The sequence below is a fragment of the Melitaea cinxia genome, chromosome 14 (genome assembly GCF_905220565.1).
Source record: "Melitaea cinxia chromosome 14, ilMelCinx1.1, whole genome shotgun sequence".
Classification (NCBI taxonomy): domain Eukaryota; kingdom Metazoa; phylum Arthropoda; class Insecta; order Lepidoptera; family Nymphalidae; genus Melitaea; species Melitaea cinxia.
In genome coordinates, this window is record NC_059407.1 from 16,152,149 (window position 1) to 16,224,237 (window position 72,089).

The 72,089-nt window shown below is 39.0% G+C and overlaps 3 protein-coding genes, 2 long non-coding RNA genes and 3 other non-coding genes across 9 annotated transcripts; 4 read left to right on the forward strand and 4 right to left on the reverse strand.

Moving 5' to 3' along the window:
• The first annotated feature begins 2,510 nt into the window (after positions 1-2,510).
• On the forward strand, positions 2,511-14,842 carry LOC123659454 (serine/threonine-protein kinase SMG1-like). The gene is made up of 10 exons (XM_045594669.1): positions 2,511-2,680; positions 5,560-6,889; positions 7,294-7,530; positions 8,349-8,545; positions 9,051-9,178; positions 11,138-11,364; positions 12,585-12,712; positions 13,496-13,733; positions 13,914-14,012; positions 14,621-14,842. Exons 1-10 carry the CDS (start codon positions 2,511-2,513, stop codon positions 14,840-14,842), a joined length of 2,976 nt encoding a protein of 991 aa, XP_045450625.1.
• Positions 14,843-15,358: 516 nt separating this feature from the next.
• Positions 15,359-18,555, forward strand: LOC123659355. The gene is made up of 3 exons (XR_006744016.1): positions 15,359-15,414; positions 16,425-16,501; positions 18,496-18,555. It is a non-coding gene; the product is annotated as an uncharacterized LOC123659355 (long non-coding RNA).
• Positions 18,556-20,347: 1,792 nt separating this feature from the next.
• On the forward strand, positions 20,348-23,418 carry LOC123659357. Its single transcript, XR_006744017.1, has 2 exons — positions 20,348-20,429; positions 21,251-23,418. It is a non-coding gene; the product is annotated as an uncharacterized LOC123659357 (long non-coding RNA).
• A 4,669-nt stretch (positions 23,419-28,087) lies between these two features.
• On the reverse strand, positions 28,088-40,480 carry LOC123659457 (TATA element modulatory factor). Its single transcript, XM_045594670.1, has 12 exons — positions 38,582-40,480; positions 37,812-38,026; positions 36,742-36,883; positions 34,382-34,601; positions 33,560-33,751; positions 33,104-33,284; positions 30,678-33,033; positions 30,539-30,603; positions 29,163-29,307; positions 28,972-29,052; positions 28,579-28,806; positions 28,088-28,237 (listed from the first exon to the last, which is right to left on the reverse strand). Exons 1-12 carry the CDS (start codon positions 40,478-40,480, stop codon positions 28,088-28,090), a joined length of 5,874 nt encoding a protein of 1,957 aa, XP_045450626.1.
• A 420-nt stretch (positions 40,481-40,900) lies between these two features.
• On the forward strand, positions 40,901-40,992 carry Trnai-uau. The gene is given in 2 exon segments: positions 40,901-40,938; positions 40,957-40,992. It is a non-coding gene; the product is annotated as a tRNA-Ile (tRNA).
• Positions 40,993-41,654: 662 nt separating this feature from the next.
• Trnai-uau lies at positions 41,655-41,746 on the reverse strand. Its single transcript is given in 2 exon segments — positions 41,655-41,690; positions 41,709-41,746. It is a non-coding gene; the product is annotated as a tRNA-Ile (tRNA).
• A 3,073-nt stretch (positions 41,747-44,819) lies between these two features.
• Positions 44,820-44,911, reverse strand: Trnai-uau. Its single transcript is given in 2 exon segments — positions 44,820-44,855; positions 44,874-44,911. It is a non-coding gene; the product is annotated as a tRNA-Ile (tRNA).
• Positions 44,912-46,158: 1,247 nt separating this feature from the next.
• Positions 46,159-53,610, reverse strand: LOC123660020 (uncharacterized Golgi apparatus membrane protein-like protein CG5021). Of its 2 annotated transcripts, none has more exons than XM_045595162.1 (6): positions 53,413-53,610; positions 53,116-53,180; positions 52,571-52,725; positions 52,104-52,183; positions 47,305-47,418; positions 46,159-46,410 (listed from the first exon to the last, which is right to left on the reverse strand). In XM_045595162.1, the coding sequence occupies exons 1-6, from the start codon at positions 53,425-53,427 to the stop codon at positions 46,219-46,221; spliced, it is 621 nt and encodes a 206-aa protein (XP_045451118.1). In that variant the 5' UTR covers positions 53,428-53,610; the 3' UTR covers positions 46,159-46,218. The 2 variants fall into 2 exon arrangements, with proteins under 2 accessions (XP_045451118.1, XP_045451117.1); XM_045595161.1 differs by having other exon boundaries at positions 53,116-53,195.
• Positions 53,611-72,089: the final 18,479 nt, after the last annotated feature.

Below are 72,089 nucleotides of genomic sequence, written 5' to 3' on the forward strand. Positions count from 1 at the left end.
TATCAGCGAATTTAAGCTTGTGTAATTTACTACGACCGTCTGTTATCTCTGCCAAAGGTTCTCAAACTACGATCAAAGGAACACGGGAGCTCCGGGAAGTAGGGTGATTTTCTATTAAATTATGAATATGAAATAGGGTAAATTTTTCGCGCAAATTGTACACTTTTAATAATTAGTTATAAGTGTGTAATATATTATAGGTTTATAGAGTTGAAGCTGTATCCGGAACTTTGTCTGTTATTAGGCATTTTGACTTTAGAGAGCTCTGATCCTTCTCCTACGTAGGGAAAGAAGCATATTCCCAGCAGTGGGATGTTACAAGCTGAAGCAAGCAAGCAATCAATTACAGAATACATAATATATTGACAAAGTATTCTCAAATCACAGAAATAGCCCAGTTTAATTTTTAGTACAGAATCATCAAGAAATTGGTGATTATGATTAAAAAGTTTGGCGACAAGTGCATTGGCAGAAACCCTAATGGAGATGCCCTAATTGAAACACTAAGCGGACAAGCGACATTAGCGTTTCCTAGCGTTCGAGAGAAAGCTATATCCGTTCCGATATTAAAAGCGGTGCCCTACATTTAAATGTTATCAATTTTGGTACGTTCTCGCGAATCGATATTGTTAATATTCGGCAAAAGTAGCGCCTTGGATTTTGTCGTTCAGAAGTTAAATAAAAACTTTACGACTGTCATATCGTTATTTTATGATCTATTAAATATGAAACCATCTTTGTTAGAAATTAAATACTTGTATCTAATGTTATCGCAATATTTTTCGTCAAAGACAAAATACCAAGCCGTATCTGAAATTTTCTATCTTTTGTATAAATAAAAGTGAATCGTCAAATTTCCAGAACAGTAAGACTAATTCTATCCCAATTTTCGTCTGAAGTTTTTTAATGATTCTGATCTTATTAAGTTTTCTAATTTTCTGATTTTATGGGATAAAAATTTAAGAAAATTTCATTGACAATCAGAAAAATCCGGAGAATAACGATTATTCCAATTACATTTGTTTTACAAGACGTCTCAGAGGCGTGTTTTAATATTCAGCGCGTCGGGCCAATAAAGTTTGCCGCCCCATAAATTAAGGGAAAAAGACAAACGCAGCGTATGTATGAATGACTTTTCGGAAAAAAATCGATTACTATAACTTATTTAATAAAATTAATAATTCATTTTAGCCTTTTCCAGCTGACCTTTTTTTACGTACAAATTGATTCTTTTCGCCGCTTCTTGTGCTCGACTTGTGCCGCCTCTCGCAGAATATCGCCAGGCCCACGACCCTTTTGGCCCCTGAGTATATATACCCACGCAACGTCTGTTAAGTCAACCACTGCTGAATATAGGCATCCACAAGGACATAGGCCAACCCGCCTGCCCAGCGTGGTGACTATGGGCAACACACATGAGTTCACGCCATTTTTGGCGCGAACTTGTGGAGGACTCTGTCCAGTCTTGATAAGACTTCGTTTAAGTTTTAAATAGTTTTATTTGTTAAGACGCTCATAAAAACAGACATCTACCGTTTTATTTATGCACGTACAATTTCCGCAATTCGATTTCACGCTAGTTTTCAGCCTGTGTTTAAATATGTGTCCATTTGAACCGCCGCTCATTTCCTCTTATTCATTGTGTTCGGCTTAATGGTTCTGTTTGTTTAGCTTCTATCGGAGCTAACGTGTTTAAAATGTCTAGCCGGAAAAGGAAGTTGAAATGGTTTCCATGAGCAAGTTGATAAATCTTCTTCTTATTTACTTGTATAAAACCTAGGAAATTATTAATACAACGGTTGAAAATTTGGACATAATTATCTTCAAACATCTTAATCTTACTGTATTCTAATGTTATGTACTGTGTGGCTACGGTACTAAAGAATATAGCCACCCCCTCTCTTCCCGTGGGTGTCGTAAGAGGCGACTAAGGGATAACATAGTTCCGCTACCACCTTGGAACTTGAAAAGCCGAATGATGGCGGGATAACCATCCAACTGCTGGCTTTGAAAAATACAGGCCGAAGACGGGCAGCAGCGTCTTCGGTGCGACAAAGCCAGCCATGCGGTCACCAACCCGCCTGCCCAGCGTGGTGACTATGGGCAAAACACATAAGTTCACGCTATTTTTGGCGTAAACTTGTGGAGGCCTATGTCCAGTAGTGGACTGTAAAGGCTGTAATGATGTAATGATGATCTTAATCTTAAATCTATTCAACCATTTTACCCTAAATTGATCACTAAAATCTACAGTTGAGTAAAACAATTTCTATGCGATTTTTCTCTTGGCGTATGTGTTAAAAAGAACAATAAAAAAAAAAAAAAAAAAAAAAAACATTAAAAATTGGACACAATTTTGTTTTGTATTTACTTAAAATATTCTTGTTCATAAATATTTCTAAAATTATCTGCATAAAGGTATTTGAACAGACATTCCGACACTTTCTAAAAGCAATCGTTTCTATCCACAGGGCATATTCCGGCTGGCATGTGAGCACGTGCTCCGTACGATGCGTCGTGGTCGTGAGACTCTTCTGACGCTCCTCGAAGCGTTCGTGTACGACCCCCTGGTGGAGTGGGGGGGCGGTCGCAAGAAGAGAGGTGCGAGGCATGTGCGTGCAGCGCGTGCTATGCTAGCCGTCAGGGTGCGAGAGCTTAAGCACACGGCTAATGAAGTCACGTAAGTTTATTTAGCTTAACTAGCAGAGGGATTATGATTAAATGTAAAGTATTATGAGCTAGTAAAATTCTTGAGAAGTAATCGTTGATATAATGACGAAGTTTTGTAGTAGTGTTGTAGTGTCGGAGGTACAAGGGGCAAGTGAAACGAATGACGTTCGATATTAGACTGTCTTTATTGTATTAGAATACTATCTTATATACGATTACACCACTACAGTGTAATCTGATAAGTTTTGACGAAGAGGCCAAATGGATGAAATTAAAAACATGGATTATCAGCGAAACGTTTTGCAAGTCGAGATCGATACTAGCACAAATACTCAATTTTCAAATTCTAGCCAGCTAGCTTAAGATTTAGTTTTGTTAATTCTCTCTCAAGAACCTCAGCAGGAATTAGTGACACATGTACATAAATTTATATAAGGTGTTCTGAAGTAAAACATTTTATTTTGTTATAATAAATTAATTTGACTCAGAATTGTGCAATTTAAAGATCGTTAAGAATTACCGTTAATACTTACCAATTTTTTAAGCACATCCACATATAGCATATATAGAAAAAAGATAGAATGTATATCTTTTTTTATTTTATGCTATCATTAACATTGTCTTCGTCAGTCGGTTCATATTTAAATCACAAAACGCTGCATGACATAACGACCGTGAAGCAATGTCAACAGCTCTACGTCGCATGCAGCATTTAAAACATTAATGTACACACTTCCCAACTTGACTTTTATGCAATTTTTAATTTTTACACAAAAGATAACGGCTGAAATGTCACATTTCAATGCACGTTTAGATTCTTGTCTGCAGAAGGCTTCCTTTTTACTATCCATTATATTTTTATGTTATTCAAAGGATTTGGAAAGTATAGTGAAAGGATTAAGTGAATGATTCACTTAACGTTAAAACTAAACCTCTATACTATATAATATGTAACGTATCATGTACAAATATCCTTTTGTGGATGGGTGTATTAGGCAAGAATAAAGGATATCAAAAAGTGTTAGGTTTAGAGTTATAGTAAAGAGTTTAATCCACAATGTAACAAGTGTGCAGCTCCGTATAAATAAACGCTATCACAATTAACTATATATTAACGTTATGTGAAAGTGATGTGAAAAAAAGTTTGTTCCAGTTTGAACTAAAAATGAATTTCTAAAGAAATATGATTATGATTACAAAGTAGTAAAAGTAATTTAATTTCCTATAACTACGTTTTACCACTAACCCGTACTGACTTTGTAGTAACAGAAACCTTTAATAGTTTAATAAAAAAAGTAACAATTCATTCTTGACGTTTTTCTAGATTTACATCGTGGTTAAGATCAGTGATGAAACGGATAGCAGTTTGGCCGGATACCGGATACCGGATATTCGACCAACCATGTGGGCGAATAGCCGAATATCCGGCCGCTGGATATCCGGCAGAACTTAGATGTTTGGTGTATCGCACACACACACACTTGCCTTTCTTCCCGTGGGGGTCGTAAAAGGCGACCGAGGGATAAACCTAGCTCAAAACCATCAGGGTCCTGGGGAAGGAAACCTTCATTTGAAACCCGGAATAGGGTCTCCGTCAAGCATTCGTGGCATAGCTCTAAAATGCGAAAGACCCCTGCAGCCGAGCTGGCTCCATACGTATCGACTCGTCGTTCCTGTGGGCCTAGTCAGTGAGGTCGAGAAGGCAGCGCAGAACTTAGGCAACTCTGTGTTTTTCTGAAGAGTGTCCTAGGCGACAAAGTGTCTGTCTGACACTATCTAAATCGTCTGCAATAGATGGACTAAGGCTAATGATGATGATACTGAATTACTATCCGGTATCTGGCCGGATACTGAATACTATCCGGTATCCGGCCGGATAGTGAAAACAAGGCCGGATAGGCCGGATACCGGATAGTTACCGGATATCCGTTTCATCTCTAGTTAAAATTATAAACGGCAACCATCAATACAAAGTCTTACTGTCTTTGATACTGCGGTGCCATTGATTGTACCATGTTTACATTAATGTGTATTTAAATTGACACCAAACTTTAAAGACTGTTCACCGAATATACATACCTCTTCTTTTGCCATGGTTAACATTTTCTCTTTAAAGAAACCATGCTAGTTCACACATAAGTGACACATTGTATATTGCAGGAATAAAAAGAACGAAACAAAATAACACACCACTCTTCACACTTAGTAATGTTTAGAGTTACAGTAAATACAAGCGACATATCTCTACGAGTCGGTCCCTGTGTGAGAGTACGCTGTGTTAACACCCCGCCAGCCTCTCAACACAGATATTTATGGACTATGTTTTTACGAAACTAAATATGCTCCTTATAGTATGCGGTGGCTCCATGAATATTAACGAAACTGTCAGAAGGGTACATCACTTAAATTATGTATTGCAATTTTGAGTTAAACCCAAGATCCCAAATGTTTGTATGAAATTTATGCTCGTTGATGTAAGTTAAATATTGTTAGAGAAAACAATATGGGGTTATAATTTCATATTCACGTAGCTTACCATAAACTTTCGTTAATTAATAAGTTGTTAAGATAAATTTAACTACAAAATGTTATAAAACAGTTTAAAACAGTAATGGTTCGATATATTTACTATAAACCGGATACTTTACCCTATTTTAATATTCATGTAATGCGTTCTATTGTTAGGTTTTTTATCCAAACAATAATAATGGGATGTAAACAAATTTGAGACCGACGAGATGTCGATAATAATAAATAATTTACTCACTATAACAGGCAACTATTTTTGCGGCATACATTTGAATTATTGATAACATTGGGGATAAAACTTGCTGTCAATATTCATCAAACCGCAACAAGCTCTGATAACCTACTTTCACTTTATTACAGAGACCAACTTTTGGCGATACTTCCGGAGGTGACAGAGAGTGCAGATAAATGGTTAGAGGAAAACGAGGAACTAAAGGCCGTAGAGGCGAAACTTCAGATGTGTCATCAGCAGATGGCTCTCGTCAAAGAGATTGAAGCGTATGGAAACAACCTTAACGATCATCCGCTTTACGCCATTTCACAAAAATACACATCCTACAAACAAGCTAAAAACGCTGTAGACGACTCGATGAAAGCGCTTGTGAAAATTTTGAACGATTTTGATACACAGATAGAAAGTTTAGCAACAACTATTGAAGTATTAAACGGACCTCAATTAATGACGTGGGTTCAGGAGTTCTCTGGATCCAATGAAGACGAGGAACAGCCAATCTTCGAGCATATAAAAGAATTTTTAACAAACGCTGGACAAAGCTCAATGATATCCCAATGCGAGCAAGCAGAACAAGAACTGAACCAAAGCATGCAACAGACGAATCAACTCGTCAGGACCTGTCTAGAACTTCTGACACAGTATGTAGCCGTTTCGCAGTACTATCCCCAGAGTCAGACCGAGTACCATCGTTTAATGATGTTCCGCAAATATCTGGCGGCAGCCTTAGAAAGTAAATCACCAGAAGTGTGTCGTGAAGTATCCAATCAAGTGGCTGCCTTAGTGAATGCTGAATCCAATACGGTCGATTCTCAACAGATAGTTGCATACAACTATCGCCTGCAACAGATAAACACTGAAGCCACAGCAGTTCTCAACAAGTGCCTTGAAAGGCTTCAAGCGGAGGGAGGTCCCGATGCTGTTCTTTTAGCGCAGGAAGCATATATGGAGGCTAAAACTAATATCAGTAACTGGGTTCGGACGGAGGAGGGGGCTACATCAGCGTTGGAAAATGTTGTGATTGGCATGCTCTGTAACTTGAACAGACGTTATTTGATGTTGGAGAATGGAGCTCAAAGCGCTGGCGACTGTCTTGTGGACTTAACATCAAGGGAAGGGGAGTGGTTCCTGGACGATATGAGCTCTTTATCTATGCAAGCTGTCGAACTATTATCACTATTACCTTTGCAATCGGCCTCAGTCGAGGATGCCGCTTTACCAGTCGCTGTAGAATGCGTGAGAAACGCGAATCTTCTGCTTGCAGACTTGGTACAACTGAATTACAATTTCAGTACAATAATTTTACCGGAAGCTATAAAGAAAGTGCACTCGGAAGACCCCTCTGCACTGCTGATGATTAACGAATTGAATAATGTAATCCTGAATACACCGATACCTCTGAATGAACTACTGACGCAGTTGGAGATGCACTTCAGATATTTAGTCATGGATATGGAGGTAAGGCAAATTTAGTACTCGAAAATCTGTATTTAGAACTGTTTCCAATTTTCCATTTTTAATTTTTTATATGATATTTGTAGTAAAAACTTTGAAGAAATAATAATAATAAATATTTTTTTGTATTTTGAGGAAACATTTTTGTCAGATGTAGCAAACGTAACAGCTTTTTGATACACTATAATCGTCATCTAAGTGACATAGAAGAATTATTTATTCATAATTTACACATTTCTTATTCTTATGTGCCTAAACGCAGCCTAGCGCAAAGATGGAATAAGCTCTGAAATTTTTCCTATTTGGAGAAAGAAGCCTATGTATGTAAAATTCCACTGTTGGAAAATCAATCAATATTCCCAAATAAAGTCATTAAAACCATTAATTTACTAATATTTCTCACCCAGTCTCCAGCGTCAGGAGTACAGGTCATAGCCGCGGAGCTACGGTCGCGCTACGAGACCCTGCTATCATCATCACCAGAAAGTGAGAGCCAGTCAGCGGGACGCATGCTACTGATGGGCTTTAATGGGCTATTTGCAGCGGTAGAACTTCGGGCCAGAGAATTGGCTGACCACCTAGCAGCGCCAGTGCCTCCCGCCTGGCGTAAGATTGACCATATCAATGATGCTATGCATATGTCGGTCAGTGCCATGCTATAGTATTTATTATTTCAATAAAAATCACCAATAGATACATGTTAAAAAAGTTTCAATCTATACTAATATTATAAAGTTAAAAAGTAAGTTCAAATTTTAAAAAAAGTATATATATTTTTATATTGGATAGTCTATTTACCGAGAAAGGCTATTATATAGGCTAAGGGTATATAATATTTTAGTGTTTTTTTCTTAAATTAACGCGGGTGAAACCGGGGTGCACAACTAGTGAGTTATATATAATTGTTCTTAAAGGTACTACGCGCTTTAGACAAGCAAGTCTAATCTAAAATCTTCAAACATATGTTAAAAAATACAAAAAAAAGGAATGGATGGAAATTGATACTAATACTAGATAAGCTAAACGAACCGTTTTACAGTTATAATAACTGGGTATTTAAAATCATATTACAATTCCAATTATTTTTAAGGGCCAGTGTGCAAGAATTTTTAGTAAATGAAATAATCGTAAGAGATTTACTTAAGTCCAATAAGGCTAATATGTCGGTCATACATGGACAAGTACAAACCCCACTTGCATATAAAGTTTTAAAAGAAAAAAGTCCAAAAATCAAATCCTCGCATCATGTGTATATTAAATGCGGCGAAGTTATCATTACCTCTGAGGCTTCTACGGAAGAAATTTTTGAACCTTAATAATCTTTAGATGTTTTCTTATGATCGTAACTCTGTATTGAAGATATTTACACAATAAATGCTAAGCCTAAAGAAAAATATATTCTAGTATACTCAGAAGAAAAAAGTCTAATCCGATTCTGATCTCCCCTTTTTCCACATTTCAGGCGGCAATGCAAAGTCCGACTCTTCGCTCGGTCCTTGAAGATATCTTCATAGTTCGTCGCATCCAAACAGTTGCGGAAGTATTCGCCCTTTGTGCCCAACTGGCCTTTGCCTTCCGGGGAACTACCGCTAACAATACACCAGCTCCGAACACACTGGGGCTACACGATGATAACGCTCTCTGCAAACCTGTAAAGAGGTAAGCCTAGTTTTTTCTCGTGTTTCGAATGATTCGTGATCACACATGATGTTTGTAACATCCCACTGCTGTGCATAGGCCTCTTGCTCCATGTTGTAGAAGGACTGGAGCTTAATCTACCACGCTGCTCCACCACGGGTTGACGGATATGTTTTCTACTATGAGTAACGATCGCTATCACGTATTTATGATAACAACTAGGAACGACAGCTTAACGTTCTCTCCGAGGCACCAGTCCTTGTGGGGAGACCCACAAGGACAGACATTCAAACCGGAAATAAATATTTATACAAATATAAATATCCATCCCGAGCGGTAATAACCGAACTTGAAAACCGCCTCTGTTTCAGGTGCCCACGCGCACCACTACATCAGAGTGGTTGTTTTAGAATAAAGTCTAGATAATCCAGTGGGTTTATCTCGTAACTTGATCTATGGAGGTGTCCGTTTAACATCAGCCGGACACTTGATTGTTACCTTTTTAGTACAAAAAACGCGTGTGCAGGTTTACAGCTGAGTACGTGTCGCGTTGCGTGCTGGGCGTGCATTCAAAGGCCCTGGCAGCTGCGCTGTGTTTGTTACTGAGACGAGCGCATCTTGATCTTTCCGCTGAAGTCGAGCAGAAGGAGATAGGTGAGCTAATTTGGCACAACCTTTACTAGTTTTAGTTATTAAATGTTAGATAGATATAAGACCTCTAAAATATATATAAATGTATTGAAAAGTTTCCAATTATTAATTTGGCTTTTTCTTACTTGGTGCATGAAACCTAGTAGTTAGTTCAGCCTATTGCAGTCCACTGCTGGACATAGGCCTCACCAAGTTCGCGCCAGACATCCCGGTTTTTCGCAATCCTATGAATGAAAAAAAAGATGATATATATACATACATGAAAGCAATAAAAATAGATAATCAATATGGTGTTTAGTAGAAAAGGCTGAATGACTAATTTGGTAACGGTAATGGAAGATATCATGAAATCTATAGACAATAATACAATACAATCGGTTTACTATTTGTAGTGTTTTTGACCGATTATACAGACTTAGCTAAAGCTTTTGATGTTGTTGATTATAGTTTTTTAATACAAAAATTCTTCAAATTTGATACATAAAGATACTGACGAAAATTTCCTTAATATTGAAAGTTATTTGTAAAACAGAGAGAGGTTTGAGAAATCGAAGAGTTTATTGAATTCGGTAGCTCAGGGTCGAAACTTTGTCCTATTTTATTTGAAATTTTTATTTATACAAAATAGCAAAGGAGATGGGGACTTGTGGGCCAAAATGTAATGAGTAGAGATATTGTTTAAAAAATTGGTCATATTTTTTTATTTTAAAATATAAAATATCAGCTCAATTCTGAATCTAGAAGCGGAGAAAATTGAGAAAGATAGTTTTCATCAAATTATTTGGGTATCGATTCCACTATAATCGATTACAGAATTCAAAAAGAAAATGTTTGCACTAGTTAATTAACTCAAGATATTTAGATGCATAATTAAAGCCGTAAACAATAATGTGCATTTAAATAAAGTTACATTACTATCGAAAATATCAATTTATATTTGATAAACCAAAATAATTATCGATTTCGTATCGATTTAAAATAAATCATATTTTTAATGACAGTTTTGACAGCTTACTAACAGTAATACTGTGTCCGTCACTCGTTTCGTGTTTACTGTTTTCCGATGCATTCTGAGTCCATTCCTGATATTTATTTATCGTTTCAAGTGTATATCAATATTTGTAATGAGTTTTCAAACAGTTTTTACTAAATATAACATTTTATTGTAGCAGTAATGTTATATTTTACTAAATATAACATTACTGCTACAAGAACTTAGTGATCGGGTTTTTTATAGACATTGTAACGTAACCTCACTTTACAAAAAGTCTAATAACTCCACTCTCAGATAGCCAAAATATAGATAATTTTTAGCGAGGGACCAATAAGCCTTAATACATTAATTGATACCATTTTCATTTCATTACATTTTGGTCCAAGAATGTATGGAATCGTATCCATCTCCTTTAAACTCTACACAGATGACCTTATTTAAGAACATAAAACTATTGAAGACTAAGAACAAGAGGTGTTCAGAAAATCATATAAGAGTCTTAAATGTAATAGCATAATATCTAGTACAAAAATAACAAATATTGATTTTAAATACAGTGCAAACGATAACGCTCTTAAAAAAGTCTCTCAGATACGACATTTATGTATTATCGCTGACGCGAAAATGAGTTTTAATCCGCACACAGACGACACGTAAGCGAAGCAGCGCAGACGTGAACACTCGTGTAGCGTCCTTGATTGACTCTACACACTTTTTACTCGTTAATAGGAAATAAAAACCGAATCACAATTAATTAAGTAAATTAATTTATCGATCTCTTGATAATGATCAAACGACCCGGTGTGCGAGCACGCGCGATCGCCTCGATAGATCGAAACGTACTAAATAATTATTATATTAATAACTAATTTATTTAATAAATTCGCCGATTCGCAAATAGGCTAATGTACGACTCGGTTCGTACAACTCGCAACGAGGTAGATAAAGTTTCAGCCACTGGCCCGCAGGTGCGTCGTGGAGCGTGACGCTGGAGTCGCTGTGCGAGAAGGCGCGCGCGGCGCGGGGCGCGGCGGCGGGGCGCGACGTGCGCGCCGCGGCGCTGGCGGGCGCGCTGCAGGCCAGCCGCGCGCGCCTGCAGCGCGCCGCGCACGCCGAGCGCGGCGCCGAGCGCGCGCGTGCCGCCGCCCGCGCCGCGCGCCTGCGCGCTGCCGCGCACGCGCACCTCCACGCCGAGGTACGCCCGCCCAGCGACAACGGGCATTCTTTTTTTTGTCACTAGAGCGGCAAACAAGCGTACGGGCTCACCTGATGGTAAGCGATTACCGTAGCTTATAGACGCCTGCAACACCAGAAGCGTCGCAAGCGCGTTGCCGACCCAATCCCCCCAGGAGCTCTGGTCACCTTACTCACCAACAGGAATACAATACTGCTTGAAAACAACATTATTTTGCTGTAATCTGTAAGGTCGAGATACTACCCCAGTCGGGCTGCTCCATATTTTAAGCAAGAAATTCCTGTTGTGCCCTACCTCAGTTAAATTCACGATAACGACAGTGGGATGACCCACAAGGACGTCCAAACCGGAAACGAATATTTATACTAATACATATATCCGTCCCGGAAGGGAATCGGACCCGCAAATCGGCGGTGTTTTAGGCGGTCATAACTCGCGTCATGTAAAAATAACGCTGAAAGAAACTGGAGGGGATGTGTTTGCGCATGGGTATACTCGGACACGAAAGTACTACTCTTTTATTTTTTAATTAGGCTTTCACTCGCGGCTTCGTTTTATGGTTATTGGTAGGTATATTAAAATATACTAGAAATACCTGTGCGAACAATTCGCACTAAATGAATATAATAATTATCACTTTACAAAATTATAATTTTTTTTAAACAAAAGCAATAACATTTTTTTTGTTATTGAAATAACATATTCAAAAATATTAATTATCTTTGCTCTCGAAATTTGAGTTTTAATAGTTTTTGTGTTAAAAATAATAAATTGATATTTGTTTTTAGTTATATAAGTAGTAAATGGAGTTGTGAAAGTGAATAATAAATGCGAGAAAAACGTGAATTAGGATTGACAGGGGTTTGTTTACCAAATAAGACTGTTCCAAAAAAAGTAAACAGCAGAGAAAAGTTTTTTTCAAAAGTTGGCAAGACTGCAAATCGCCTTTGCGCATCTTGACAGCCAGCGTTCTTTTTACATGACGCAAATTATACGTTATAAATCATTTTTCTCACTTCTCTATGTAAAACTATTTCGTAATTTAAAACTTTTATGCGCGATAGTATTTTGAATCGACGTCGAACTGTCCAACCAATAGCACACCATGCGGCGCGTGATACACACGCCCCGCGCCCCACCTCATACCACCAAAGAGACCGATAAATCGCCTTTAAGCTGTCCCTCCGGTACACCCCTCCTGACCCACCGCTGGCCCGCAGGTGCTGAACAGCGCCCAGGACCCCAGCGGGGCGCTGTCCCGGCGCGCGCGGGAGTTGTTGGCAGCTTTGGAGAAACTACAAGCCGCACTCGACAAAACTCAGGCTCTCGTCTCTGCTGCGCACCAGAGGTAACGTATATATATTTTGTATAGCTTTAGTTCATCGCTGTGTCATTTAGGTTAGGACTGTTGATAAAATATCGATATATCGAAATACCGATATTTATTACTAATTAATTATTCGACGCCGCGTTGGCGCAACGGTTACAGTCATGGATTGTATCTGTTGCGCTGGCGGTTGCGGATTCGATCCCCGCACATGACAAACATTTGTATTGGCCATACAGGTGTTTGCCATGATCTGGATGTTTGTACAGTCCTTGTGGGTCTCCCCACCGTGCCTCGGAGAGCATGTTAAGCCGTAGGTCCCGGTTGTTATCATGTATACCTGATAGCGATCGCTACTCATAGTAGGGAATATATCCGCCAACTCGCATTGGAGCAGCGTGGTGGATTAAGCTCTGATCCTTCTCCTACAGGGGGAAGAGGCCTATGCCCAGTGGGATATTACAGGTTGAAACGTAATATCGGTATTTCGATATTTATTTTTTTGAACGATAATCGATAATTCGATATTGATATTTAAATATCGACACTCGATATTTTGAAGTAAAACTTCTTTACACAAGCTTGTCTTGGGGAGTAAACTGAGAAATACGTGTTGAGAGTGTTACAAAAAGTGTGATCGGGCGAGGCAAATGCATTTCCTTTTTCTTTTCATGTTGTCACGTTTCGTATACTTGAGACACGGTGCAGGTCTATATCTAAAGAAGTTTTACTTCAGTCGTGTGGTCTAAAGCATAGTTGTTTTAATTTGAATGCGGAACTGAAACTCGATCTGCCCCGCTCCAGACTGAAGTGGGGCGCCGGCGCCAACCCGGCGCTGCGCGGCGTGGTGCGCGCGCTGGAGGGCGGCTGGGGCGCCCGCAGCGCGCGCGCGCAGCGCCTGGCCGGCGCCGCCGCGGCCCTGGCGCCGCACGCGCGCGCCGCGCTGGCGCTCAGCGCCTCGCCGGCCGCGCGCCTCGCCCGCGCCGCCCGCGCCCGCGCGCATGCGCGCTCCGCTCGCGCCGCGCTCGCGCACTGGGAGAAGGTACGCACGAGGGGAAACATCTTAATTAAGGGTTTATAAAACGTCATACTAACTAATGTCAAATAGCAGGTGCTAAAATTTACTATGAATGAAAATCTAAAAAACACCAAAATACCTTATATGATGTTTTTTATTTCAATTTAATTATAATTATAATTGTATATTATTTGTCTATGGCAGGCATGCTCGCTGGCGCAGAAGTATTCGCTTGAAGTGTCGCCAGTGGAAGAGTCACTCATGGAAATGCTACACCCGGAAGGAAACATCGACTCGCAATGGGTACTTCATAAAATAATTTGTATACTTCGTTCATTAGTAAAAGTTCTTGATCACTCGACTGACTGAAATCATATCAAAATGACAAGAAAAGCTACTTCATTCTAGTAGGCTTCAAGAGCACTTTTATTCAAATTAAAATTATTTTTAACTTTAATAAATTAATTATAGGTGATGTAATGTTAACTCTGATTTGAAATGTAGCGTATGCAAAAAAATCGGTAAGAAGATTCGCTACTACTTTTTAAAAAAGTATGTGTCATCTCCGACGCACGACTGGAGTTCACTTCTTCAGATCGACTGTCTAAATAGGCACAAAAAAACTTACTAGTCTAAGAAAAAAAATAATACCATATTAAATTCTAAATAAACGAATCAAGTAACGCCATCTATCGATCGATGGGGTTATTAGAAACGTAACAAAGTCATTCGTTCAGTAAATTTTATTTCTTATATTTTGTTTTCATATCGGGGGTCTTATATGAAAATCGATTTTTGAGGAGTAAACTTCAAAATATTTAAAAATATCTCCTATGTAATATGGCGCTATTAAATCCATATATTTTTGTAATTAGTTTCATTAGCTACTAACCTCAGATGGTTTCCCGCAGGTGGGCAATGTGTCGGCACTAGTGCGCGAAACGGCAAACGCTCTGAGCGAAGCGCGCACCCGCGCAGACGCCGATGTCCAACGCGCTGCAGTGCGCGTGCGCGCCGCCGGCGCTGCGCTGCGCGGCGCTGCGGCGGCGCGCGAGGCGCTGCACGCGGAGCTGGCGGGGCCGCTGCGGGCGCTGCGGACCCTGCAGGAGGTACCCTGCGAGCTGTCTTGTTAACCACGTGACATTGTCTATTTACCACGTGACATCCTTTAGCTTTTTTGACCCCTCATCCCTTTTTCTATTTGTGTCTATATTTCAAATTTAAAGGTTGAAAATCGCGCTTTTAACTAAAAAATACATTCGATATATCGAATTTTTTTTTTTTTTTTTTATTTCACGAGGTCGGCAAACAAGCGTACGGCTCACCTGATGGTAAGCGATTACCGTAGCTTATAGACGCCTGCAATACCAGAAGCATCGCAAGCGCATTGCCGACCCAATCCCCAATCCCCCCCAGGAGCTCTGGTCACCTAAATCGATATGAGATCGATATCGAATATGAGATATATTGTGTCTTCCCTCGCCCCCGTCCCCTAACCCGTGTCACGTGGTACACCGTGGTTACGCGGTACTTTGGCGCAGGGCGAGGGCCCGGCGGCGCAGTTCGCGCAGGCGTGGCGCTGGGCGAGCGAGGCGCTGGGCGGCGCGGCGGCGGAGCCGGCCGGCGAGGCGCGCGTGCGGGCCGCCGCCGCGCACGCGCGCGCGCTGGCCGCCGCGCTGCCGGCCCTAAGGGACGCGCTGCTCGAGTGAGTCGCCGCTCCTGCCCTCCGTACGGATAACTTAAGCGCACGGCTCGCCCGGAGGTCAATGACCTTCGTAGCTTATAGACGTCCGGCAACAAGCCCAGAGGACCAGGAACTCTGGCCGCCTTTCTCACTACAGGACCACAGTACTATTCGAAAGCTACTATATTACGCTGCGCTCTTTTTAACCTACTTCAAAAAAAGATGAAGTTACTCAATTCGACCGTATATATATATAATATATATATATATATTATATTTATGTTCGGCAATAACTTCGTCGTTTATGAACCGATTTTAATAATTCTTTTTTTGTTGGAAAAAGGATATCCCTGATGTGGTACCATAACAAGGAAAACAGGTACTGATTTATTTATTTATTATAATAATTAAAACGGTTTACACCAGTTACATTAATTACTAAGAGAAACACAAAACATAAACATAAAAACAGCAATCAGATAATTATACAACAAATAGAACTAAAAGAAAAAAGAAAAAAAAAACAAAATTGAAAAAGAAAAATACATACTATGATGGGATAATGATGATGGGATCCCAGAGAAATCGAGGGAAACTCTTGAAAATCCGCATAACTTTTTACTGGGTGTACCGATTTTGATGATTTTTAAGTTAATGAAAAGGTGATGTTGATCATGTGGTCTCATTTAAATTTCATCGAGATCTTATTAAAACTTTTGGAGTAATCTTTGATAATGCGTATTTACTGGACTATTTTTTTCATCTACCTACGTTGTATTACCTGTCGATATAATTAAAATCGATTTTTTTTTTCGTTTGCCTACAAACACAATTATGTAATGTTGAGGTACTTCCCCAGACGCGCTGTTCTAGATATTGAACACGATATATCCTAACATGTCCCACCTCAATGAATTTGCCTGACGGTAGTAACTTTACAGTTTTATTCGTTTCAGTATTTATTTAGTAACTAATTATTTTTAAATTTATACATAGATACCAGTAAAAAATGTATTATACTTATGTTTCAGATTGCCAGGAGGCTCAGAGAGTGCAAAGAAACTGACTCGTCAGACCGCTTTAGGCGCACGCACACCTGTTAAACACGGTATGTATGATAATATATATGTACTAGCTGACCCCGCAAACGTTATTTTGCCATATATGTTATTAATCTCTTAATCCCCCCCTCCCCTTTGTAACTTAGGGGTATGAAAAATAGATGTTGTTCAATTCTCAGACCTCAATATGCACACAAATATTCATGAGAATCGATCAAGCCGTTTCGGAAGAGTTTAACTACAAACCCTGCGACACGAGAATTTTATATATTCGATTTATATTTCTCATACCACTATGATGCCTAGCCAAATTAACCTTTGAATCGCTAGCTCGATGCTAAGCCTTTCGAATTTCAAGAAACCCATAGTTTAGTCATAAGAAAAACCTCCGGCTGGGAGTTTATTTCAAGACCGTACCGCTCACAGACGACAGTCTATAACTAATAATAAGTCAGGAACTAACTTTGCTCGCGACAACATCCGCGTAAAATAGTGACTATATGCTCAACGTCATTCTTTAAATTGGCATAACTTTTTTATTGATCAACCGATTGACATGAAATAAATACTAAATGTTAAGCTAAGCTTGCCACAATATAAAAACCATCAATCATTTTTTTTGGGTGATATTTGCGTTGATAATGATCCAAATAATATTTTTTCTCATACATCTTAAATGTACAGACAGCGACACATTTACATTTACCGTTACATTTTTATTATATGTATTGATCACATTGTACTCAATTATTCAGGATCTAAGGTTTGAAGGTAAATACCCTACTGCTGGTGAATAGATAGAATATAATCATAATGAAATCAACTAGCTTGGCTTCCCTACTAATTTTCGTTGCCAGCCAAGTCTTTTTTTTACAAGTGAATTTAAAACGGTTTTACTAAAAATCTCTCGAAATGGTAAAAAATGTTTTATGGAATTGTAGAGCAGCATAGTGAATAAGATTTTCTTAGTAGGGAACGAACCAATTCGTGTATTGAATTGGACTAATTTATCCTTATCCCATTGGAACACTTGGGGCAGAGAACAATCAACTTTGGACACAGTCATGTTCTTCGCGACTATCTCACAACTGAACACACAGAAACAGTGTTGAGGATAACACAGAACCTTCCGGGACTTCAGTATTTCATCTGCAACCACAATTATACGTCTGTCAGATAAAAAGTTAGCCTTTGCGAAATCGCCGGGCAATTCGTAATTTTGTAACTTCTATAGAAAATAATTTCCAAACGGAATCTTGAATAGTTCATTAGTTTTTCGGTACGGTTCAACCGCACACACACACACATATCGCCCAATCAGCATTTTTCATCATCATCATACAGCGCGCTCGTGAGCTCATTCATAGCCTTTAAATATTATAAAATATAGTTACACTTTTATCTTTAGTTTTTATATCTTTTATTTTACAATAATCAGCAGCGACAAGTTAGGTGTAACATACATCTTTTGGTCCTTCGAGCCGGATTTAAACCAGTAACTTATGGAGAGCCGACTTTCGTGGGTTAATTTAGGTCGATCACATTTAGCTTTACTCATCCATTGACGGGTGATATCTTTGGTAAAACTACGTTTTGAGGTTATGATGCCAGTAAAATTTACTGCAGACCATGGTCTTAAATACATTTTTACTGCACTGCCGCTTCAGGAATATTACATTATAATGTCTTAACTCGTTAGAAGTTAATGGATCTTGTTTTAATTTGTTGAAAGTTCGAATGGTTTTGCTGCGTCATAGATACGCCTCAATACCTCGTTTTATTGCCAGTTGATAAGACATAACTGCAAAGAAATCAGGCAACTTAGGTGTCAATAGAATCGGTTTCTTTGTCATAGTCCATAAATGCCAAACACAAGGGAAGCGGTGGAAGCAAGGTTGGCTGTCTGCTACAGTATGCTGCATCTATGTCTCTAGCTTCAGTAGTTTGTCAACCAATCAATCACTCAGTTGGCCAGTTCGGAACGGACAGAATGAAGCGACATTGGTTATTTATGTGTAAAAAATGATACATTTTTGTGCAGCGGGTGAGCAGCGAAGTGCCACCGGGGCGGGCGTGTGGAAGCGCGTGCGGCTGAAGTTGGAGGCGCGGGACGTGCCCGCGCGCCGCGCGCACCACGACCAGGTGACGCACATACACGCACACACACACACACACACACAGGGGCGGGCGTGTGGAAGCGCGTGCGGCTGAAGTTGGAGGCGCGGGACGTGCCCGCGCGCCGCGCGCACCACGACCAGGTGACGCACACACACGCACATACACACGCACATAACACACACACACAGGGGCGGGCGTGTGGAAGCGCGTGCGGCTGAAGTTGGAGGCGCGGGACGTGCCCGCGCGCCGCGCGCACCACGACCAGGTGACGCACACACACGCACATACACACGCACATAACACACACACACAGGGGCGGGCGTGTGGAAGCGCGTGCGGCTGAAGTTGGAGGCGCGGGACGTGCCCGCGCGCCGCGCGCACCACGACCAGGTGACGTACACACACACACACACACACACACACACACACACACACAGGGGCGGGCGTGTGGAAGCGCGTGCGGCTGAAGTTGGAGGCGCGGGACGTGCCCGCGCGCCGCGCGCACCACGACCAGGTGACGCACACACACGCACATACACACGCACATAACACACACACACAGGGGCGGGCGTGTGGAAGCGCGTGCGGCTGAAGTTGGAGGCGCGGGACGTGCCCGCGCGCCGCGCGCACCACGACCAGGTGACGCACACACACGCACATACACACGCACATAACACACACACACAGGGGCGGGCGTGTGGAAGCGCGTGCGGCTGAAGTTGGAGGCGCGGGACGTGCCCGCGCGCCGCGCGCACCACGACCAGGTGACGTACACACACACACACACACACACACACACACACACACACACAGGGGCGGGCGTGTGGAAGCGCGTGCGGCTGAAGTTGGAGGCGCGGGACGTGCCCGCGCGCCGCGCGCACCACGACCAGGTGACGCACACACACGCACATACACACGCACATAACACACACACACAGGGGCGGGCGTGTGGAAGCGCGTGCGGCTGAAGTTGGAGGCGCGGGACGTGCCCGCGCGCCGCGCGCACCACGACCAGGTGACGCACACACACGCACATACACACGCACATAACACACACACACAGGGGCGGGCGTGTGGAAGCGCGTGCGGCTGAAGTTGGAGGCGCGGGACGTGCCCGCGCGCCGCGCGCACCACGACCAGGTGACGCACACAAAACGCGCACACACACACACACACACGCACACACACACACACACACACGCACACACACACACACACACACACGCGCACACACACACACGCGCACACACACGCGCACGCACACGCACACACACACACTCACACACGCGCGCACTCACACACGCGCGCACACACGCGCATCCACACACACACACACACACACACACACACACACACAGGGGCGGGCGTGTGGAAGCGCGTGCGGCTGAAGTTGGAGGCGCGGGACGTGCCCGCGCGCCGCGCGCACCACGACCAGGTGACGCACACACACGCACATACACACGCACATAACACACACACACAGGGGCGGGCGTGTGGAAGCGCGTGCGGCTGAAGTTGGAGGCGCGGGACGTGCCCGCGCGCCGCGCGCACCACGACCAGGTGACGCACACAAAACGCGCACACACACACACACACACGCACACACACACACACACACACGCACACACACACACACACACACGCGCACACACACACACGCGCACACACACGCGCACGCACACGCACACACACACACTCACACACGCGCGCACTCACACACGCGCGCACACACGCGCATCCACACACACACACACACACACACACACACACACACACACAGGGGCGGGCGTGTGGAAGCGCGTGCGGCTGAAGTTGGAGGCGCGGGACGTGCCCGCGCGCCGCGCGCACCACGACCAGGTGACGCACACAAAACGCGCACACACACACACACACACACACACACACTCACGCGCACACACACGCGCACACACACGCGCACACACGCAGACACACGCACACACCACACACGCGCACACAGACGCACACACACACGTGCGCACACACGCGCATCCACACACACACACACACACACAAACACACAACAGGGGCGGGCGTGTGGGAGCGCGTGCGGACAAGTACCGACCTAAACCGACGCACTAAGATACACAACGACACACACACATACATGGCGTCACACTCCCACATACACTCCAACTTACACCGACTCACACTGACATATTTTAATACACTCCGACACACTTCGATACACTCCGACACACACCGACCCATTGTGTCGACATATTCGGACACACTTCCAAAGACTTCCAAACACGGTTCGACATCCTACGGGACACAACCACATACGCCGACACTTTTCGACACACTCGGACACACCTCCACACACCCCGAGACACTTTGACATCTTACGGCACACTCCCACATATGCTGCGCTTAGACTAGATAATAATGATATTTATATGGTGATGTTCAAACAGTGTAACTTATAAAAATTTGATACTTGACCAATAAACCTTACATTTTACAAGTTATAAATAATATTAGTAACTGATACTCTAAATCGAAAATCGAAAATGATCAATTTTAAATTATTTTTGAAATATTAAACCTGGTCGACAATAATTCCTAACACCTGTAAAAGTAACGAATGGTAACGATTTAGTAATACCACACTAGAATTGTTTCTCCCCCATTTGACCACCATCGTCCACCAATTACAGGTGGACTACATAATATCGGAGGCGACCAGCGCAGAGAACCTGTGCCTGATGTACGAGGGATGGATGGCGTGGGTGTGAAGCTCTCGCCTTCACCCGGGAGACGAGCCACCGGACCGGCGCCGGACCCACCGGACCGCGTCCGACACGATTCCAATCCGGGACGACACGGCCGAGTCTCACGTCCGACTCAGGACGGAGACTGTGAGAGCTGTGCTTCGTGTCCGGTTTTTACATCCGGAACGGAGAACGGAGATATCCATTCTCGATTAATGGTAAGTTAAGAGCAGACAACGCGTCCGATACGTATCTGGAACAGGTTTTTATTTTTCTCTTATTCACTAGGAAAACTCGATTTTCGATTTAAATTTTCCCGCCGCGTTCGTTCACCGCGTTTGGCCGGCGTTTCGGTTTAGTTCCCGACTGTAGGTGTATTGCGTTTAATATATTCGTATGTTGGAATCGAGTTCGTTAAATTGTAAAGCGACGCGGGCGAGATTAGAGTTATTCGTTTCCTAGCCTGCATCCGTACTGGGCTGCGAAACATGACATCTACTTACGGATACTGGACTGCGCACAAAATAAGCGGTCGAAAAAAAAAAAAAAAAACACACAAAAAACAAAAAAAAAATGCTTCGACTATCTTAAAGAAAATGAAACGACAGGTCATGATTGACTAAATCTTTCGATCTACTCAGAATCGTTTCGAAATTGTCGCGTAGAGTAATTTGTCTAACTTCAATCGACATGTTAACGTTAATATTAACTGCTAACATTTACTTCTATGTATTCAAGTGTATCTTATTATAAACGTAATTTAGTGCGAGCTTGTTTCTTCAAACTTCATTGGAATTGTACATTTCTTATTTCGTAACCAAAATAATGGAGAATATATGTCCAATTGAAACAATGAAAACCAAAGTAAATTTTTCCTCAGAACTGTCTTCAAATTATTTGGTTCATATCATATTAAGGTTCAATAGAAATAGCTAGAATAATTAAACATGACATGATAATAGTTTTTACAAATGCAAAATGTGCCTGTAGTCGAAATATGAAATATGTCCAAATCTGGACAAAAATCTAATAAAATTTAGTAAATAGTATATAATAGTAGTAGTTGGAATTTGTGAAAAAAAATCTAAATGTTTAATGTTGTAGTTTTAATAAATTACTCTGAATGCAACAATCAAAACAATTGGATTACTTTATACTAAATATTGAGTCAATGAAGTTGAGAATCAAGCTCTTTATAGTTATATATGCATGTACCACGAGTGCTAGTAGCGTGAATGATGCCAACATAACATTAACCGATAACTCCTAGTATTATGATTGTGACGGTGATTGTGTGTCCTTGTTCAATTTATCCTTAATGTTTAGACTCAAAATTTTTTCATAAAAAATCCCATTTTGTTATTGTATCTCAAATATTTTTACTAGTTTAACATGAACGAACCAAAAAAAAAATAATCAATATCTGATCCGTGTAACTGTTATATAAACGTTTATATTTATTTTATAAATGACATCTCAGAAGGAAAAAGATTTCAAACTGTAGAGTAAAAGTAAAACAAAATATATTTGATTAGTTAAAATATTTGAGTTACAGCAGAATTATCGTTTATGTAACTGGACTAGCGATATGTCGAATTTTAATTTTCATAAAAGCCTCTTTAAAGAAAAGTATTAATAACCAATAACGAGAACAAGAAACAGTCAAAATATTAAAATTTAATTTACATTACAAAAATATATTTTTGCGATTCGAAATAATTTTCGACATAGGTGTTGCATTAACTAACGTTGAAAATAAAATATTCCTCACATCGCTATACATGTAGTTGTATTTTTATTTACTATTATTTTTTTTATAACTTCATATTAATATGTACTTAGTTAATAGATAAAATAGTAATAGAATTGCGCCACATATTTGCGAAAAGTTAAAATTGTAATTAACATATTATGTACTTGTCGACAATATTTACAAAATATCATTTTCATCGCCAACTGATATGAGTAAAGGTTTGTCAAAATAACGTAAGTTCGAATGTGTGGCGCTCGCATAATATTCGAAAATAAGAATTATCTGTAGAATCCAAAAACGCATTCACCGATTGTATGTTTGTGTCGCTTCTTAATTATTATATAATAAATGGTGTATGTCACATTCTTGTTTTATTTCATTGATGCCTTGTTCCCATATCCCATATGTCTCCAGCCATATACTTATTAAAGGAATTTTAGTCGTTTTAACTGTAGAAAAAAAAGATTATCACACTTAATTTTTTACTTTATTAACCTTTTGACCGCCACGCCTCAAATCCAAACAACTAAAAAGGGAGTAATAAAAGTTAATATTTAAAAAACTCTAAAGTACCTAAATATTCCTACTATTTATTTAGAGGTGTGGGTGCCAGCCTTAATATTTAACGCATATAAATATTTCTTTTAAACTAAGGCTGGCACCGACCGCACCGGTTATATTAATTTGCTTCATCGGATCAACTACTGAAGTACTTTTTTTCGCTTAGGTAGCAAATAGTACTAAAACAGTACCGAGTAATAGATCCCGCCTTTGATTTCACGACACAAAAAGGCTAACTTAATGCACAGAAGATAAGCTTTTATGAGAGTGGGGGTTAGAGATGATATTGATACTGCCAGATGATTTTGAGAATGAGAAAGAAAATCGTATTCTTCGCTCTTAGCTTTAGATAAAAAAATTAAAAAAAAAAACGGTATATTTGTAATTGTAAATTATTAAAATCATCGATGCGACGCATTCCAAAATGCGACGGTGTTCTAAGGTATCGTTCATATTACACTTCACTACTTTTCTCGCTATTCGCTTATGACGTCACCAGTGTCGTCTATGCTTGCCAACGGCGTGTAGTAAACGGATTAATGGTGAAACGCTAGGGATGCGCCAGATTTGCGATATCATATTTATTATGGCAATTTGATTGATTTTAGTTGATTTGATTTTTTTATTCATTTGCTATTTATGTGTTTTATGTTTTTCACATTTTGTTTTATTCAAATATCAAATTATTTATAGAAAAAAACCGACTTTAATTGTATAGACAAGTAATACAAAAGTAGACATAAAAATAGTCAAGTAAATGATAAACATCGGCTTTCGATTAAAAATCATCATACTAAGTTGACAAAAAAAAATTAACAAACGCACTAGTCGTCACTACGATTTTCGAGGGTTCCCTTCGATTTCCTCTAGGATTCCGTCATCAGATCCCGGTGTCCTTATTGTGGTACCAATCTTGAGAACTCCTTTCAAAAACCAAAATTAGTTTATAAACGACGAAGTTATCCCCGAACATACATAATATACATACGGTCGAATTGAGTAACCTCCTTTTTTGAAGTCGATTATAAATAGCAGTAAACTTATATTCTTTATAAAAGTTTATTTCAAAAGTTACGCCCTTATAAATATTTATTAGAAAAGCACCGTATTATGATAATGGTACACATGTCGAGATATTATGCTTAGCTCATGCTTAGCTGGTGAACCACCTTTGAAACATTTACAAAATCTTTGTGTTGATAGTAGGTGTATATCTGAACCAGCGTTGCGAATTTGTAACACCCTGTTATTTTTTTCTTAATATATCGACATTTTAACTGACTTCAAAAAGAGTTTCACTTATTTCGATTGTATGGTACAAACCTCGTTCTAGTCGTTACTTGTTAAACGATTTTAATTTTCTTTTTTTTTTACTTGTTGCTGTAAATTGAAATCGTTATTTTTTTTATTTGGCAACAAATTCTGTACATACCTTGTTCTGAGAATAAATAATTGTGTTTGTTCGCAAACGAAAAAAAAAAACGACTTCAATTACATCGACAAGTAATACAACGTAGATCGACGAAAAAATAGTCAAGCAACCACGCGTTATCAAAGATTACTCAAAAAGTAGTTATCAGATCTCGATAAAATTTGTATGTGACCACATGATAAACATCAGCTTTCGATTAAATTAAAAATTATCAAAATCGGTACACCCAGTAAAAAGTTATTACGGATTTTCGATCATTTCCCTCGATTTCTCTGGGATCCCATCATCAGACCCTGGTTTCCTTATCACGGTACTAAACTAGGGATATCTTCTTTCCAACAAAAAAAGAATTATCAAAATCGGTACATCCAGTAGAAAGTTATGCGGTATAATACAACGTAGGTCGACGAAAAAAGCGTCAAGTAAAAACGCATTATTAGATATAACTCGAAAAGTAGTTGTTAGATCTCAAATAAATTTAAATGGGACCAATTGGCACACACCACCTTTCGATTAAAACAAAATTTGTCGAAATCGGTCTACCCGGTCAAAAGTTCTGATGTAACATACATAAAAAAAAATACAGTCGAATTGAGAACCTCCTCCTTTTTTGGAAGTCGGTTAAAAATATAACACGTTTGGGTTCAATTTTGAATAGCTTAAACAACATCTATACCATTTTGACTAGCCCGTTGGCGCAGTTTGTAGTGACCCTGTTTCTGCTCCGGGGATTGTGGGTTCAATTCCCACCGCGAGTCTGGGTGTATATATATTTATTTATATATGTATTATTTATATGTAAGTTTATCAAAAAAAAATGTAGCTATACCAGTCGGCTGTTATCTATAACACGAGCATTAAATTGCTTACTTTAAGAACAGAATGACGGTGTGTGTATATTATAAATATTTATTTATTTATACCTCTTGCGTCACATCCCTAGCGGTCAACTATAACGACTTCGGCGTTTTGGACATATCATTTACGTGGAATAAGAATGCATATTTTTATTTCAAGGTTTCTCAGTACGTGTAGCTCTAAAAGACTTGTTTTTTATACTCAAATGTTGCAGGGATATTCTATTTTCAGAAATGTTGAATTAAAATACTAGAAATATTTTTTAAATAATTTTATTTAATATTTTTGTGGTCCGGGTTTTTTATCCCCTATAGACGTCGTTGGCGCACAGGACACGCGAGCCCTTGTTGACTATGGCGGTCAAAAGGTTAATTCATCTTTTTGAAGCGAACCATTCTTACTATAATTTTTTTAATATGTAGTGGTAGTTCTCGTTATATAAATAAAAATAATTATTACATTATATTACTCTGGATTTAAGTTATAGCTCGATGCAATCGTTGATTTCCTTATAAAATAACTCTCATATGGGTCAGCATCCCAGTCCAAAATAGCAAAAAAATGCGCACGTGTAACACAATATCTTACTTTATAAAGGTATATTTTGATAAGATTTTCCTCTTGTAGTTTTCGAAATATTTGACATTAATGTCAAATATAATTTCGTCCACGGTCTAATAAGACCGTGATTTCGTCGGAACTGTTTATTGCAAGTTACTCTTCAATACACACACATAGCGTAGTCCAGGTTTGCTAATTATTATAAATTCCAACTTTAAATGGAATATAATTCTTTTTTAAATATTTAATAAATAGTGTTATGTAATAATAAAAAAAAATCATGCGAAAGGGTACCAAAATAAAAAACCAATAACACATCATTTTAATAATATTTATTTTATATCTTTAGGGATGAACACCTGGCAAATAGCGCATTCATAATAATTTTAAAATAATGTGACGAATAAGAGATACAATGCAAACAAAGTAAAACAAAATGGCTACTGAGAAAATAGTATTCTAGAAATGGTTGTTTAACATAACATTATTTACATCAATGATCCTGATGAATTCAATAAATCTATAATATCACAATATCAGCTATTTACAATATAACTAATGTTTACTGCATTTAGTAATGCGTAACATTTAATCGATGAAACTTTTTAAATAAATATTATTTTCAACTTAGAAATGGTATATATTTTATTTATATACAATGACTTATTTCAAAATTTTATATTATATATATGGCTATGTATTATTTTTCCAAGTTTTTTTTCATATGTTTAACACGTCTCGACATATAAGTACTTTTATCATATGCTTCGTTTCTAATTTTTTAGTATTAAAGGTCTATTCAATAATAATAGGCATTTAATATATAATATAATGTTCTAATACCTCTTTGACGACAATTATTCATTCTTCGATTCAATTATATTTGTAATGTGTATAATATTAATATTCGTAATAACATAATATCTTTCACATTTAAGATTTTAAAATGTATTGTGGATAGAGCTTACATTGCATATGGGAAATAATTATTAATATTTAAAAGGGTTTATAAATTAAATTTAAGGAATCATGAAATGACTATAAGAAAATGATATGTTGCTAGCAATTTGTGTTTAAATAAAATTATTATTATATATTTATAAGACAAACAACACCTTCAGCGATGCCGTTGTGAAATATTATTGCACTAGTTTTATAAATCTAATTGTGAAGTGAAAATTCTTAAAGAGAAGAAAAATTATCCATATTAATGTAAAGGTATTCAAAGAAGATAATATCGAGAGATGCAGCACGTATAGTCCCACCGACTGCGGCTGCTGACAAACGTGGAAAAACCTGTCGATTGAGGCCTATTTATGTCAAGATGTGGAGTAGAGCCGGCTGAGACAGAAGTGGACAGTTGAGTTTGTATCGTCAAAGATCGCGTATAGCGATTAAAAGGGTAGTACTCGGTAGTAGGGGTGGTAGGGTCAGCAGTGCCAGTGGGGCCAGCCGCGCCAGCAGGGCCAGCCGTGTCAGCAGGGCCAGCCGTGTCAGCAGGGCCAGCCGTGTCAGCAGGGCCAGCCGTGTCAGCAGGGCCAGCCGTGTCAGCAGGGCCAGCCGTGTCAGCAGGGCCAGCCGTGTCAGCAGGGCCGGCAGTGGCACTCGTCGCCGGGCGCTATCGGGCGAGGCGCTTGAGGCGCACGAGCTCGTCCAGCTGCTGCTTGTACAGCTGCGTGACGTCGTGCAGGTCCAGCCGCAGCTCCGCCAGCTGCTCCTCCTTCTCGCCGTACATCTGCAGCAGCGCGTCGTACTGCTCCTGCACGTTCTGCGGACATTTTTTTTATTTTATTATACAACAATTTGATCGGCAAACAAGCGTACTGCTCATATGGATGGTAAGCGATTATCGTAGCTTATACCAGCTACGCACGCTTAGCACCGGAAGCACAGAAAGCGCGTTGCCGAATTTACCCCCTTGGAGCTCTAGTCACCTTATCCACCACAGGCACACAACACTGCTTGGAAGCAGTATTATTTAGCTGTGATCTTCTGTATGGTCGGGGTACTGACTGCTCATATTTTGAGCAAGAAATTTCGTGCTGTGGCCTAGCTCAGCCACATCGCACTTAGCTCAGTGGTCCCACCCAGGTGGTCAGTGCGGCGCACCTGGTAGTCGGCGAGGCGCTCGTGCGCGGCCGCCAGCTGCGCGGTGAGCGCGCTGCGCTGCGCTGCGAGCGCTGCCAGCGCTGCGTCGCGCGTGCGCCGCTCGCCGTCCCGCCGCGTGAGCGCCGCCAGCGCCTCCTCCACGCCCACTACGCCCACGCCCACGCCCACTCCGCCCATGCCTCCGCTCGCGCCCATTCCGCCGCTACCGACCAGCGAGTGCCCCTCCTCCTGTCGGTCAGTTCGTCTCATTATGTTAGACAATTAGCACCTACGTATACATGGTGTATTCTAGTTTACGTTAATTTTTGTTCATGCTCGAACGAGCTTCAATACAACAAATTTAAATAATGTAAATAGTCTTTTCACTTACAGTGAAGGTATCATAGTACTGACCGTCTGCCAGAAGGAAGTTGTGAACGTATCTGAAGATACAGACGGCGAGGGCGACACGTCCCCTCGCGTCGATATCTGCTCCTGCAAGAAGGAAGTAAATTTTAAAATTCAATATTATTTGTTCTGCTACAAAATGACAGTCAAGTTTCTCTTAGGCTCTCAGAATTCTCTCTAACTAAACTAAAAATTACCTGCAATATAGCGTTTCGTTTCTTCTCGGTATCGAGTGCGACTCGTTCGTCCGCCAATTGTGTTTCTATCTCACTCACTCTCGCACGAAGCGCCGCTATCTCTCTCTCACTCTCCGCACGTAAACGCTCCAATTCGTCAGTCTTACTGAAATTTCAATGTACACATAAAATATAGTATATTTAAATCCTAACTGCATTCCTTTAAAAAAATCCTAGCCCTTTTTTAACTTTTGCTTTTTCTTAATATACGAGCTACTCTGAAAATGTATTTCTGCATAACCGTCCAATGCTTTTTTATGTCTATTACACTTACAAAACCCATTTGAAGGAACGCAGTTAAGAGTCGAACATAAAAAAAAAGGAAAAAAGGACCGTAGGCAGATCGCGGATATCGTTTTCCTGTCTAAACTTCTGAAGGGGTATCGATTAACCCCACCTGAATTGATTGAATGCCTTAAATTGCTTGTTCCTCGGCAGTTCCTATGCAGTTTTTAGCAAATGGAAAGAGAGACGTAATAGATATCTTTTGTGATAGTATAGCTACAATTAAAAGTAAGCTGTATAATGAGCTACGTGTTTAAATTGTACATTGTTTTACAGTATTTTAGGTTTCAATTGTAATGAATTTTCCCTTTTTTATATTGAAATGTTTAATTTGTTTTTCTTTTATTATTTGAATTGCATGTGTTTTAGTATTTTATATTCCTAATTTTTGATTTTGCATTATTGTTAAGTTACCTGTTTTGATTTTAGTTTTTTTTTTTTTTGTATTGCATGCTATGTCCACATCTAGTAGACTCAATTGTACATACATACTTTACACTTTGTCCTTTACTTTATATGTTTATATTAGACGATTGTAGTCAGTTTTGTGGGCTAATAAAAAAAATCTGAATATGAAAAAAAAAAGTATTGAAAGATGGAACTCTTCTCCTATATGAAGAAGTCAATGCCCAGTAGTGGGATGCTGCTTGAATCAATCGCGGCAATTATACCTTTAGTCAAAATCAAAATCAAAAATTATTCAAGTAGGCTTCAAAAGCACTTTTGAATTGTCGTTGTACAAATCGAAATTATATTTGTTTTATTCGATTAATTTATAGTTAAAGCGAAGCTACCATTATCACAAGAGTCAATAGAGTATAGCGTGTAACTGAGAAAAGAATAATGAAATAAATAATGAATAATGAAAGTGGACGAAGCAAAAAGAAGTATGTAAGGATCGTAGCAAGTGGAAAGAAGTGGTCTCTGCCTACCCCTACGGGAAAGAGGTGTGATTATATGTATGTATGTGTAAGTGAGACGGTGTAAGACGTATGTATGCATGTATGTATGTATGTGTGAGACAGTGTGAGCCGTGCGGCCGCGCCACTCACTCGCGCAGCGCGGCGAGCTGCGCGCGCTCCGCCTCTCGCAGCGCGCGCAGGCGCAGCAGCTCGTCCTCGGCGCGTATGTATGTATGTATGTATGTATGTGTGAGACAGTGTGAGCCGTGCGGCCGCGCCACTCACTCGCGCAGCGCGGCGAGCTGCGCGCGCTCCGCCTCTCGCAGCGCGCGCAGGCGCAGCAGCTCGTCCTCGGCGCGTATGTATGTATGTATGTATGTATGTGTGAGACAGTGTGAGCCGTGCGGCCGCGCCACTCACTCGCGCAGCGCGGCGAGCTGCGCGCGCTCCGCCTCTCGCAGCGCGCGCAGGCGCAGCAGCTCGTCCTCGGCGCGTATGTATGTATGTATGTATGTATGTGTGAGACAGTGTGAGCCGTGCGGCCGCGCCACTCACTCGCGCAGCGCGGCGAGCTGCGCGCGCTCCGCCTCTCGCAGCGCGCGCAGGCGCAGCAGCTCGTCCTCGGCGCGTATGTATGTATGTATGTATGTATGTGTGAGACAGTGTGAGCCGTGCGGCCGCGCCACTCACTCGCGCAGCGCGGCGAGCTGCGCGCGCTCCGCCTCTCGCAGCGCGCGCAGGCGCAGCAGCTCGTCCTCGGCGCGTATGTATGTATGTATGTATGTATGTGTGAGACAGTGTGAGCCGTGCGGCCGCGCCACTCACTCGCGCAGCGCGGCGAGCTGCGCGCGCTCCGCCTCTCGCAGCGCGCGCAGGCGCAGCAGCTCGTCCTCGGCGCGTATGTATGTATGTATGTATGTATGTGTGAGACAGTGTGAGCCGTGCGGCCGCGCCACTCACTCGCGCAGCGCGGCGAGCTGCGCGCGCTCCGCCTCTCGCAGCGCGCGCAGGCGCAGCAGCTCGTCCTCGGCGCGTATGTATGTATGTATGTATGTATGTGTGAGACAGTGTGAGCCGTGCGGCCGCGCCACTCACTCGCGCAGCGCGGCGAGCTGCGCGCGCTCCGCCTCTCGCAGCGCGCGCAGGCGCAGCAGCTCGTCCTCGGCGCGTATGTATGTATGTATGTATGTATGTGTGAGACAGTGTGAGCCGTGCGGCCGCGCCACTCACTCGCGCAGCGCGGCGAGCTGCGCGCGCTCCGCCTCTCGCAGCGCGCGCAGGCGCAGCAGCTCGTCCTCGGCGCGTATGTATGTATGTATGTATGTATGTGTGAGACAGTGTGAGCCGTGCGGCCGCGCCACTCACTCGCGCAGCGCGGCGAGCTGCGCGCGCTCCGCCTCTCGCAGCGCGCGCAGGCGCAGCAGCTCGTCCTCGGCGCGTATGTATGTATGTATGTATGTATGTGTGAGACAGTGTGAGCCGTGCGGCCGCGCCACTCACTCGCGCAGCGCGGCGAGCTGCGCGCGCTCCGCCTCTCGCAGCGCGCGCAGGCGCAGCAGCTCGTCCTCGGCGCGTATGTATGTATGTATGTATGTATGTGTGAGACAGTGTGAGCCGTGCGGCCGCGCCACTCACTCGCGCAGCGCGGCGAGCTGCGCGCGCTCCGCCTCTCGCAGCGCGCGCAGGCGCAGCAGCTCGTCCTCGGCGCGTATGTATGTATGTATGTATGTATGTGTGAGACAGTGTGAGCCGTGCGGCCGCGCCACTCACTCGCGCAGCGCGGCGAGCTGCGCGCGCTCCGCCTCTCGCAGCGCGCGCAGGCGCAGCAGCTCGTCCTCGGCGCGTATGTATGTATGTATGTATGTATGTGTGAGACAGTGTGAGCCGTGCGGCCGCGCCACTCACTCGCGCAGCGCGGCGAGCTGCGCGCGCTCCGCCTCTCGCAGCGCGCGCAGGCGCAGCAGCTCGTCCTCGGCGCGTATGTATGTATGTATGTATGTATGTGTGAGACAGTGTGAGCCGTGCGGCCGCGCCACTCACTCGCGCAGCGCGGCGAGCTGCGCGCGCTCCGCCTCTCGCAGCGCGCGCAGGCGCAGCAGCTCGTCCTCGGCGCGTATGTATGTATGTATGTATGTATGTGTGAGACAGTGTGAGCCGTGCGGCCGCGCCACTCACTCGCGCAGCGCGGCGAGCTGCGCGCGCTCCGCCTCTCGCAGCGCGCGCAGGCGCAGCAGCTCGTCCTCGGCGCGTATGTATGTATGTATGTATGTATGTGTGAGACAGTGTGAGCCGTGCGGCCGCGCCACTCACTCGCGCAGCGCGGCGAGCTGCGCGCGCTCCGCCTCTCGCAGCGCGCGCAGGCGCAGCAGCTCGTCCTCGGCGCGTATGTATGTATGTATGTATGTATGTGTGAGACAGTGTGAGCCGTGCGGCCGCGCCACTCACTCGCGCAGCGCGGCGAGCTGCGCGCGCTCCGCCTCTCGCAGCGCGCGCAGGCGCAGCAGCTCGTCCTCGGCGCGTATGTATGTATGTATGTATGTATGTGTGAGACAGTGTGAGCCGTGCGGCCGCGCCACTCACTCGCGCAGCGCGGCGAGCTGCGCGCGCTCCGCCTCTCGCAGCGCGCGCAGGCGCAGCAGCTCGTCCTCGGCGCGTATGTATGTATGTATGTATGTATGTGTGAGACAGTGTGAGCCGTGCGGCCGCGCCACTCACTCGCGCAGCGCGGCGAGCTGCGCGCGCTCCGCCTCTCGCAGCGCGCGCAGGCGCAGCAGCTCGTCCTCGGCGCGCGCGCGCTCTCCCTGTGCGGCGTCCAGCAGCGCCGCGCACGCGCCGTGCTCGTCGCGCGCCGCGCGCTCGCCCTCCTGCGCCGCCGCCGCTGCGGCCTGCGCCTCCGCTGCGCGAGACACACACACAAGTTTATATTTAGTGATGTTTAACGGTATTTAACGGTGTTTCATGATGTTCTTGTGTGTGCAATAAAGAGGTTCTCAATTTTACTGTATTTCGACTTTGTCACTTTATAACTTTTTACTGGGTGTATCAATTTTGATGACTATTTTTAATTTGAAAGTAGTGGCTATCGTGTTACATTAAGCCGTCAGCTGCGTGCAACAGATTAAACGTGAGGAAGATAATGGGGCCGCAAGCGCAGCACTAGTGGCGCAGTACCGAGCTGCGCGGCGAGCTGCTGCGCGGCGGCGGCGTGCGCCCGCTCGCGCTCCAGCGCCGCCCGCTGCAGCGCCGCGAGCTGCGCCAGCAGCGCCGCGGGCGCTTCCTCCGCGCCGCCCGCCTCGCACGCCGCGCGCGCCTCGCACACCTCGCGGCGCAGCGCCTCCTCGCGGGACACCCAGCGCTGCTCCTCTGCGACCGAAATTAACATATTATACACGTCTATCTATTGTTTATATAATATTATTTTATTTTATTTTGTGCATTCACGCTCGAGAAGCGCACATATGGTAAAATATGTCAAAAATTAGCATGACAGTGACAGCAAGAGTAGTGGAGTTTCAAGTCATTTCACATTAGAAAGTTCGGTCGCAAATTATTGACAGCAATTTCATATTAAAACATAGAGAAATAAGATAACATAGAAAAGATATAATACATGTATGTATCAATGTGGCAGTCAGTGTCACTCGGGCAGTCAGTGTCATTCGGGCAGTCAGTGTCACTCAAGCAGTCAGTGTCACTCGGGCAGTCAGTGTCACTCAAACAGTCAGTCACTCGGGCAGTCAGTATCACTCGGGAAGTCAGTGTCACTCGGGTAGTCAGTGTCACTCAAGCAGTCAGTGTCACTCGGGCAGTCAGTGTCACTCAAACAGTCAGTCACTCGGACAGTCAGTGCCACTCGGGCAGTCAGTGTCACTCGGACAGTCAGTGCCACTCAGGCAGTCAGTGTCACTCGGGCAGTCAGTGCCACTCGGGCAGTCAGTGCCACTCGGGCAGTCAGTGCCACTCGGGCAGTCAGTGTCCCTCAGGCCGGCTCACCCCTGGCGCGCTCCGCCCGCAGCTGGCGCAGCTCGGCGCGCAGCAGCTCCGCGTCGCGCGCGCTGCGCTCCGCCGCGGCCGCGAGCTGCGCATGCGCGTCCCTCGCCCGCCGCAGCTCCCCGCACTCGCGCCGCGCCTCCAGCAGCTCGCGTTTCAGCGCCTCCAGCGACGTGCGGGCGCTTTCTAGCTTCTGCGTCGTGTCGTCTAGTGCGCTGCGACTCTACGTGACGACATACGCGCTGTCAGTTTAACAGACACACGAAACACGCTACATAAATTTATAATACCTAATATGGATCTCGTAACATATTCGACGGTAAAGAATTAAAAACTGACGAATAATATCTTGAGACAACGATTATTCGACGACAATTCTAAGAATACCTTTATATCATACGATCCATTGTGAAGAGCGCCTTACAATACGCCGAGCTTTAGAAATTTAATTTTTTTTGTACAATTATAGGCTTGCGTTTGACCTCTATTTCATCATCATCATTACAGCCTATACAGTCCACTGCTGGACATAGGCCTCCACAAGTTTACGCCAAAAATAACGTGAACTCATGTGTTTTGCCCGTAGTCAGCACGCTGGGCAGGCGGGTTGATGACCGCAGGGCTGGATTTGTTGCACCGAAGACGCTGCTGCCCGTCTTCGGCCTGTGTTCAAAGCCAGCAGTTGGATGGCTATCCCGCCACCGGTCGGCTTTTTAAGTTCCAAGATGGTAGAGGAACTGTGTTATCCCTTAGTCGCCTCTTACGACACCCACGGGAAGAGAGGGGGTAGCTATATTCTTTAGTACCGTAGCCACACAGTACGACCTCTATTTCACCTGATGATAAATGAAAAATGCGATCAAGATTGAGCACGTTTACCTGTAAGTAACCTATTCATTCGCGACTTAAAGATCCCCAGGTTATAGCTTTCCGGAAACACAGACACTGGTAGAGAGTTCCATTCTTTGGCCGTACAGATCAAGAATGTACTAGCGAATCGCTTAGTGCGTGTAGGGAGAATGTCAACCATATAAGGGTGGCGTAACGCAGAGCGTCTGGTTGTACAATGATGGAGGGGGGAGGGGAGAATCAGGTCATGAAGTTCCTGCGCACACTCTCTGAAGTGTATCCGATAAAAAACCGACAGGCCGGCCACCCTACGCCGATGATGCAAGCTTTGCAGCTTTGCAGCGACGAGTGCATCATCGACGATGAGCCTCCTGGCTCCTCTCTCAATTGACTCAAGAAGCTCCAGCTGGTACTTGGCTGAGCCATCGCAAAGATGAGAGCAGTACTCTATGCATGATCGAACTTGCGCTTGATATAAATTTACAAGCTGTTCCAGAGTGAAGTACTGTCTCACCCCCGAGAGGACGCCCAGTTTTTTTGGCAGCATTTGAGCCTTTGCCTCTATGTATGAGCCAAAATCGAGGGTTGATGACAAAGTTACGCCAAGAAGCTCCAGGTGGCCGGCCACGTGTACGGTTTCACAACGGGGTATACCTAGTCCCCAAAAATAAGCATACAGAAGAGTAGCCAAATACTAGTGTACTCGAAGTAGAAACCTTTTAAAATAAAAATATATAAATTTAGAACAACAAACGCTGATAACAATACTGTGATAAAAACGTGAATACTACAAAAAATGTGCAATACATAAAAACTATAATTACTGATAAACTATATCATTTATTATATTTATAATATATTTCAAGATAATCATACACTTAATATTTGAATTTCGTTGCAATGAAGTCTTTTGAAGAAGTGCAAAAAAGATGACATTGAAATTAACGTTAATGCAGGCAAATCATTTAATTTTTAATTGTACACTTTTTTTATTTATGTTACTTTCATATACATTTATTGTAACAAAAATTACAAATCAAAATCCATATACTTTTTTTTTATTTATGTTACCTTCATATACATTTATTGTAACAAAAATTACAAATCAATATCCATATACATATAAACTCAAAAGCAAGTTAATATTTTTTGCTCTTTCACGCTAAAATTACTCAACCGTATAACAATATACATACTAAACATATTTTGTGTAAAAATAGTTGAAGATCTGGAACAGACAGGAGGCTTTTATATGCGATCAAATTTCTTGCAATGTCACGTGTTTACTACTACTATTTCCTATTTTGGGAAAGAACCGGATTAACTTCTAAGAGCTTTCGAAGTTTGTATGAAAGTTCTTAAATGTTTGTGCTACAAGCTTGAAATTTAACAGAGATGTAGTTAATAGTTAGACCATGGAGAGTAAGGCTAATGCCTATCAGTGGTATGTTATAGGCTGAATCAATTCGGCCCCCAGTAAGTGGGGGTTAGGCTGTACAAAGAATCTGTCTCACCTCAACTAATTCTGCTTCCATTTTCTTGTTAGCGGTTGTGAGCCGGTACACCGCTTCGATTTGGCTCACTTCTAACTCCTCCTTGGCGGTTAGAGAACGCTTCATGCGGTCCAGTTCAGCTGTCTGATCAGCTATTTTATCCCTAGATACAAATAAATAAGTTTAACATACAGTCATCTGTTCCTAAGGTTAAAATTGATATTTTTTTGGGTACGGTCCACCAATCAGACTAGCTGTGCTAAGGGGCCAGTTATATATATAAGTGATTTACATAGCGGATAGTAACCATATGGAGTCTTCGCTTCAAGAGCATGATGTCTCCAATTTAAGAAGACCCTAGCGTACCACAAACAATTCTTTAACTTCAAAACATATTTCGAGAATAAAATAGTGCTGTACAAGTGTTTTATTATTTTTCCTAATATCATATTTACTATATATATGTTTATGTTTGTATAAAATCAGAGTAAAATATATAATATTTATAAGTTGATAAGCTAACAAGATTATACTATCAATATATCAATAAGTGCATGGTTTACAACCTACCATTTTAATAATAAAACTGTACTGTAACTGTGGGAATATTTATATATCATTATATAATGAAGGTTACTGGTCTGTTCTGTAATAAATCGCAAACACTGGGTTTAGTCAGAGCAATGGCATTGAAGTAAATTTTTGCATTGAATTGAAATTGAAATTAACATCACAAAACATGTCTATAATAATATTCTACTGAGGAAACTTGTGTTTGGTTTATCTTTGGTTATTAGTAAGTACCAATATTAATTATTCTTTCTGTCATTCGCACCTGATATATGCGAGGTATAACTATGACCACAAACTGTAGCTATTTAAATAAAGAAACCTAGTAATTGACATTCTAATTTAGTGTACTATTGATGTAGGATAGTCTCTTTCACTCTTGATGGCTCAAAGCAAAATAGAATTCTAAGTAATGTCTCAATACTGTATTTTATGTGACATTTGTATGGCAATGTATGTGTATTTGTCACATATGATCCATCCTGAGTATATAAGCCAATTTCGGTAATTTTAAGGCTTACCTTAGCGCTTTGATGACCTGTTCATTATCCTTTTCTTTGGCCCTTAGCTTCTTGATGATATTGGAGTGCTGCAACTCTTGACGTGCAAGCTTCTCACCTTCTTCTTGGAGTTGGGCGATCATCTCATCTTTTTCTTTCAATGTATTTTCTAAATCTGATGAATTCTTGCGAGACATGTCTGCTTTGATATAGTCTAGTTGCTTCCTTAGTTGATCCTGATCAAAAATATGAATAACGAAATACAAAGATAATATCACTGAACATGATTCATTCGCTTTTCTAGTCGAGATTACTTTGCTAACTAAAACTAGTAGAGGATTTAAAAAAATTAAATTTTAACAGTTTTTGTTGTCAGTTGTTTTCTTATTATTTGTTCTTACTGGATGAGAAATTGAACATAGTAAACAGAGAAGTTATGTTATGGAGTAATAGATCTTAATTACCGCTAGATAGAGATCTTTAAGACACAAGAGAGATACTTAGAACACATGGGGCAAAAGCCAAGTTTGGCTAGACCTTAGATTAAGAACCGCATTTTGAAGTTAGATAGGTTAGGGTTATTTTTTTTTTGTAACCAAATTATGTTAACAGTCTAATTTGGTAGTTAGATAGGTAAGGGTTATTTTTTTTTAATGAAATTATGCCGATAAACGGTCAAATTTTGAACTTAGATAATTCGACGGTTCTTAATCTAAAGTCTTACCGGCAAGTTTGACACATCCCTTTTAGACAAATAAATATTAAATACAAAAAACTTTATTGGTACTTGCCTTTTCTCTAATAGCTTGTTGGAATTTTTTCTCAAGAGCAGACATCCTCTGAGTGTAATCCTCTGTTATAGTATTAATGTCACTACCTTCATGTTTAACCATTAAGGACTCCACCTGGCTCTTCAAATTAGCATTACACTCGATAAGCTCTGCGTTACTCCGACTAACTTCCATTAGTTTATTTTCCCTGGCATCTAATATTTCAGCCATCTCGCACAGTCTTCTCATTAACCGATCATTTTCTGAACCCTGGCTTTCGTCACTTGTGTTGCTTAGGACTGAGGCTTCAGAGAGTTCTCTAGTGTGACCACGGATTTTAGTAGCCAAATTCTTTCCTAATACTAAATCAACAAGGTTAGGAGAAATTGCACCGTCCAATTTCTGCTTAAAGCCATACTTTCCTGGGCTGCTTCTACATCCATGGCTACTGTCTCCGTTGGGGCTCGGAATGATTTCTATATCTGATGATGTGGCAGTTTCCAGTTCATCACCTGATGTGTGCCCTGATGTCCTATCCGAACCAATTTTGACAAGATCACTCTTGCTATCAGAGCTAACTGGTGAAGTCCTCTCTTTCACACTGGCTTCTTTCTGTGATGAGTCGTTACTTTCAATAGGGCTACATTGCTTTTTCTCAACATTAACGAAAGCAGAACTTTCAGATCTTAATAAATCACCTGATATATTGACGTTATAAAATGAAGAAGAATCACTAAGCTTTTCCATTAATACATCTTCTGGATCAACATTCCTCTTGATTTCATCTACAGGATTTTCTTGAGTGACACTGTCATTATCAGCATTCAGTGTCCTATCAGACCAGGAGCCATCATTAGAGGAGTTTTCACTTATTTGCATCTTATGAGGTATAAATTGCTGTTCTAAAAGTGTGACCTCCTTCTCGTTACCTCTTCTAGGGTCAATTCTGGCAATTTTAGGAAATGGACTTATTGGTTTATCCTCAGTATCCAGTACAGTGGGGGCGGTACATTCAGATATAGAATTATAGGACATTGTATCTTCATCATCATCAGCAACCAGGCTGACGCTATCAGCTGTTTCTACCCTTTCTGTTCTTTCCCCGACTGGGGTTGATTTTTTATCTGACATATCAGCTGGAGACAAATTTGAAGATGTGCTGCTGTTTATGTCGCTAGCATAGCTGTCAAAACCTAGGCACTCTATTGAACTTGGGCTCACAAGACTATCAGGTAGTATTTCAACAGACTCTGAATTCAACTTCAAACCAAGACTGCTACTATGGGATACTGAGTGACATGATGCAGCCTCAGAATCAGGAGTAGACTTCAAGCTGTGAGACAACACCTCCACTGAATCTGAACTGTTTCTACTGGACATAAACGACAATACATTTGACATAGATGAATTACGTCTCTCATCAAACTTTGACTCTTCCTTTGTTGTGTTAAGACACTCCGCACCATCAGACATAACAAGCTGACTTTTCGAAAACAAATCGTCCTGACTGTCGTATTTATCAGAAATAACGTTCATAGACTTCGCTTTAGGAGGTCGGACGATCGTATCTGTGTCAGTTTTAGGTTGTTCAAAAAAGGAGCCAGCAAAAGATCCCCAAAGACTTTGAGAGTTTGATTTTGAGGGGCTTTCTGTCACTACGGGTTGCTCTTTTATCGAAATAGGGTCACCGCCTTCGGCGCTAACTGTGAGACCCCAGGATGAAAAAAAATCTGAGTTGTCCTTCTGTGGTGTGCTGCCAGTACCCGGAGACGACTTTGAAGTCGAGGGTCCAGCCGCCTCCTCATCTTGCTCTTCACTACTATCATCTTGAATATCTAACGCCTTATCAATTGTTTTCTGTGCTTCCTTAAGTGCTGACTTGGCCAGGCTCGTTAGCCCCGATGTGTCGAACCAATTCATTTTGTGAAAACATCAGACACTTAAAAAAAAGAATAAACTTCCTCCACTTATAACTACAACACCAGATCGTAAAAACTAAATTTTATTTAGTATAACAATATCACAACAAATTTTGAAGCACATAAATGACGTTTACATTCCATTTTGTGTTTATCTTTAGGGAATTTCAGTTCAATAATCAAAAAACAATAAATTCTTATAGTATTCAAATATATTTAGCAAATATATTAAATAAATTTACATTCTTTCTACAATGTACATGAAATCTCTGTGTATTTTATTGGAATAATATGCAACATTCGACACTTTTTTACCATTCGATTTTGACATTTAACAACAAGAGTCAAGAAGTACGTCACTCAACACAATTAAATATTTCTATCTTAGTATACGTATCAAATTTTCGCCTTGATTGCTATAGCTCCAGTGGCGCAATTGGTTAGCGCACGGTACTTATACGTCAGTATTCGTGAGCAATGCCGGGGTTGTGAGTTCGAGCCTCACCTGGAGCATAAATTTTTAAAGTATTTAAATCTTTTTTATTTCATTACTAATTTTATTTTTAATTATATAATAGATCACATTACTTTTTTTATTATTTCAAGGTTTTATTTTGTCTTCAATGTTATGATTGTGCTGCAATTACTTGGGTTTAAATGAAAGCGATGTAAGATGCGTGTATTAAAAAGTGAAAATTAAAAGTAAAACTACATATTTAAGTCACTGAACTAACTTTATAATAATCAAAAATATTAATTAGTGGATTTCAGTTTCTAGGTATTATCTTAATTAGGTAAGTCGTGCGATTGTTATCGCTGTGATGGCTATCAGATAGAAATACTTACTTATAACTACTATATACTAATAAATATAATTATTAAATTCAAGTTTCTTAAACAAACCTACTGAAAATTCAGCCATAATCGAAATATCATCTTCATCACATCTTTATATATATATATTCCTTTTTGCTTCCGATGGAAATATGAAATAAGTACACCTGAAAATATTTGTGACTAATTTGGCTAGTCATTTTTTTTATTGCAAAACGAATATAATTAATTATAATAGACTACACGTGCTTTAAAATATTATTGTACATTTACATGAAAATTTAATGTAAATAAAAAATGTACAACGTAAAAAAATCTGTTTTACGGTGTAGTAAAAACTATGCTCCAGGTGAGGCTCGAACTCACAACCCCGGCATCGCTCACGGCTACTGCCCTATAAGTACCGTGCGCTAACCAATTGCGCCACTGGAGCTCGCTGTACAGTCGGCAAAAACGGAAGATGTTCATTGGTAGTTCATTTTTCCATCGATTTAATAATTACGGATCTCTGACCTGGGTCGTAAACATATTTTATTTAACTATGCCAACTTCCTAGTGATAATAGTGAATCTGTTAAAGTAACGGAATACTTTGTTGCGTTACTAATAACATAAGTTAACAGCTACACTATTGCTTAAAAAAAGCGTGTTTCATAGTAATTTAAATCCCTTTTAAATAATAATAAATATCTCTTTTATTACAAATAATTTTTTCTTTAAATTGTGCCTTATCTATAACTTCTGTTTGAATCTAGTTGACTACGATAACATACGTGTATTGTGCACTTTTTATTGCTTTGACGAAAGGCGCTTCACGCATACAAAAGATAACGAATAGAATTTTTCTTCATATTTCTCAAAATTTATTGCTTTTGTGAACGGCGCTGGAGTGGTATCCATGATGTATTTTCACCACATAAAAAAGGTCCAACGTCACATCAAGAACATGCCAGAAATTCTAGACGTACACAATATTCAATATATTTTATTTATTTATTTATTTACACTTTCGCACACTAATACAAGGTTTTAACAGCATAACAAATGATATATAAAAATAGAATTTGTATCAGTTGCAACAGGCGGCCTTATCGCTAATACAGCGATCTATCTCAATATAGTATGGTATAGTGTAAAAGAATACCAAAGAATAGACTCAGGAAGCCAACTTGGCAATAAAATTTTCCATGCCTGGTTGAAAGAAATAACAACTGGTACAATGTAATGCTAAATCCACCCTCCGCGTGGGGGAAGGAAAATCCGACCCCGAGTGCTGACTTGCCGTAATTGAAAATTGATTGATTTGTACGTAAATCAACGTCTCACTCACACTCATACATAAAATACATCCATCCTACCTAGTCACAACGACCGAGATAGTAAAACACAAAGGATTTGTATATCTACGTACATCAGTATACAAATTACTTGGTAAAACATTACATAGGAAATCCCCGGAGCTTCTTAACGACTGACTCGTTATTGCCTGATAAATAACTTCTTTATATGGAAGTCAGTTCAACCTATTGCAGTCCACTGCTGGACATAGGTTTTCCGCAATCCTCATCCAGCCTACACCGGCAATCTTACGTAGATCGACGGTCCAACGGGCCGGAGGACATCCCACACTGCGTTTGCCAAGACGCGGTCTCTCCACTCCAGGACCCGTCTGCTCCAAAGGCCATCGGTCTTACGACAACGATGACCAGCCCACTGCCTCTTCAACTTGTTAATTCTGTGGGCTATGTCGGTTACTTTCGTTCTCTCGCGGATATATGGAAGGGTAAACAATAAAAACAAAATAATTCGACCAATAAATGAAGTTGATCGACCTGAAGGTACAATTTTGGTATGTTTCGCGTAATATCTTAGCGTAATAGCTTTACGGTACTACATACTGCAAGTCATGAAATAATAGTACAAATAGTATAATTATACTAAGAAATTCAACACTGTTCGTACCTTAAATACTCGTATTATTATACGAATTCAGGCTGGAAAAAATAAAATCTCGCAAATCTTTCGGATCCTGCAGGTATAATCCCGCTAATTTATGCGGGATTGCTGATCCGCGGGATTACTTTCCCTACCTGACGTGGTCTCGTTAGTTGAGGAACTAAAACCACTTATGACCAAACAAGAAGAACGGCTATGTAAGTACGACAACAGCCATTACAATACTGGACCCATGTAACGATGACACGATAATTTTTTTATAAGAATCCCGTGTGGTACTCTATCGAATCTCTTTATTCAAATGAACGCTTGACTTCATAGATAATACACTAATATATGGGTACTTGGGACTTTGACGACGCGGTTCGATCCCCGCACATGGAAAACGTTTGTATTGGCCATAAAGATGTTTGCCGTGGTCTGGGAGTTTGTGCTTGTGTATTGTGCGTGTTTCCGTATCCTCCGAGACAGGAGATAATCCTAGTGGGGGGCGTTGAGTGTGAGGCGTTTATTTATACATAAATAAATAGATTAAAAAAAAAAACGCTAAAACTGCTGTAGTAGGTACACACAAACATATTTTTAAGTAAAATTTGAATTTGACGATGTAGTAAAAATTTATAACACAGATGAGGCTCGAACAGTGGATTGTATTAAGTTGAAGTGATGAGGCTTGAACTCACAACCTCGGCATCGCTCACGGACACTGCCCTATAAGTTCTGTGCGCTAACAAATTGCGCCACTGGAGCTCACTGCACTTTGGGTAAAAGCGGTACGTGTTCCTTGGTAGGCCCTTTTTCTTCTACCAATTGCGGATCTTTAAATTATGTCGTCAAATATTAAGAAAGAAAGAAAAATGTGCTAGTATTAATAAAAGCATAAATATTAAGTTTGAAATCAGAAAAGTCCTTCGCAAATAACCTTCATGATCATCACTTCAGCCTATCGCAGTCCACTGCTAGACATAGGCCTCTACAATTTCGTGCCAAAAATGGCGTAAACTCATGTGTGTGCCCATAGTATTCACGCTGGGCAAGCGGGTTGGTGACCGCAGGGCTGGCTTTGTCGCACTGAAGACGCTGCTGCCCGTCTTCGGCCTGTGTATTTAAAAGCCAGCATTATGATGGTTATCCCACCATCGGTCGGCTTTATAACTTCCAAGGTGGTAGTGGAACTGTGTTACCCCTTAGTCACCTCTTACGACACCCACGGGAAGAGAGCTATTCTTCTTTCCTCCCTTCCTTTCTTTTAGAGAGCTTTCCTGCCCTTTTTATTTTCGTATAATTGTTATTTTTTTATTATATGTGCAAATAAGAATCGTACGAAAACAAAAATTAATTTAATTTTACGCCGAAAATGCCTTACATCATTTTGGAAATGAGATGATACTCTTTAAACTGCTCGATTGATTTTTAACAAACATAGATGAGAACTACTGTAAAAAAATTCACTTTCAGCCTAAAAATGCCATCGATCGTTCCATGCGTTCGAGAGCTACGACACCGCAGACACAGACATTGTTGTTATATTTAAAATTAGTATACAAAAAATGCTCCAGGTGAGGCTCGAACTCACAACCCCGGCATCGCTCACAGGCACTGCCCTATAAGTACCGTGCGCTAACCGATTGCGCCACTGGAGCACACTGACCTGAGGATAAAAACGGTACATCTATGTTGGTACCCTATGGGAAAAAATTTCATAAACCTCATAAAAACATGAACAAATGCAGACCAAATTATCATAGATCTCATAGTCTTTCACAACTCGGTATAAGTAAGTTCTTTTTTTTTCTGACTTCAAAAAAAGGAGGAACCTCCTCAGTCGATTCGACCGTATATTTTTTTAATGTATGTTCGGGGATAACTTCGTCGTTTATGAACCGATTTTGATAATTCTTTTTTTGTTAGAAAGGGGATATTCCTGGTGTGGTAGCATGATAAGGAAACCAGGATCTGATGATGGGATCCCAGAGAAATCGAGGGGAAACTCTCGAAAATCCGCATAACTTTTTTGAGTGTACCGATTTTGATGATTTTTAATTTAAATTTCATCGAGATCTGATTACAGATTTTGGAGTAATCTTTGATAATGCGTATTTACTTGACTATTCTTTTCGTCTACCTACGTTGTATTACTTGTCGATGTAATTGAAGTCGAATGTCCACAAAATCTTGCAATACTTTTTATTTTTGGTTTAAGCAAATATGATTGCATCTCTTATTTTCTTACTCAATTTAAGTAGCTTCTTCCCTTTATAACATACACCACGATAGTCTACTCGTTACCTTCGGTCCCGTTTCAAATTGATTCCTACCCGCACACGCTCTAGACGGTCTTGCATAACAACGATGCTCGAAGTTCCTATAAGCATAACAGCAACTTTCTTTTAAATTACTTTTCTGTACGCACTGCTAACCTTTGGAATAATCTCTCAAGATTCATTCAAGTAAGTTCATCGCTGCCCACTTTTAAAAACAATCTAAAGAACTATCTGCTCTCCAACATCACCACAGATATGAGATGTACATACGTAGTATATGTATATTTGTATGTTTACAAATATCGCTTCAGCCTGTACAGATACATTCCACAACTGGGCTTAGGCCTCTTTCCCCACGTAGGAGAAGGATCAGAGCTCAATCCACCACGCTGCTCCAATGCGGGTTGGTGAATATATTCCCTACTATGAGTAACGATTGCTATTAGGTGTACATGAGTTACAACGACTATTTTTAAATTATTTAGTGCAATAAATAATATAAAGTAATGGTCTAAAATTGTCATTGTGTCTATGTCAATCCTACTAATTTTATAATTATGTTCTGAATTAATTAAAAAAAAATAAGGTGAAACAAAAAATATACAGGTACACAAATAAAGCACACATTTTACTTATAATTTAATATTTAAACAATAATTTACAGTGACACAGAATACATTAATAATCTACACGACGCCAGTGTTGCCAGTGGTCGGCGGCGTGGGCTGCGCGAACATGAAGGACGACGCGTTCTGGAACAATTGCTTCTTCACGAAATCTGTGGTCGCGGACTGTAGGTTCTCTTTCGCGCCAAATTTGCATTTGACATATCCGTATAGATTGGCGCCAGTCAATGTTAACGCTATTAAGACCAATAGCTGTAAAAAAAGTGATTTGATTAGATTTTATTGACGTTTCTACAATGTACTTTGATTTCCAGCCTCACTGAGGACTTCGACCTTTTTTTCTCACCCTTCCTCGATTATTATTTTTTTTTATAAAATCAATATTAAGTATGAAAATTTATAAAACATTATCAAAATACTTTTATTTTCGGCTCCCAAACAAAACAATTTAAATTTTAAATTTTTTAAGTTAATCGTTAATAGGTATGGAGTTGCAATATCGTTTTAAAACTACAGTTAGATGTATCATATTTAGAAATGTGATGTCACAAAATTTTGGATACCACACCACCATCACACAATTTCACACCTAGTTGGCCCCCTACCCCCTTAACGTATGACGTAATTAATGGATGACCCCTAACTCGAAAAATTAGATTATAAATAACTTTGAAAAACATGCAAATAAAATATTGTAAATAAATTACAGTTCATCATTACAGCCTTTACAGTCCACTACTGGACATAGGCCTCCACAAGTTTACGCCAAAAATAGCGTGAACTCATGTGTTTTGCCCATAGTCACCACGCTTTCTCAAGCGGTTTGCTGACCGCAGGGCTGGCTTTGTCGCACCGAAGACGCTGCTGCCCGTCTTCGGCCTGTGTATTTTAAAGCCAGCAGTTGGATGGTTATCCCGCCATCGGTCGGCTTTTTAATTTCCAAGATGGTAGTGGAACTGTGTTATCCCTTAGTCGCCTCTTACGACACCCACGGGAAGGGAAGGGGTGGCTATATTCTTTAGTACCGTAGCCACACAGTACAGTAATTACAGTTCATTAAAAACGTATTAAAATATTCCTTAAAATAAAATTAATTAACAACACAGTTAATTGAAAACTATTAGCCAAACAAAATTAAACACATACCATCCATTTAAATTTAAGTCCAAATAGGCAGATAATGAAGAAGCCAGACCAGATTAGTGGACATAGTATGAGTCCCATCCAAAACAGACGACTTTCGTTGCGGTTCACACGACTCTGGAACAAACGTTTATTTTGTAAACCTCTGCCTATTACAAATACATTTTATTAGTACTGTTCGGGCGGCAAACAAATATATGGTCAGAGCAATCCTAGGAGTTCAGGTTACGTTACTATGGGACACAACACTATTATTTGGCCGTTAAATTCTTATTTCGGCCGGCAGGGTTACCTCTGCGTCAGCGACATCAGGCATAGTAACTATGTCGGATTCGAGCACTTACTCATGAACTGTGAACACAGAGAGCACCACGACGTTTACGGTGGCGTTCGAGAAGAACGGACAGAAGGATGAAGCCGCACGCAAGGAAACGACCTAGACTCCAGGGGTGTGTGGTGGCGTACGTAACCAGCGCAAGTTGCTACAGGGGCGTACGTTAAATGAGTGGGAGATTGTCCCAGGACGACAGTGCGGGCATTGGACGTGTCCCTGCCGCCCGAAACAATTCTGTTATGTTGAGGAACTTTTACATTCACGCTGTTATAGATTTAGAAAAAGATATCTCCTACTGTGCTCTACCCCATACATTATACCTTGATATTTATGTCAACTCTCCTGCAGTGACGTGCCGTAAAATTAAATGTTATATAGATAATTCAATCGGTCATGCGCGTGATTATATGTGTGAACTTTTAGACAAAATTAGAAAAAAAATGAATTTAATTTGATACTGTTTCGTTTTATTGAATTTATTTATTGAGCTTAATAATGACACTCGATTGACATGCATTTAAACTAAATGTATGCACAACATTAAATAAAGATAAACTAAAACCTGTTTACAAAATCACAAGAGTTACAGAAGTTTAAAACTAACTATAGTAAGAGGGCAATTTTCGCAACCATTTATTTATTACAAAAAAAAAAAAAAACATCTAGCACTAGACGTTTTTGTCAATTATTGTATCCACACCAAAAAAAAAGTTACTCAGATGACCACTGTCACACCAATAAAGGTTGCATAGCCACAAGAGCACACATATAATCCCAGACAAGACTGAATTGAACTATCTAAAGCCCAGCACAAAAATAATTTTTCAATATTAACCAGTAGTTCCTGAGATTAGCATGTTTAAACAAACTAACTTTTCAGCTTTATAATATTAGTATAGATATAAGCGGAAGTATGAAGTCAAGTAGCAATTACCTAACACGTGGTTCAATAAGTCCCGAGACTAAGTACTAAAAAAAGGTCTTTTTTATAAAATTAATTTTTATTCATCAACATAGTCTCCTCCAAGAGCGATACAGTCCCTCCAACGCTTTTCTAACTTTTCTATCCCATGTGTGTAGAACGATTTGTCTTTGGCTTCAAAATAAGCCTCCGTTGCTGCGATAACTTCACTATTTGAGTCAAAGGAGATGGGGACTTTTGGGCCAAAATGTAATAAGTAGAGATATGGTTTAAAAAATTGGTCATATTTTTTTATTTTAAAATATAAAATATCAGCTCAATTCTGAATCTGGAAGCGGAGAAAATTGAGAAAGATAGTTTTTATCAAATTGTTTGGGTATCGATTCAATTATAATCGAATACAGAATTCAAAAAGAAAATGTTTGCACTAGTTAATTAACTCAAGATATTTAGATGCACAATTAAAGCTGTAAACAATAATGTGCATTTCAAATAAAGTTACATTAATATCGAAAATATCAATTAATATCTGATAAACCAAAACGATTATCGATTTCATATTGATTTAAAATAAAACATATTTTTAAGAGCCATTTCACAATTTTACGCTCTGCAAGTTTAGGTAAATTTGGTCGCATCGCGCGAGTCGTACGAGCCGCGCGATCTTTGTGCTAGTACGTATAGTGTGACAACCAAAAGACCATCGTGATCATTTTCTGATGTATAATAAAAATTATAACTATGGTATAAAATGTTTTTTACATAATTAATTTGTTAAAAATTTTAAGTATGTTATATAACAACAGTCAATAAATTTAAAATAAAATTAAAAAAATCAATTTTATGAAACAATTTTTTTTAATTGATTTAGTTTTTTCAGTTTACGAATGAATCTAATATTTACGATATGAATAAAAAAGCATTTAATGACATCGACACCGACAAACATATTAATTAACAAATAACAAGACAAACAGATTGAAATGCCTATTTGTATTGATAGTGTGAGAAAAGAAAATTAAATTATCCATTTGTTTACAGAAATTATCATTATATTATTTTACAGTCATTTTCGTAATATGTTTATTTTATTTATATTTTATTATGAAAGTATCAAATGCGTTTTATCCGCTATAACAACAGGCGTTTGGCGCGTGTGAGCGAAAGAGACGGCTGCGCAGAATTTGGCGTGGACCGTACCTCTAAGAGCGCTAGCGCTCGACTGATTTACCGGGCTTGATGCGTGGCAATATATACTATCTTTTTATTATTTAATATAAAATGTATTAAAAATAATTACATCTTTTAATTATTTTTTTTTTGTATTCCTTAATGATGTAAGTTTACTTTGATGAAGATAGTTCGTTAAAATTTCTTAGTTTTCTAAGAGAAATATCGCTTTAAAAATTGTACTTATTTGGAAAATATTCGTAACTTTAAATTTTTTTTATCGTTTAATAGAGATACAAATGGAATAAAAATCTATGATAGTGGACAACAAAATTATATTCCACATATTATGATATTTTTTAAAAATGGTTTCAACGTAGAGGTTATTGAAAAGTAGGACTTCAAAGTATACATTGCGACCGTTTACCCAGGGAGGAGGCTGATGAAAAGGTTAATAATTTTATACACATAATATAAATCAAAATTCTGATCTGACTATGGACTACAACAAAGGTTTGCTCTATTATATTTCAAGAATATAAATTACATTATTGCATCCAACACTGAGATTAACGACGTCAAAATATTACAATTTCGCGGATTGTTACCGATTTTTGTGAAATGGCTCTTAATGACAGCCTTGACAGCTGGCTAACAATAATACTGTGTCCGTCACTCGTTTCGTGTTTACTGTTTTCCGATGCATTCTGAGTCCATTCCTGATATTTATTTATAGTTACAGTGTATATCAGTATTTGTAATGAGTTTTCAAACATTCTTCACTAAATATAACAAACATTAGTGCTACAAGAACTTAGTGATCGGGTTTTTTTATAGACATTGTAACATAACCTCAATTACAAAAAGTCTAATAACTCCACTCTCAGATAGCCAAAATATAGATAATTTTCAGCGAGGGAACAATAAGCCTAAATGCATTAATTGATACCATTTTCATTTCATTACATTTTGGCCCAAAAAAGTATGGAATCGTATCATTCTCCTTTCTTACTCTGAAGCATTTTTTTGAGGTCTGCAAACAGCCAGTAATCGCTGGGGGCCAAGTCTGGCGAATAAGGGAGATGAGGAAGCAATTCGAAGCCCAATTCGTTAATTTTGGCCATCGTTCTCACGGACTTGTGACAAGGCGCGTTGTCCTGGTGAAACACCACTTTCTTTTTGTTCATGTGAGGCCGTTTATCCGCAATTTCGTACTTCAATCGCTCCAATAAGCACATTTAATAGTCACTATTTATATTTTGCCCCTTTTCAAGGTAGTCGATGAAAAGTATTCCTTGCGCATCCCAAAATATAGACGCCATAACCTTACCGGCCGATTTCTGAGTCTTTGGACGCTTCGGGCGGCTTTCACCAGCCGCTCTCCACTCCGCTGCCTGCCGATTGGATTCCGGAGTGAAATGGTATATCCAGGTTTCATCCATTGTTACATACCGACGTAAAAAATCCTTTTTATTATGATTCATCAGCGCCAAACATCGCTCTGAATCATTGATACGTTGTTCCTTTTGATTAGTTGTAAGCAAACGCGGCACCCACTTAGAAAAAAGCTTTTTCATGGCCAAATTTTTATGTAAAATAGTGAAAACACTACCAGCTGAAATCTTCACTATCTCGGCTATCTCTCGCACTTTTACCTTCCGATCTTCCAATACGATTTTGAGGACTTGGTTAATATTTTGTTGAGTCACTGCTTCATTTGGACGACCTGAGCGTTCCCCATCATTGGTGTCCATGCGACCGCGTTTGAAGTCGGCATACCACCGACAAATGGTTGTTTTAGAGGGAGCTGATCCTGCATAACATTTTATAAGCCATTGCTGTGCTTCAACGGTATTTTTTCCCATTAAAAAACAATGTTTTATCAACACGCGAAACTCGTTTTTTTCCATTGTATCGAAATTACAACCGTAGCGTCACTTAATGTTTCAAAATCAATAATTTTATTGTTCCATTTTTAAAAATTTGACACATATTCTTGTATTGATAGCCAGTACTTTTTAAAAATCAAGAGTTTTTAATATATGCGCCATTTCCAGGTTAGTCTCGGGACTTATTGAACGATCTAGTACAATTGCAACCGACCTATTGATAATTATCCCCATGGGACAGATTGCCGTGTAAAGGGAGACCAAAAAAAATAAAAAACGAATTTCCTTTAGACCACAAGACTGTAAAAAACTTCTTCAGCTCTATTTAACTTAGATCTCCCTCTCAACTTCCATTCGCCTTGCCCGATCACACTTTTCGTAACGCTCTCGTCACGTATTCACCAGCTTACTCCTCAAGTCAAATGCGCGTGAAGAAGTTTCACTTCAAAATATCAATTGTAACACAAACCACAGCAAAAAACATTACCTGTTTGGATTCAAACACCCAATGTGACTTTCCATCATCGTCCACATAGTTCCACCATCTGAGACCAACCAGCAAACGTCCTAAAAATTATATTAACAATTTGTTAATATCAGAAATTAGACATACGGGGCATTTTTGAGGGTACAAAAATGAATAAATTTCTATATATATATAAACAACACACATAAGTTCACGCCATTTTTGGCGCGAACTTGCGATGGCCTATGTGTAGCAGTGGACTACAATAGGCTGAAATTATAATGATGATGATTTACGACACACATATTTACAAACATTGCACAAATTGTAATTGTAGTTTCTTAATTTTAGATATTTAATTAAAAATATTACTATTTCAGTATTTAGTATTGTCAAGTATGAATTTTAATTTTATGTTTATGGCAAATTAAACAGTGATAGAATTTTGTATATTGTCAAGCAAATTAAAATAATATAATAAGTATTACCACTAATATTCTTAACGGTCCAAAAGTCAGCAGACAGAAGTAGTATGACCAAAACAAAACTCGCTATAAACGAATCGGAGAACCAACCGCACAAGATGTACACTACAATAGCTGCACTTCTGAAGACTAAGTGGAAAAATACTATGTAGGGATGTCTGAAAATGGAAAACAATAAACAAGTAATCAATTAGAAAAATTTAACAGTAATCTTTAGATAAAGATATTGCTTTCCAAAACTTTCTTTTATTAATAATAGCTCCGTCTATCCGTTGTCTCGTCTCCGTCTTTTTAATGATAATAAAAAATTAAGTGAAATCACCGACAATGTTAAAAACTACTATATTTACATTTCATTTCATACCGAGATAATTATTATTCACGAAATAAACTATGAATATTAGATTTTTAAAAAAGTTTAAATTTGTAATATATTACATAATAGTTATTATCAATCGCAGATAACAAACAACATTAGCTTGGAAATCAATCAAATATAAACATGATTATAATGTTACTAACAGGTGATTTCTGTTATGGAAACTTACATGAACTGTTTATTAGCATTTTCCTCTTCTCCAAAAGCTATAGTGTCGTCGTCGAGCAGCGGCACCTGCGGCACACCTGGCTGTAATAGCGTATCAACATATCTACGTCAGCTCAAGCCGTGCAAAGCAGGTGAAATACACAACGATTTTATGGGTAAGAACTTAAAAAAAGTGCAAATTAAAAGAGCTATTATAGATTATACGATAGTTAGTCATTTAACAGTGATATCTGGCATGGTTTTAATAAATTTATGAGGATTAGAACAACTTTGAAAACACTATTGCTAAAATACTTACGGTTGCAGAGTTCATATTGAAATCACTTTTAAACTTATTCTAGTCCTATTAATTACTTTGAATAATGTTTGAATATAAGATTATAAACCGAGCACTTGCCTACATTTAAGTTATTCAATTCAAGAATATTATTTTGTAAAAACAAAATCAACAATGACTCCTAGTAATCTGTCGTAAACGTAGAAGAAATGTCAATGTCTACTGTCTAGCTGTCAGGCGAGTTGGAGAAAATACACAGACTAAAATATTCGAATAAAATTCAGATCGAAATCAATGTTAAACGTTTGTAATTTAGTAGTTAAAATAAAATAGATTTCATAATTATGAAGCCTATCCCATAGTAATAGTTTAACTAAGGTGCACAGTAGGAAATATTCTGCTCCAAATGTGGAGCAGCCCAACCTTACAAAAGATACTAGTTAAATAATACTGCTTTTAAATAGAATTGTGTTCCTGTGGTGACTTGGTGAGTATGGTGATCAGAGCTCCTGGGGGATTGGGGGTGGGTTTGGCAACGCACTTGCGATGCTTTTAGCAGGCGTCTATAGGCTACGGTAATCGTTTACAATCAGGTGAGCTGTAAGCTTGTTTGTCGATTGAGTTGTATAAAAAAATAATTGTGTTTGCTCGCAAACGAAAAAAAAACCGACTTCAATTACATCGAAGAGTAATACAACGTAGATCGACGAAAAAATAGTAATACTTTGTTCGTATTCCATATAACGCGACATTATAAAATTGTAGAATTATATAATGTTCTACTGTTATTTCTAACATTTTGTTAGCGATTGTAGGCAGAAATTTCATAAAAGGCCCGTCGTCGATTCGCGCGAAGCGCTGACATCGCTTATTACGGCGGGTTTTTTAGTTGAAGCGGATTTATATTGAATTACGGTTTATGTCTTTTTTATTAAAAATATGTAATGTTCATGTTTTCACACAGCTCCGATGCACGACTGGAGTTTACCCCTTCAGATCAACTGTCTAAATAGGCACAAAAAGGCTTACTAGTATAAGAAATATATTATTACTATATCAAATTGTAAATAAATGAATGCAATAACGCCATCTATAGGAACCTAATTGCGTTATTAGAAAACGTCTGAACGCCATCTCTAACAAGGTCATTCGTTCAGTAGATTTTACTGTTCAATTTTTTCATTCCGGGGCCTTAAATGAAAATCGATTCTTAAGGAGAAAACTCCAAAAACAGTCAAGTAAATACGCCATATCAGATATAGCTCAAAAAGTTCGAGTCAAATCTCAATTATATTTAAATGGGACCACATGACAAGCACCACCTATCGATTAAAAAAAGAATCATCGATATCGGTCCACCTAGTAAAATAGTAATGAGGTTAATATAACGTTGGTCGACGTAAAATAGCCAAGTAAATACCCAGTATTAGCGATAACTCAAAAATTAAAAGCTCAAATATATTTATAACGAATAAACTGCTACTCTCTACTCTAGTGGAATATTGTAATTTGATCGATAGTGAACGAAGTAATTTCATAACATTTTGATAGATGGCGTTGTGGCAAAGTATTGAACATGACCACAGTCGTCTTAACATCGCCATGTAAATACGTGTCATCAAAGATTACTCAAAAATTGCTCAATATATCTCAATCATATTTAAAACGGACGACATGACAAGTATTAGCTTTTGATTTATACAAAAAAGATCAAAATCAGTGCACCCAGTAAAAAGATATAACGTATAATACAACGTAGGGTGACGAAAAAACCGTCAAGTAAATACGCAATATTAGATATAACTCACAAATTACGAATCAAATCTCAATTAAATTTGAATGGGACCACGTGACGAATAGTAGCTTTTAATTTATATAAGAAACGTCAAAATCGGTGCACCCAGTAAAAAGTTATGAGGTATAATACAACGTAAGGTGACGAAAATAATGTCAAGTAAATACGCGTTATCAAAGATTAATCAAAAAGTAGTTATCAGATCTCGATAAAATTTATATGTGACCACATGATAAACATCAGCTTTCGATTAAAGTAAAAATTATCAAAATCGATACACCCAGTAAAAAGTTATTTCGGATTTTCAAGAGTTTCTCTCGATTTCTCTGGGATCCCATCATCAGATCCTGGTTTCCTTATCATGGTACTAAACTAGGGATATCCCCTTTCCAACAAAAAAAGAATTATCAAAATCGGTACACCCAGTAGAAAGTTATGCGGTATAATACAACGTAGGTCGACGAAAAAAGCGTCAAGTAAAAACGCATTATTAGATATAACTCGAAAAGTAGTTGTTAAATCTCAAATAAATTTAAATGGGACCAATCGGCACACACCACCTTTCGATTAAAACAAAATTTGTCGAAATCGGTCTACCTGGTCAAAAGTTCTGATGTAACATACATAAAAAAAAAAAAAAAAAAAAAAAAAAATACAGTCGAATTGAGAACCTCCTCCTTTTTTGGAAGTCGGTTAATAATAGTAGTTTATAGTTGTATTATTATTTTTTCAAGCTTATGAACTTGACTTGAAAGTTTGACGTCACAGGAAGGTACATAATTATATACTTTTAACATAATTTAAATTTGTTGTGAAATTTAAGTACCTATATTTTTAAAAATATTTATTTTCGTGTGCAAAATATTTATTTTGACTTCAAAGTTTCAAACAATCAATCATACACTTAAATTTTGATTACAAGGGAATTACGCAGTAGTACCTAGTAATCGATGTTCGTATTTTCACATTGTTGAAATCGATTACATGATATCAAAATATTATTGATTTTTTAAAATACTCCTTATTTTGTAATATTTATTTAAATTTTCATTGTTCTAGTTATAGAAAAGATATGATATTCGAGAATAATGAGTGCCTATTTTTATTTTGTGTAAATTCCATGACACAACATGTATACAATTACTTTCTCTTTGAAAATAATATTTGCAAATTAAATTTCTTACGATGAAACGAGTCATACAAATAATGTCTATAACGTTTAAACTAAAAAAACATCTATAGGAAAACTTATTAAGTTGTGATATCGATACATTTCGTTTGAAATCGATTAGCACATATGGAACCTGTCAAAATTTTGCAGGACGGCACATGCAACGCTGTTTACAAGTAGATACTAGCGACGTTTTTCAGTTAGTCGTCCAGCGTTTGTTTTTCTTTTAATCGGGTCGTGTTTTGTACAATGTCTTCCGGCGCCGCGGGTGTCGTATTTAGCTTGTTCTCGTGATCCTGGAGATCGGTTGTGACAAGTGTGATTTGCGTAACATCATCGAAATGGGCGCTAAGGCTAGCACCGCGAACGGGGGGCAGAGTCCTCGAGCCAGGACATTTTCAACGAGCTCAAGTTCGGACGTGGTATCCGGGGGTGCAGGGTTCAGCTTGCTGCGAGCGATACCAGGGATACAAGTGTCGAACGACAGGCAGCGTGCGAGATCTTTATCCTCAGTGCCCGATTTACATGCTTCCCACGAAGCTATCGCCATTCCTCCTAACTCTCAAAGTTACGAAGCATCCGCGGCCGCCAGTCCGGATACAGATTCGAGTTCGAATGAGGAGGCAGGGCAGGTGGCTGGCACGTCGCTGGCTCTTGGCAGAGTGTATGCAGCACATTCACTTCCTTCACACATTTGGTCTCTAAACGGTGAGTACATTTATTTTTAGAATCAAAATTCTAAAAATAATAATTCTAAATTCTAATTATAATAATAAATTACTCAGTTTTTATACTATACGTAAAATTTTATTTTGAAATGTCAATATTTACTTAACATGTGATGTCATGAGATTACATGTGTATCAAGAAAATAAAGATAAAAGTCATCGCATAATCACTTGTTCAGAGATAAAAAGAGAAGTTCGATTTACCAGTATTTCACAATGATTAATTATGTACAATATATCTTAATATTTCACTAAATTCTTTATGTATACTTTGCTGAGAATTACATAAAAGAATCTTGTTTATAAGACTCAAACTGGATACAGAAAACAGTAATACTTTTATATTTCTATATATTTCAAGTTATAGTATTATTAATTAATACGAAATAAAGTCATGGTAATTATACTAGAATGCGCCTGTTTTTCAAGATAAGGTAATTTACGTGATAAGCAACCATATTTAGGCAGAGAGTAAATAAACACAAAAGATAAATTATAATCTGTTGTGATTTTATTCATGATAACACTCTGGTAATTATACACTTATAATAAATTGAATATGAAGAAAATTTCTTATCTCATCTTACTAATGTAATAAATGCGAAAGTTTTTGAAGATGTATGTATGTATTTATGTATGTTTATTACACTGTCACACAAAAACCACTGGACAGATTTTAATGAAACTTGGTACATACATAAACTACTATTACTACTATTTATCTCGCCTTTGCCACGGGATCGGAAATTAACGTGGGTGTAACAGCGTGGTGCAGCTAGTTTAATATAACCATATAAAAGTAATGAGCTAATGTTCTATGTTCCTGTTCATTGAAAGCAGTATTTTTTTTAATGAACGTATAATTATAAACTCATTTGTTTCTACATAATTTATATTTCTAAATTGATTATATTTTTGTTTATATCTGAGAAATCTTTTATAAAATTAACCCAATATGAATGTTGGGTTATATAAAATAAAGGTTGGTTATTGTTTGTGACGTACTCTGTTATACTATTTCTCTGCTTAAAAAATTGACATTATATTCCGATTGATATAGCTAAACATATTTAGCTATATCTATCGGCTGTTGCCCATAACACAAGCATTAAGTGGCTTACCATACAAACAGAGGACCGATTGTGTAGGTTATAAGATATTTATTTACAACCAACATATAAATGAATACAGAATATATATTTGTCGGAAGTAGTAGGTGGTCAGACTGGTTAATTTCAATACGAGGTAACAGAAGATAGTTATAAGTTAATGGGGAGGGGGCCGAACTTCTTAGCATTCGATGGTTTCACCATGCGGGTGCCGAGTCCATCGTGTGGCAAAGGAAGTAACTCAGAGCAGTGCCTAGGACTTGCGACCTAAGTGTATGTTTAAGGAGGCCCTCTTTGAGATGCGCATCAACGTGTATCAACGTTTGCACAAATTAATTATTAAAAGAGTCTAGGTTAAGCTACTAGCAGAATACAACAAGTGCATTGTGCCAAGCCAGAGCCAAGACTGCCTTAGCCGATGTTTAACCGTTCTTTTTCTTTTTCTTAAAAAACTATGGCTCCATCAGCTTTTCGCCGATGATTTTGCCAATGACAAGTACTGAAAGTGTATAAGTCCGGAGACGGTCCGTTTTTGACAGTACAATAGTGGGATAAGCCGCTTAAGCTACAGTTAGTTGAAAATATTTGACATGATTATTTAATTTTAATTCAGGGTTCGCCAAACCGATTCATAAAGGTAACCGTTTGAAACGGTTACCGTATGAATCGGATACCGATTGAAAAGGTTACCGTTTTATTTCGGTTCCAAAACCGTAATAAAACGGTTACCGATTAAACTGTAATACCGAAATATAACGTTATGTATTTCGGTTTTAAATGATTCGGAGAAGTAACAGAGGGTGACAAAATCTGTGAGCCATCGTTTAAAATGAAGAATCTGTAATGTTCCTTTGCTTTTATTGATAATGCTTGGTTTTTCATAAGACTGGCTTCTTTAACTATGAAAGTAATTAAGTTTTTTGTTTTGAATTATTCGTTATATGCAATGTAAACATTAACGCGAAAAAGAGATGAAAACTTGCTCGCGCCACGCCCGGGGCCTGTCGTCTATCATAAATAAATAAGTTTTAAGTAAAATCACGCAACACACGGGAGCGAATGAGATAGAGATATGGTGTACGTTCGGACCGCAATCCGAGCTAGCGCAGCGCAGCTACAAGAACGGGAATTGCCCGCTTAAACTTACGACGCGAACGTTATGCCTAATATATATATATTCTTTATTGCACTTTAAAAAAAAAAAAATCATAATTACAAGTTTACAAAAAAATGTTGGCAAGGGCGAACTTATCTCTGTAAGAGATCTCTACCAGTCTACCCATGGTGGTGAGAGAAAATGTTATCGCGGGACTCATAAGCGCATTTGTGATATAAAATACGTATATACTTAAATACTTACACAGTTACATGCACATATGCATGCATACATACCCACATACATATCTACACATATACATACATAAATACATACATAAATACATACACATATACATACATACACATGATACATACATACATACATACATACATATATTGAGAGTACAACAATTATGAGAGATTCATAGCTTCGGAGAGAAGATGTTTCCTTAGCCTGTCCTTGAAAGCATAAATTGAAGTGCTGTCTTGGATCACTCTCGGTAGATGGTTCCAAAGTTTTGCAGCGCGTATTGTGAATGAATTGAGGAGGAAGTTGGTGTTATGTCTGGGGACTTCGAGCATCGATGTGATGCAAGACCTTCTGGATCGTGTTGGGGTAGGAGAAAGAAGGAAACGGGACCGAAGGTAGGAGGGAGCATTTTGGTCATGGAGTATGTTATAGAGAAAAGAAAGGATGTGCATATCACGGCGAAGTTGGATTGGGAGCCACTTAAGTTGAGTGCGAAATTGGGTGATGTGATCGTATTTACGTAAACCAAAGATGAAGCGTATCGCAAGATTTTGTAGACGCTCTAATTTATTAAGTAGCTCCTTTGTCACATCTAAATAGCACACATCTGCATAATCGAGGATAGGTAAAAGAAGGGATTGCGCAAGCAGAATTTTGGTTTGAAAGGGAAGAAAATATTGGAGACGCTTAAGAGAGTGGAAGGTGTAGTGCATCCTTCGGCTGACTTCGTTGACATGAGCTATCCACGATAAGTTTTTGTCCAAAATCAAGCCTAGGTTTCTAACTTTGTCGCAGTATGGTATCGGTGTGCCACAGTACAAGACTGGAGGTACTGTTTCCCAGGCAATACGGTTTCTCAAACGGGTGCTACCGATAATTATTGCTTGAGATTTTGCTGGATTTATAATAAGTCCAAACGAATTGGCCCATTGACAGATTGCAGCTAGGTCCTTGTTAAGGAGATTGATAGTCTCATGCAACTCAGCCAGTCCAAAGTGACGGTATATTTGTAAATCGTCTGCATACAGGTGGAAGGGAGAAGAAATAGCACTGGAGATGTTATTAATAAATATAGAAAAAAGTAACGGGGAAAGTACGCCGCCTTGTGGGACACCAGCAGTAAGGGTCAACCAATTCGATGAGTTAAAATCAGTCGTTACAGACTGCTGACGTCCCGAAAGATATGAGTGAAACCAGCCAATGCAAGTGGGGGAGATGTTAACTGCACGAAGAGTGCCAAGAAGTATGTCATAGTCTACAGAGTTGAAAGCGCTACTGAAGTCTAACAAAATCATTGCAGTGAGCTTGGTGCTATCCATAGCCCACCGAATATCCTCCGTCACATTCAAAAGCGCTCCAACAGTGCTGTGGGAAGGACGGAAACCGGATTGATAGGGGCATAGTAGAGAGTTGGAAATAAGGTAAGAATAGAGTTGTTGGTGAACTATAGATTCCAGGACCTTGGATAAAATGGGAAGGATAGATATAGGACGATATTGAGCAGGACAGGAGGGATTTGAGATTTTAGGTAGTGGAATGACAACTGCCTTCTTCCAGAGCGAAGGAAAAACATTGCATGACAGTGAGAAGTTAATTATGTGCGTGATCACAGATGCAATGTCCTCCAGCACCGGAAGAATCATCTCAAGACTGAGATTGTCACTACCAATGGCCTTGGTGGAGATAGAGCGGACATACTTCTTTACCACTTCTGCATTGACTGATTTGAAGAAGAATTGAGGTAGGTCGGTAGGAGCCTGACTATTTAAAATAGAAAGAGTGGATGATTTAACATTGGCGTCTAAAGTGAGAGGTGGAGTGGTGAAGTGAGTGTTTAAAATATTAGGATCCACTGAGCTTTGACAAGCATCAGAGGGTTTGCCTACTCCTAGCGACCGTAAGAATCTCCAAACTTGCGCTTGGGTACGATTCTGAACTGAGTTATGAATGTAGCGACGTTTTGCATCCCTACACATCCTGTTGCAGAGGTTGCGTAGAGTTTTATATTTAGACAAATTATCAGCCGTCGGCAATTTTTTATATGCAGATTTGACCCTGTCACGTTTAGCCATGGTCTTTTTAATGACAGGTGACAACCATGGGGCTGGCGCCCGTTTCATTCGTACTGGTCTAATGGGGGCATGTACGTCATAGATCTTAATCAGCTCAGCAGTAAATGATTCAACCATGGTATTGATGTCATTTGCATTGTATATAGTTGACCAGTCGATGTTCCTCACATCCTCTCTTAAACGTTCCAGATCCATCTGCTTAAAATTCCGCTGAAGGAGAACTTTGTCTCTGATTTTGGGAGGACGTATTTTGTATGTTAGGAAAATTAGGTCATGATAGGAGAAAGGGGATGTCATTTGTCCATGAGATGAAACAAGATTGGGGTTAGAGGCAAAGGCTAAGTCAATAAGGGATGGTCTTGAGTTAGGGAAGTGGTGAGTAGGAGCAGATATAGGTATGAGGTGAAGATCAACAGAAGAGGTAAGCGAAAGTAATGTTTGTGCTCTGCTATCATTTTTTAGAAGGCATGTGTTAAGATCGCCCATGCAAATTATATGCTCATAATTAGGAACTAAGCTCTCAAGAATATTCTCCAGGTTGTTAAAGTAATTAACTTTGTCATTTGGACTATAAAGAACCCCCAATAGGAGTTTTCTGTGGTTGATGATAATTTCTACAAAAAGATATTCAAGAGTCCCTGATACATGCGAAGATGAGCAACAAACTACAGTAGCTGGGATGCAGCTGCGAAGGAAAATTCCCACGCCTCCGCCACCCTGATCCGTACGATCATTACGGAATAGTTGGTAGCCAGGAAGAGAGCAACTAGTGGACGGGATGGATGGCTTAAGCCAGGTTTCAGAGACAAGTATGCAATCAGCAGTGCTAGTGCTAAAAGATGTGAGAAGATCAGAATAGTGAGCAAGTATGCTCTGCGCATTGATATGCACCAAGGATAAGAAATTCCGCTGATTCGTAAAAACATGAGATAATTTGTCTGCTAGTGTTTCGGAATCAGAAATAGAGGTGTTGCAACTATTTTCCGCACTCTCGAATTCATCCGAAGAACAAGTGAAATAATCATCTTCAATCATATTTTCTCTCAAAATAATTTAAAAAAAGATATAAATAAAAAAAAAATAATAATTTATAAATATGAAATAAGACCCAAATGAAATATAAAAAAATAAAATAAAAAATAATAAAGTATAAAAACGAATACTGAAATACTGAAACTAAAATACACTGATACTGACTGAAATACAGTATCCTCACCCATGGGTTGACTGCAATAAATACAGTTAAAAAACAAAAAAGGAAGAAAAAAAAAAAAAAACAATTAGTAGACTAAATTATCATACGCACATGTTCCATGTGGAGTATCCGAACGCAATTGTTTTGACATCAGTGACAGAATTGACATTTGACGTATGAGATATAATAACAATATTAACAATAGGTAGCAGGTAGTAATTATAAATTGAGTTTTAATTATATATAAATAAATAATTAATTGATAGTTACATACGTTAAAAAGTGAAAAAAGAAAGAAAAGATGAATATACCCACATGGAACCGATAACTATACAAATTACAAAAACAAATAAACAAACCAGGATGAGTAAAAGCACATAAACACTAATCGTCCTTAACTTGCGACGTGGAAACTTTAGGATGCTTCGAAATTAATTGTTTCAGCTCAGAGGTCGATGTTACCTTTGCTCGTGATTTATCCGGCAGCAGAACAATTATAACACCATCTGCTGACCAACACTTTCTCAGTCCAAAGTGATTGCGAGCCGATGCGAATATGTCCTGACGAGTTTTGGTGAGGAACTCAGAAAACTTAATCTGAGTCCCCTTCAATGAGGTCTTCGATCTCCAAACCTTGGCACGAAGCTGTAGAGAAGAAAAACGCACTAGAATTGGCCGTGCATTGTCTTTCTTAGCACCCAGCCTATGACAGGCTTCGAAAGAATCCAGGTTCACACCCGTCAGCTTCATACGATCGACTAGCACCTCGAGAGTCTTCTTCATTATATCCTCACTAGGATCCTCCTTGATTCCATGCAGAAGTAGAACTTTTCTGCGTGAGTGTGTCTCCACGCGATCCAGGCCAAGTATTAAGAGTTCTACTTGGGCCTTCAGCACACTCAAAGCCTTCCACACCAATGTCTTAAATGTGAAGAACTCCGAACTAAGTGTCTTAACGGTGGGGTTGGATGGTGCAGTAGCAGGGATGTGCCTTTCGAACTCTTCCATCCGGCTATTTATTGAAGAAGAGAGCTCCTCCATGGTCTTCAAAACTAGTTCAACTGATGAATCCATTTTGTTTAGTGAGTGAGAGTGTGAAGTAATAGTCAACCAAGGCAAGGAATAGTTATTATAGCATAAATATATAAAATTAACACTATAAATTATAATATAATTGAGGAGCAGTTAAAAACACGTCTTGACAGTTTCAATTCTACCCGCCAAAAAGTGCCTACTACCGGTTTATTTCGATACTGTATTACCGATATGATTCGGTTACCGAATGATTCTCTTACCGTTATTTTGATTCGATAAGTACCGTTTTATAAAGGTAAATAACCCATACCGGAATATCCCTGTTTTAATTTATTGCTAAATTATAATTTTATATCATTGATTCTAGTAAACTTAGCTAAGACAGCACAAAACAAAACATTAACCGGCCGCGGAATGTTGCACCGTTCATTTTATACTCGTCAAAATAACTCGAGTAATATAATAAGTGAGGGTAGGTGACTATCGAACGATAGCGACGATGCTAGGTGGCACGATCAGTGCATCTGTTCTTTATAAATTCCTTTCTAATTGCCCACGACAGAGCTAGTGCCTACATATTAGTTAGTAAATCCCATAATGTTGGTATTTAACGTAATAATAACACATCTGTACATGTACATTGTACTATTTATAGTTTGTATGAAATAAGTTAAGATGCCAATGTAATCTCTTTTGTTATATTAAAACCAATTGAGTGTTTAAACATTAAAGATTATTACAAAAAGCGGTTTAACTAAAAAACCTGGTATAAACTCCTATAAACTACAGTCTAAGCAAAACAGGTTTTTTGTTACTTTGTTATCATACATCAGTATTACGATTCTGTTTTGAAATGTAAATTATAGATTTTATAATTATTTCCTTAAGTTAAGAGATATGATAAATATTTTTTATTTTTGAGATTTGGATTGGTAGTTCCAAATTTTTTTGTATGACTATATCGGCAAACAAGCGTACAGCCTACCCGATGGTAAGCGGTTACCGTAGCCTTTGACGCCTGAAATACCAGTAGCACCACAAACGCTTTGCTGACTCAACCCCTGACCCTTCCCAAAAGCTCTGGCAACCTTTCTTACCACAGCAACTCAATGCTACTTGAGAGCTTATTTTGTGATCTTCTCCACGGTTGAGGTCCACGTGGACTTCTCCAGATTTTGAGGACATATGAGAGGACATATCCTTCTGTGCCTTACCTCCATAACATTTATACTGGTATACATATAAATGTATTTATTACTTATCTTTCAAGGTGTGAATACTTCCATTTTTTTTTATCTTCCACGGTTTTTCGGAAAAAATCGTTTTATTGAAATTGGTTTTTAAAACACTAAAGATGATAATTTTAATAATTTCGTAGATTCAAAGTTTTACATAATTTTTTAAATCGTTTAAAAAGACGAGTTACTTACTGGTTATCGCTATCAAAATTGTTCATAAAAAGTCTTATGAAATATTCTTTGTTGACATACATCTGTCCTAGGCTTAGTCTATTATTTATTATGTTTATACGAAATATAATCAAAATCAGTTTAGTGGTTCAGGCGTATAGCTTACTAGTTAGACAAGAGTTACTTTCGCTTTTATATTATTACTTAAATTAGTAATTGTTTTTTTTTTTTAAATACAACTCGGTCGGAAACCCAGCGTACCGCTTACCTGATGGTAAGCGATTACCGTAGCTTATTGACGTATGCAACACCAGAAGCTTCACAAGCGCGTTGCCGACCCTATCCCCAATTCGCCCCAGGAAGTATTATTTAGCTGTGATCTTCTGTAAAGTCGAGGTACTACCCCAGTCGTGCTGCTGTATATTTTGAGCAGAAAATTTGCTGCTATGTCCTACATCAGTTTAAAAAAATTGTCTGTTTAATAGCAAGTAATTAGTCTTTATTATGAATATTTTTCAATAACCAGAGATTAACAAAGGAATGAAATTTTTGATAGTTCTTTTAACAAGAACTATAGAATACGATTTATAGTATTATAACACAGCGTTTGTCCCAGTCGGCATTTTGCCAATGCTGACACTATTGATTTAATCGTTTGGCATACAGTTATAACCGTGTATTGGTATTACCGAATAGGGTGGAAACTGGAAACTGTTTAATAACACGCCACGTATTTGCCTATTACTTTTTACATAATTATATTAAATTAATTATTTCGATATTCGATTTAGCTCCGATCATTTCTGCTACACGGAGAAATGGTGAAGTTAGTGTTAAATTGAAGCGATATTGCGAACTATCTGCTTAAGCAACTTTGTGTGCGGCTATCCAATTTTATTTTTGCAAGAGTACTGAATTTTAAGGCCAAAAATTATTCAGTGTTTTAAGTCGTAATATGGACTTAAATCATGTTTAATTTTAATTTATTTAGTATTTTGGTGGTATACACGATATACGGACATATATTATAGTCTTCAGTGCGACAAAGTCAGTCGTGCTTTATCATTATGGCCACATTTAAATTTCATCGAGATCTGATTACAAGTTTACTCGGCTATTTATACGTCTACCTACGTTGTATTACTTGTCGATGTAATTGAAGTCGGTTTTTTTTCGTTTGCCAGCAAACACAATTATTATAAGTTAATCGTGTCTCCATAATAGCTTATAAATTATATTTTCATCTAATTTCAGCGAATAAAAAATGAACAAAAAAATCATTTGCTTTAAAGTTTTATAAATAACTTAACTAAACTTTCTCTGTATGTATAATAATATACAGACAGAGAAAGAGTAACAAGAAAAGGCAGTTGGCTCAATTTAGGTAAATTATAAAATGTCTCCCATCAAAATGTTCATAGTAGGTAATTTTAGTGTACAAAATAGTAATTAAACTAACACTTTTATTTATAAGTATAGTTTATACGCAAATAATTTTAATTAAAACGGTTTGGTGTATGATTTATTTAAATTGAACGTAACAAAGGTTAAAATAAAAAACGTGTTTTGACTATTACGCAATGTTTTATACATATTATCGCGTACCACACACAACCGAAATAGAATAGCGTATGGGAACTAAATATTTAGACATTCTGACAGTTTTTATACATTTTATTTTACTTTTTTTTTTTGTTGGCGAACTAGATTATATTGTTTTAAATTTACAATCAGTGAAGCAGTCGGTTTGAGCGTGCGTCGTGAATTTTTAAACGGTTTGAAAAAAATGTCGTAGTTTTTTTATTATTATTTGTTTTCCTTTTGTAAACAGTACATTGAAATCTAAACAATGTAGCCAGTAACTCACCGTGCTTTTACAATTTTTTTAAAGGATTAAGTTTGTAAACATTATCAAATACTTATGGGATTATTTTTTATTTTCGGTTTGTGAAATTTATGCTTTTCGTCGTAGAAATAAAAATAGATTAATTGAATGATAAATGGAGAAATTTTAATTAGGTTGTTTTGTAGTGACTTATTTAATATTTTACGTCGTTATCTTTAACGATATAAATAATTATTTATAATTGGTAAGTAATTAATATTATACGATATTGTGAATTAAACTTTGATAAGAGATAAGTAACTAAAAATAGCAGAAAATAACTTAATGGTGTATTCTGAAAGGTGTCGACTAAGGAAAAGTTAGTTATATAAAACCAATTGTATTTTAATTATTATGATATACTAGAAAAACGATACAAATGAGTTGATACAATGGCAAAAACAAATTCTAATTTAATGCGTCATTACTATTATAATTAATTAAATAAAATAAAATAAAAATAAAAATAAAAAAGCCTTTTATAATTAATTAAGTATTCTAAATTATAATTATATAAAATCATTCTAAATTCTAACATTCTAATATTTCTTCGAGCAAAGCATCCTGCAGCCGAGACGTGGAGACGTCAACTCCTTCGTTGTCTTGACGTTAAATCTCTCAAATTTGAAGGCACTCCCCTAACCGCCTCGGCCAGTACTGGAATACTTGGCGTCGTTATATCGAGCAATGTGCAATTTCGTGGTCATCTGGAAGAAAAGGCTAAACTAGCCTCTAAGAAACATAGTCTGATCAGCAGGGCGAAGAAGTATTTAAGTAATGTAAGAACATCACCAGTGGGCTGGAGCGCCCCATATCAGCTCATTCCGTTTGATCGCGTCTAACGCCGGGCGACTCGAAACGATTTTAAAATTCCTTCATCGGGAGAAGGCTGCGTTATCACTGAGTGACTGGACTAGATTGTGTTTTAACGAGGGAAAACGGAACTGCCAAATCATGTACCTAATCTACGCAGGCGAAGCCGCGAGTGGAAAGCTAGTATTAGTATAAAGATTAAACAAATTAAAATTTATCAATGACGGTATTTGAATACAATATTCGTGGAAGCGATTAGATAGTGTATGCATTAAATTAACATATCAATATACGAAGTATACCTACCTATATATTTTTTTGAGTTTTTTACCGGTTCTTCACTACAAAATCTACATTTCAATTCGGTGCTATAGCTTTTTTCTTTTATATCACTAGGTCGGCAAACAAGCGTACGGCTCACCTGATGGTAAGCGATTACCGTAGTTTATAGACACCTGCAACACCAGAAGCATTGCAAGCACGTTGCCGACCCAATCCCCAATCCCCCCAGGAGCTTTGGTCACCTTACTCACCAACAGGAACACAATACTGCTTGAAAACAGAAGTAAGGTCGAGGTACTACCCCAGTTGGGCTGCTCCATATTTTGAGCAGGAAATTCCTGCTGCGTTCTACCTCAGTTAAAAGTTTTCCTTTAACCTTCACTTTAACCATGCATGATAATTTGTAAAATATCAAGTCCGAAGTGCTTTTTAAAGGCAGTTACATTATTTTAATTTTATTTATTATGGGCACATAAAACAAGGTTCAGTCGTTGCAAGTAAATCTTTACAGCAATCATGGTCAAGGGGTGTACTCAAGGGATCTCAAGGGACTCTAGGGAGTCCTCACGTGACCATGGTTGCTGTAAAGTATCCGAAACGTCGGGCATCTAAAAATTGTAATAAACCGCGATAAAATCCGAAAAAGTTGTTTCATTATATGAGTGAAATTCGCGTAAACAGGTAACAAAATAGACAGCTGTGAAAAACTTTAGGAAGAGGATTAGTGCTGTTAAGTTATTAATGTTTACTTTCTATATATATATAAATTATATAATATATGATTAAAAAATGCTCAAGGGCAATAGCTAAAGCTTATTCGGTGCAGGATTACATGAATGATAAAGATGCGTGGACTTAGTGACGCTGTATTTCATGCAAGATATTTATATATAAAAAAAGATTATATAAAAATACAGTTTATATATATTTTTACAAGGGTAACTGCGGAGTTTCTTGCCGGTTCTCCTTCACTTTTATAAATAATAAAAATTTGAATTTGTAAAATGACGATCCCAAGGTGCTATTGAAGTCTATTTGAATAAAGCTGTTTTTGATTTTGTTTTTCGAGACTAATGACAAATTAATGACTAGCCCGTTTGCGCTACAGTTTACCCTGCTTTCCGTTACTTGAGTGTATATATATATATATATATATATATGATATTTAAAGCAGGCATTGAGATGCCTACAGGATCAGACAACACTATTAGGTTAAGTATGTTAATTTATTTTGTTAGAATAAGATGTGGAATACTTTCTCAGTTTATTCGATAGTTGCAAGACCCCAATATTTTCTGTATCAGTCAAACAATCAATATCCATTTGTTTTATTTTTTCCCCAATAAATTAACAGTAATCGGTCACACACGAGGTCAGTAATTCTATCACACGATTGGGTGCCCCTGGGCAATTTACGACCATTCCAAAATCTCAATATATCTTGTGGACATTGAGTAATTGGAAGAAGAGGAAAGAAGGAAATAAAGGGTAGGCGAAAAAAAAATGTAATGAAAGAGAGGGAACTTTTATTTATGTTTATACACATACTAACAGATATACTGTTTAAATAAATCACTACTAATATTATAAACGTAAAGTTTGTTTGTTACGCTTTCACGCGAAAACTACTTTACCGATCATCATGACTTGTACACATATTCTTGAAGGTATTAGTAGTAGCATAGGATACTTCTTACTCCATAAATTAAGGAAGTGTTTTTTTATTTATTCCTTATAATATTATGTGTATATCAACGATACGATAACGATTCAGCCTGTAACATTCCACTCCTGGGCATAGGCCTCTTTCTTCGTGTAGTAGAAGGTGTTCATTAAAATAAGCGTTTAATTTCATTGAAACGAGAAAGACTTTCTGAAGTAAAAAAAACTCATTTTATTTTTCAATATAACGCACACTTTTGGCGCTATATTAAACGAAATCGAAAAACAGAATTCCCTTAAGTATTTAAATAGACATTTTTAATCTTTTTTACTGCATGTCTGTGCGTCAATTCGTCTAGCTCTCCCGTAATAAACCACGTTCGCTTTTCCGGGTTTGCGCAGCGCGAGCGCAGGGAAAAGTTTAGTCGTTCGCGAGACGTCGGACGAGTAGGACGCGTTGTGTGAAGAATGTATCGCCGCCGCTACCGCACCACACTCGGCCTCGGCCTGGGGTCATCATTCTCATCTACATTTTCAACTACCCTCTCGTTTTCATCGCGCACTTCTACTATAGATTCTGTGCGATCGGATGCGCGTGCGACGGCGGCTAAGCTCAAATCGAAGTATGAAAATGCCGGCACTGCACAAGGTCTGTGTGTGCGTGTGTTGTGTTGTGTTTGAGCTAATGACTTCTAACTGTAGACTATTTGTTAAAATTTGTTACATCAAAATAAGAATTTTTAATTGAAATATATCTAAAAATTACGATTTAAAATTTATCACTTTACAATGTAACATAAGTAACTTACTAATAATTTATTTTTACTACACGTAATATTGATTCTTACATTAAATTCAGTTTTTTTTAAGCGGTCATTTGTTTCTACTTATACTTAATTGAGTAGTATTAACAAAACTTAAGCTTTACATGTTTTAGTATAAAAATAAACGCCTCACATTCAACGAAGGTACTAAATATATTTTTGAATTACAATAATTTTGTTACTATGAGCCCTTCATAAATCATTTGGACATGTTACGCGTAGGGCGAAAACCCTTGCCGAGATAATGCTTGTAATTTTTATTGCTAGGTGTAGGTGTTACTTATTCTGGACATTAAAATGGAGGCTTGAAATATTGTGATTTTTGTTTGCCGTAAGCTCATATAATCTTGCTAGTTATATATGTATTTACTTCGCACTTACGCTTGAGAAATACGTAGGCCCCGTTTAACCAATTGATGAGCTATCCGATGTATAGCGCTATATACGCCTATTATTTATTAACGCTATTTAACGGATAAAAGTTTTAGAATACATTTTTCGTTTTCTTCATTAAACTACTCATTCGGCCAGAGATTATTATTTGCAACCTGGGAGTCCCAAAAGTTGTAGTTTAATAGTAGGTTTAAGAAAAGGTAAGACAGACCCTGTTGGACTCCGTTTTCTCGTGCTGATGAATCCTATCAGTAACTTAAGTGTAAAATAAACTTTCGTAAGTTTTGATTATCCGGGTGTACGGAAAAACTTATTAGAGATTATGTTTGCAGTCTTAGACATAAAAAAATGATTAGTAAAATATTGATGTGTGAATAATAATAAAATTGATGAAAACGTTATATTATAATATGAAACGTTATTATGGTAACTCGTAACCGTACGTAACATTTTCGCAGTGATCGCTTAGAAAATTCTGGTAAGTAGTCTAGACCGTTAAACTGCATAGATCATTCTTCGAGAATTCTTTGTGAGGCCGAACAATGTACGACCCAGAGAGGTTTCGATCGAAGCGGGTTCCATGCGAGGATGCTAAGTCGCGGTGACTTTATTACGTGGTTTCATGGCTGCTTGATTTTTACGATTATTTGGTTTTATTTGTTTCTGTTTTACCTTTACCTGTGTGACTAACTTTATCTTGCGGTTCCAGTTGCGCTATTTCTGACCCAGTGGTAATGTTGGGACGGAAGAATTCTGTGCCATATTTTGGATTATCTAAGTGTATATTATAATATTTGAAATAGTAAAAATGACGATTCGTCGGTGCTTTTAAGGCCTATTTGAATCAAGTTATTTTGATTTGATTTTGCGTGATAAAATAAGAAAAATTCATCCTTATATACTCGCAAACTCGATTTAAGAATATTACGTTTATTAATTTTAACGAGCGTTGTAACTAGTGACCCCATCAGGTGGAC

Bases quoted from the DNA above. Each gene is read 5' to 3' on its own strand.
- LOC123659454 (XM_045594669.1), top strand. From the start codon at position 2,511: ATGCGTCGTGGTCGTGAGACTCTTCTGACGCTCCTCGAAGCGTTCGTG. The intron at 2,681-5,559 runs GTAAGTTTATTT...ACTTTATTACAG, and splicing joins CACACGGCTAATGAAGTCAC to AGACCAACTTTTGGCGATAC. The intron at 6,890-7,293 runs GTAAGGCAAATT...TTTCTCACCCAG, and splicing joins ATTTAGTCATGGATATGGAG to TCTCCAGCGTCAGGAGTACA.
- LOC123660020 (XM_045595161.1), bottom strand. The intron at 52,184-52,570 runs GTAATACTTATT...TATAATTTTTAG, and splicing joins GACCGTTAAGAATATTAGTG to GACGTTTGCTGGTTGGTCTC. The intron at 47,419-52,103 runs GTAATGTTTTTT...CGTTTGTTCCAG, and splicing joins GGGTGTTTGAATCCAAACAG to AGTCGTGTGAACCGCAACGA.
- LOC123659457 (XM_045594670.1), bottom strand. From the start codon at position 40,480: ATGAATTGGTTCGACACATCGGGGCTAACGAGCCTGGCCAAGTCAGCA. The intron at 36,884-37,811 runs GTAAGCCTTAAA...ATTTGTATCTAG, and splicing joins CAGGTCATCAAAGCGCTAAG to GGATAAAATAGCTGATCAGA. The intron at 33,285-33,559 runs GTACTGCGCCAC...TGTCTCGCGCAG, and splicing joins GCAGCTCGCCGCGCAGCTCG to CGGAGGCGCAGGCCGCAGCG.